Consider the following 72,089-nt stretch of genomic DNA (forward strand, 5'->3'; position numbering starts at 1 on the left):
AGAACCCAGCACCAACGTGAAAAGACAAATGCACTCACCAGAAGATATGAACCCAGGTACCTTACAGTAGATGGGTCAAACAGGCCAGAAAATCCTCGCAAGGGAGAATGGCTTGATCATGGATGGTGGTTGATTGAATAAACCCAAATGATTCTTGATTGTTTTGTCTTGGTCTCCAGGCAGAACACCGATATAGAAAATAAGCCAGAGTACACAAACATAGTGTAAAACCGCCTAATTAAAATGTATTCCAATGATAAAAACACTTACAAAAAACATCTGTGGATAGCCAGCATGTAAAAGCCAGTGATTGATGACAGGAAATAACGGCCTTTCGTCATAAATTACTTTTTCAAAGGAATTAAAAATGTAAGTGTTTTGAGGCATTGGGCTCTGTGAAAATTTCCAGGATCTGGTGGTTCAGCAGTGCAAAGGAACATGAATTAAACACAGTATAGACATCTATGCTTGCAGAACCTAAATACTTTGGTTCTGTAAAAAAATTATCAAACGGTCCTAGGTTAAACAGATTATTTTTCACCCAACACCGATATTTTAGCTAAGAGTAAATAATATTAGGTCTACCTTGTACTTGATTACTCTGTAAGCTATGGTACACTTTACATACTCTCAAAAAAACTGTTCATTGTCCCAACAGTTGCTTATTGTTAATTCTCAGGGCAATATAATTTCTCTTCTAAGGTCCCCTTTAGGGTAGGCTTAGGCAAAGTTTTAACTCCATTTGTAATGGAATAATACACATTTACATTTTTACATTATCCTTGGTCTTAAGGTTTATGTCTGTGAGTCTCTGTCTGCTTTGAAGTTTTACCTGTGCCTCAAAAAGCATATAGTCTTTGTATGAACTCTGGGTGAGCACACACTCATGACTGGCACTGAGACTTGCTTGCAAATCACCCTATTTCTGAATCAAATGAGGATTAGATTACTGTATGCTGTGTTACTTTTGATGTGTCTGATCTCAATCATTAGAGATAGATCTTTCTACAGTGTAGAAAGATGTGTATGGATTGGAGGCTCTTGTGAATTGAAATTAGTTATAGATCTCCAAGAACCATTGTTTCTGAAATTATTTCTGCTGCTGATATTGCTGTGTTCTGATAAACTGTATATGATTTCTTCCTTGCACAAATACATGTTCTTTACATAATGTAACAGCAAATAAATACAGCAACATGTCTCAGTAAGGGTCTGTGTATTCACCAGAAATAAACCCTCAAAATGAAGCAACAGGTAGAGATATCTGCTAGACCCAAACACACAGCTAAACCTTCCTTGAAGTTTAAAGACTGTTATGAAGCAAAGAAACAGTAGTGACTAATAATCTTATCTGCAAACTAGGACTAGTATAACTAAAAAGTAATAACTAAAAAGTATAACTAAAGGCAAAACTTTTTTTTTTTTGGTTTGTATAGAGTGGAGAGGGATTAAAATGCTTGTCAATTTTTATTGCTGTCTGTGCCCCCATTAAGGAGAATCGGCCTCTCAATTTGCTTTTTTTTACCATTATCATTGAAAGTAAAAGAAAATTCCAAATTTTGGGTTGTCCCCAAAAAAGTAATAGAGGGAAAATCTTCTAATAGGGACACTAGTTCTGTTGAGTTGAGGGTCCCCAAGGAATCCCTTTAATTTGCAGGGATTTCCTCTTACTTTCGGTTTGGCTATGGGACAATAAGTGAAGAGAAATGTCTGCTTTGGGACACAGATTGGTAAAAAAAAATCTGCCTATAGTTCTACTTTAAAGCATTATTATACCCAAGACCAAAAATTGTATATATTGCAGCTTACCGGTCTTTAGATGTGGTGGCAGCATTTTTCCCCCCTTAGTTTACACCTGGTGATCTGGCCAGTAACACACCTCCTATTAGAGAGCCCCCACTCTGGATGAAGGAGCACAAGGGCATTTTTGTAGAGCAGCATTGTCAGTCTTGAGGGAGGAGAGTGTTAAATGTGCTGTACTAAAAAATTTTGATACACTACAGAATTTAAGTCACACTGAAGTTGCACAAGCAGTTTTGGATAAAGGTTTCACATAAATAAATACTGTAAAAGCTGTTTATTGCAAGGAACCCTGACAGTGTTAAATGGTTTATCTTAACAATCTAACTGATACATTTGCAGGAGAGCTTGTTCTTGAAAAATAACAAACTTACTACCTAGATTACCAGTTGAAAGTAGTCTAAAAAGGAAAAGAAATGCTGCCCTCACATATAAGTATTTGTAAGCTGCAATATAATAAATGTTTGCTTTTGGGTTTTGTTAGAAATTTTGTATATAGCCTTACAGAACAAATAGACAGTGCACAGTCTACATTGGCTATATACAGAATTTCTAACAGGTTATGGACCCAGACATAGTCCAGACACCCACCGAGAGAAAAGCTGAGAACCCAGTCATAGCCCAGTCTTAGCCCAGTCAAACCCAGCTACAGCAAGTTATAGCAACAGAAATAAAACTGCAACAGAATAAAATAAAATGGGCAGTAACACAGCTGCAAAAAGCTTTCATTTGCAAATCTGACAAACCAGAACAACCAATCTTAGAAATTCAAGATGAAAATGCTGCTAATAAGAGAAGGTACGTGGAAATGTATAAATGAAGTCAGGCCAGAACACCCTTCAGATGAGTGGATAGCGAAAGACCAAAAAGCTCAGAGCACAATCTCTCTTAGCATAGAAGATGATCGAATCATATATATACGGAAGCGTGAAACTGCTAAAAAAAATGTGGGAAGGATTACAAAAGGTGCATGAAAGGGCTATTGTCAGCAATAAAATGTATTTGATTAGAAAGCTATGCCAAACCAAGCAGTTGAAAGGTCAGGATATGCAGAATTACATAAGGCACACCTTGGAAATGGTTGAATGCCTGAGATGTATAGGAGAAGAAATAAAAGATTTTCATGTCGCAGCACTATTACAAAGTGGCTTACCAGAAAGTTATGTAATGCTTGTCACAGCACTTAATGAACGTCCAGATGATGCACTGACATTGGAATATGTTAAGGGAAAGCTTGTGGCTGAATATAAGCATAAAACAGAAAGCATTAACAGTGACGGTTCTTCTGTTGCACAGTCTTCTTTACAAACAAAAAATAAAAATAAAAACAGTAACATGCAACAAGAAACATGTGAATGTTTTGTGTGCAAAAAACACGGTCATTTAAAAGAAGATTGCAGAATCCAGGAAGCTAGAATGCAAAAACAAACTAAACTACAAAAGGCCAAACATGTGAATAAAGAAACTGATTTTTCTTCAGATAATTAATATATTTTTTCAATCCAAAAGTTGCACCTCATCTTTGCAGGCATGGTGTGTTGATTCAGGAGCTCTGAGTCACATGACAAATTACAGAAAATTCTTTATTTACTTTGAATAGAGTAAAACAGAAAAAATCACCACAGATAATGGGCAAATAATGGAATCAGAAGGAATAAAATATGGTTTTCTTTACTGTCCTATTTCCAAGAGTGTCACCAGAAAGATACCTGTGAAAAATGTCCGCTATGTCCCTGCTCTTGAAACTAATCTTTTGTTGTGAAATAGCTCACAAAACCATGCAATTTAGTGACCTTCCTATATGACAGTTGTGCCATCACGAAAGGGGATATCCTACTTGCAAAGGCTAAAATTACAGATGAATTGTATCAGCTGAATGAGGTGGTTAATACTGCCATGGAGGAAAAAAATTCAAACTGCATTCACACATGGCACAGACAATTTGGGCACAGACGTCCTGACATAATAAAAAATACCTGAGATTGACTAAGCAAGTGGAATAAAAAGTTAGTCTATGTGACCAAAAAATGAAATGCACCTGCTGTAACAAAAGAAAAATGACAAGAAAATACTTTCAAAGCAGAGTAACAGCAGAGCTAAGAAACCTCTGGACTTAAAGGCATTGTAAAGGCAGAAGTTTTTTTATTATGTAATTGCATTCTATGCATTAAGATAAACAAAAACCCTCTGTGTGCAGCAGCTCCCCTCAGCCCCCCTAACACTTACCTGAGCCCATCTTTATCCAGTGAGGTTTCAGAAGTTTCTCAGCTGCCTAGGACTCCCCTCTTCATTGGCACTTCATTGGCTGAGACAGCAGCGCAGCGCAGCGCAATTGGCTCCAATCAAAGTCAGTTAGACAATCAGGAGAGAGAGGGGGTTGGGCCGGGTTGCAGCTCCGTATCTGAATGGACACAGGGATCTGTGACTCAGTGATTCGGCTTGGGTGCCCCCAAACAAGCAGCACTCAACAGGTAAGAGGGGCCAGGAGCACAGAAGAGGGACCCAAGAAGAGGAGGATCTGGGCTGTTCTGAGCAAAACCAACAGCACAGAGCAGGTAAGTATGACATGTTTGTTACTTAAAAAAAATAAAAAATTAGCCTTTACAATTACTTTAATTCATTCAGATCTTTGTGGTTCAATGGAAAAATTGATTCCAGGAAAGAAGAGGTATTTTCTCATGATTGCTCCAGGTATACATGTTACACAACAAAAGTGAAGTACCACAGAAACTTAACCAGTATTTGGCTCAAGTAAGCAACAAACTTCAGTGTATTGCTCACAGACAATGGAACTGAAAATACAAGTGATAACACACAGGCAATTTATCAAAAGCATGGCATATTATTTCAAACTACTGTACCATACAGCCCAGAACAAAACAGGGTTGCAAAAAGAATGAACTGTACTCTATGTCAGAGTAGAAGAAACAAGCTGTTAGATGTAGATATGCCAACCCCATACCAGGGGGAGGCAATTTTGACCACTTGCTATCTTCTAAATCAACTACCAGAAAAATCATCTGAGAAAACTCCATATGATCTGTGGAATGGAAAAGGCCTGAATTTGAAGCAAAGTGCACCTGCACATTGGCCACGGACCAATCTTCTGTGCAGAGGAATGCGCATCTCATGACAATGCTTGCGCAAAGAGAAGTATACTTGTGGGGTATGGTGAATCTCAAAAGGGATACAGAATTCTACACAAAGACACAAACAAGGTAACCATCGGTAGAAGTGTAATTGTCTATGAATTTTCAGTGAGTTCAAAATTTCATGAACTAACACAAACATTTGAAACTGAGGAAAATTCCACATCAGTGTCACATGAAAATAGGAAACAGAAATAGAAATGAATGCAAACAATCCAAATACTGTAAAAGAAGAGACCAGGCCACAAGGAAATCCACCAGAAGCAATAAAATGATTGCAGATTCTTTGACAAAACCGCTTACAAGAAACAGATTTACAGAACTGAGGTTTTAAATGTAACTAATCTAAGGGGTAGTTTTTGAGTAGTGGTGTTGGAATACAAAGTTCATGTATGTTTGTGCAACTACAGATATGTTCTTCAGTAGATGATAGTGTGTATAGGTTTGTAGCTGCTCTATGGTAAACTCTATGTCTTTTCTCTGTATAATAAAGTTTCTGTTTTCTGTCTGCAGTTAAGCAGCAAAGCCCATGTGAACTGTGCATTGTCTGTTCTGTAGGGCTATATACAGAATTTCTAACAGGTTTAAAGTGATTGTAAAGTTTTGTGTTTTTTTTTTTTTTTAATTAATAATCATGTTTTACTTACCCCCTCTGTGCAGTGGTTTTGCACAGGGAAGCCCGGACCCCCCTCTTCTTAGGTCCCTCTTTGCTGCTCCTTGCCCCTCCCTCCTGTCGAGGGCCCCCACAGCAAGCAGCTTGCTATGGGGGTCTCCAAGCTGAGTTGCAGCCCTGTGTGTCCATTCAGACAGGGGACTGCTGTTCAGCCCAGCTCCCCTCTCTCCTAATTGGCTAACTGACTTTGTTTGACAGCTGTGGGAGCCAATAGGGCCGCTGATTTGTCTTAGCCAATCAGGAGGGAAAGTCCCAGACAGCTGAAGGACTCATGGACATTGCTCGATAGAGATGGGGCTCGGGTAAGTATTAGGAGGTGCTGGGGAAGGTGCTACACACAGAAGGCTGTTTATCTTAATGCATAGAATGCATTAAGATAAAACGCCTTCTGCCTTTACAACTCCTTTAACCGGTTGCCGACCGCCGCACGACTATATACTGCGGCGGTCAGCCCCGGCCAGGCAGAGTGACGTATCGGTACGTCACTCGCCTGTCACTGACTTGCGAGCCTATAGCGAGCGGGCGCGCGCCCGCCGAGGCGCGCGCCCGCCGCGGCTCGTTCACAGGCAAGTCAGTGCGTGTGACCGGCGGACTCGATGTCCGCCGGCCACACTACGATCGCTCCTGTGAAGGGAGAAAGACAGAGCAGCTTGTGTAAACAAGCTGCCTGTCAGTTCTCCCTGTGTAAAAGTAAAGATCTGACCGTTCTACTATGTAGAACGGTTGATCTTTGCTTTTACACCAATAGCAATGTCCCTACACAGTAGAAAGCACGCCCCTAGGACACACTTAACCCCTCCCTTCCCAATAAAGTTAACCCCTTCCCTGCCAGTGTCATTTTTGCAGTAACAGTGCATATGTATAGCACTGATTACTGCAGTAATGTCACTGGTAACCCCAAAAGTGTCAAAAATGTCAGTCAAGGGTCCGATCTGTCCGCCGCAATGTCGCAGTACCGAAAAAAAAATCGCAGATCGCCGCCATTACGCGTTAAAAAAAAAAACACCAAAAATGACAAAAATCTTTCTCTTTGTTAGTAAACGCGATAACTTTTGCGCAAACCAATCAAAATACGCTTTTTGCGATTTTTTTTACCAAACATAGGTAGCATAAAACAAATTGGCCGAAAAATGTTAAAAAATTTTGATTTTTACTTTTTTTTTTGGGGAATTTCATATAAAAAAATGTGAAAAATATTGTTATTTTTGCAAAATTTACGCTCTTTTTTTGTTTATAGCGCGTGATCAAAAAATCGCACAGGTGATCAAATACCACCAAAAGAAAGCTCTGTTTGTGGGAAAAAAAGGACGTCAAATTCGTTTAGGTACAGCGTCGCACGACCGCGCAATTGTCCGTTAAAGTCACGCAGTAAAAAATCGCAAAAAAACCCCTGGTCCTTTAGCAGCCAAATCCTCCGGGGCTTAAGTGGTTAATACCATTTTATCTGATGCTGAAGAAACATGTCATGAATGCCTAGCAACTAAGAAGTGCACTTGAAAAGGTAAAAAAAAACTTATAAAAGATATGAGAGACAGTCTGAAGTATTTTTCTCTCATCTATTATGTATTAACACACAGATAAATACTTTTACTGCTCTTAACCAGCAAAGATATATTATGTTCCTGGAGGCCTAGTCACAGACAGATGACAATGACGACAATATATCACAATAGCATGAAACTACATCAAGCAACTTTACTTCCTCAAAACATTCTAAGAGAACCTGTAGATAGCTAAGGTCCCACCCACAAAAAACATTGCTAAGATCATGCTCACAGTGATTATCACTAACTGGTCAACACCTAACAGCACTGAATAAGAAGCAGCAAAGCCTATTGCAACAAGAGAAAAGCTGCCACTGAAGCACAAGCTACACAAGAACAGGCAGAAGCCTACCTAAAAGTCCTACAAAATAAAAGAAATTAAGTGGCAGTTCTGGCTAAACTCAAGGTTTGGAACATGCCGTAGAGGAAAAAGAATTCCATTGTCATATTTTGACAGCGTCCAATATCCTTGCAAAATGAACGTTGAAATATATTTGTAGCCAGAACAATGTCAAATCCTGTACACGTTTACAAAGTACATTTAACCAGCAGGAGAAGCTGGAGGAAGCAACCACATAGGAAAGCCTTGCACATCTACCTGTTCATTTACTAAAATCCTACACAAAAGTTCAAATACTATTAAAGACCCCTAACCGCCCCTCGTGTCCAACTCACCAAACCACCTTACAACCTCCTGAGACCCACACCACAAGGCCTTCAACCTTCACCTAGACTGTACACATCAACAAACCCAAATGGGTTTATTCAAAAGATTATAGGACTTTCCTTGACTGTTCTAAAGAGACAATAAGACATTCAATTAAGTAATATTCCTCTTTGGCTTGAAATCACTAAAGAAAAGTCACATCTACCCAGTCTTAGCAACCTAGACATTGCACATGATTTTATCCCAGTCAAAATGAGCAACGGTTAGTTCAAAGTACGAGGAGGAATTCTAAAGTACAAGTCTCCTTTCCACCTTTCTCCTTTTCAAGGATCATCAAAGACTGAGCCAAAGTTAAGAATGATCTAAGCCTCTCAATGTTTGAGTATTCCTAGCCCCCTAACTACAAGAAGAGAAAAATGGAACACTAAATACGGAAAAAGATTGGGATTGATTTACTAAAGGTAAATAGACTGTTCGCTTTGCAGGGGCATTTTAATTAGACTAGGGAATGTGGTGAAAATTCCCTTTACACAGGATATCCAATTGTGTACAAGGAAAATATAAAAAAAATTGTATTTATGCATTCAGGAGATTGGATGGAAGTCAGCAGAGTCTGATGTGAGCAGAACTCACCAACCTAGGGGAAAATTCAAAATTTCAAAGTGAACATTCTATTTGCATTAAGTAAATCAACCCTATTGTCTTCATTATAAAGAGTGGAGTTACATTCAACACAAATGGTGACAGAAAAGAAAGGCAAAAGGACTTAAACATCTACAGTCTCATCCAAAACAAACCACATATTCTTTAAAAAAATGTCATGCATTCTAGGGAAAGTCCATCGGAGAACACAAATAGTTCTAGGAACAATGCTTATTGCTACAGATGTTGCACATCTTCAGAGTACTTTAACAGAGACTGTAAAGCTACAGTTAATTTGTTAGAATGACAGTGATATGCACATACAGTATTAGCTTCATACCAAGACCCCTTTAAAAAGGACTCTACATCTACTGAAGACGCTCAGTGCAACGTTTCAGGTCCGAATACGTTGTGATTAGGAGCTTTCCGATCACGTGACCGCTATGACAGCCAATCATCCAATCATGGCAATCACATAATTAGAAGCTTCGTCCCCGCCTCCCGGCATCTGAAGCCCCTTAAAGGGCCAGGGGAACCGTCATCAAGGGGTTAATGTAAAGGGAGAAAAAAAATCTGCACACTGCACACATTTGCACAGTAATGACTGTAAGAATTGCCCCTCTGAATAGTTTATTATTATTATTTCAGACATAAAAGGAACCAAAGTAATTTATCTTTCTAAACTCATCAAGTGTAATCAAATCAGCAATGATAGAGAGAAGATCCCTACACCAGAAGACATGCGTCATGTTTTCTTTTTCAACTTCTCTGGTTACATTCCACCTTGACATTCATGTCAAAATCATAATAGGAATAAAGCTGCACTATAAGATACTGAATAAAAATATCCATAAATGGTAAACCAATAAAGAATTGTGCAGTGAAAACAATAAAACTGAAAAAAATATATCCAACGAAGTCCAACAATGTTACAGAAGGATCTTCTACATGGTAATAGCACCTTCTACTACCGAGAGTGTGATGTGACCTCCACCAAAGCAAAAATGCCTGCTTACCAGATTAACTGGACCTCTTACAAAAAGAGGTCAGTATCGCTTTTGGCTTGAACCCAGCCAACCCAGGGTCTTTTGTTCATCATATTACCATTGTGGAAGGACTCTCTTTTTCTTCTTTTTCATTATTATTTTATGGTTTTATTGCTTTCATGGCACAATCCTTTTTTTGGTTCACTGTTTATGGATATTTTTACTCAGTATCTGTATAGTGCAGCTTTACTCTAATTATTGTTTGTTTTTTGTGTCTATCTCAAATTTGTGTTGCTGCTCTTTTAATACTTAATATTTTTATTTTATTTAGTGCAGTTTTTTCCACCTTTTTTGAATGCCAAAATCATGCTACTGCTGGGAAAAGACATAAAAACAGCACAAAATACATTAACGATTTAATGGTTGTAACAACAGTGCCTATGCCCAAAAAAATGAATACGGTTGGGTCATTATCATTTCCACTTGCTCCACTTACAAGTAGATGTCAAACAGTGTGCATGCTTGTCTTGAATTTGTCTTGAATTTAAGCCATCCCTTTCACTCTCAAAAATCACACTACTGAAACTCTGGAACCACTTCTGACAACAAGACATCTTATGTGCAATCAAGTTTACATCAGAGAATCATGAGACAACATCTCCAGCATTTAGACATTTAATTGTGCTCAAGTGGTACCCTAAACCATGTATCTTTTGTCTTGTGAGGGTTCCTATAGGGCATGGGTGCTCAACCTGTGGCTCTCCAGCTGTTGCAGAACTACATATCCCATAAGGCATTGCAAGGCTGACAGGTAGAAGCATGACTTCCAAAAGCAGAGGCATGATGGGACTTGTAGTTCCGCAACAGCTGGAGAGCCACAGGTTGAGCACCCATGCTATAGGGTGCAGGTTGAATATCTTCAGAGCGGGATCTGCCTCTGACATGTTACTGTAATTTCATGATATTTGGAGTAATATTTGGTGATGCCACTACTGTGCTGCTCACTGTTTTCTTTGCTGGAGATTCTAAAATGAGGAAGTAAAATCCTGCCTCTACCACGATGGACACTCCCACACAGAGTGCAGAACATGGAATGGTAAGTCAGCAACAGGGGAAGGATCAGCTGCAGGGAGACCACAGGCAATACTGATGATTATTGCTTTGCCCTTAAGAGATTTTGTTACTAGATGAGGGGTGTCAAACTCAATTTTAGCTGTATCAGCAATAATGTTGCCCTCAAAGGACCAGTTGTATCTCTAATACTACTGTATATAAGTCTATTTTTTATCATATTACATAGATGCCTCTGCATTCAATTATTACTGGTTTTAGACCGGCATGGAGCCCACTCCCTCTCTTGTAGCAGATAAAGTCTGAAAAGAAGGAGAGCACACCATTGGTATCATCCACATAAAAGCTTATTGGAGACCATTTAGACAGAACATGGTTTTGCCATGGTGTGCGACTCTCATTTTCAACTGACATAGAATTGTATTACTCTCATAATATTTATAAGCAGATGTCCAGAGCACCCCAACCCTTCTTACATTAGATGTCACGAGCCCCCCCACCATTAAAAGTCAAGAGTCCCCCACCCTCTCTTACATAACAGTGCACACCCCTTACATTATGCTGTTGCTAGGAAGAAGCTGGGGCAGAGCTGGGACGCAGTAAGTGCAGGGTCTAGAGGAGGACCACAGGAGGACTGAAATCAGCTGCTAAGACCAGAGGAAGCAGAGACAAGAGGGCGCACAAAGAGGCCCGAGATCTATGGGAGTAGTTCTGTTCTCCACTCTGCTGCTGATTGCTGAGATGGGGGGGGGGGGGCAGAGATGAGTCTCTCCACTGCTGCACAGGAAAGCACAGAATCTGGCAGAGGAGTTTTGTCCTCTCTGCTGCCAACTACTGAGACAAAGGGGGGGGGCAGAGACGAGGAGAGTACAGGAGAGCAAGGTTTGGGGAACACTGACAGGATATCGAGCATAGAAGTAATAAGTACAGTGTGCCCAGACACTTCAAAGACGTGTATGACCAATCCACTAAGGGCTTACAAGTGTGGGTTATAGATCACATCCCTAAAACGTATACTAAAACTAAAAGATTTAATTAGCTGTGTAAGCAGGAGACCTTTTGCATATTTTTCCTAGATACTCTGAAAGGGCTAAATGTGTAAATAGAAACAAATATTGTCATTGAATCAGTTTCTCATTTACCTATTTTTTTTTTTATTGTATCTTAGTTTTCAATATTTTCTTTATTTTTCATTGTTTTTGTGTTTTTTGTATTTCTTATTTTGCTGCTATGTTGTCTTTGCCTTGCTCAGTGTAGTGGGATACCCTTGCTTTGTTTTTTCTTGTAACTTTAGGTTTGCACTTTATTAAAATTTTTAATGCTTATAGTACTTTTATTTTAATTTACATTTCATGTCATCCAGTGCCCAGTATGTTATTTTTGTTCCTTATTTGTATTTGTAATCTGAGGCTGCTTGAGAACTGCTGGCACTGGGGAGCTACAGTTTATTGAGGGAACCATAAATGATTTTATGTTCATAAGAGGTTTTGGTTTATTCTTTTTTTGACTTTATTTTGTGCTTTTACAGCACATTGAGCACCATACACATTACACTTATACATATCTTTGATTTTTTTATATTTTTTCATTCTAATTTTAGCATTTTTCACACTTCTAGGCAGCATCACCTTTTCCTGTTTAAATCCAATTGATTTCCTTATGGTAGGCTGCGGCCTTATTTTACAAGTCCTAGCGCAGAAATCATACCATTTACATTATTGTTATTTCTTAAGCCAAGGGGTACTATTGCTGAGATTCTTATGGTATTAAAAGCTTACAGAAAATCCACAACTATCCTTTGTTATGTTGCTTTCTTCAACTTTTATTTTATTATGTGTGAACGAATAATATTAAAACTTGCTAAATGTCAGATTCTTGGGGTGCAATTGTATTTAAAAGAAAATCCATGGGCACATAAAAAGGAACAACTTCATAAAGAGACAAGAGGCAGACGCTGTATGGCATTATACAGAACTCTTGTGAAAGATCTATACACAGGCCTTTTGTATTTCGTTTAGCAAACAGCATCACAAAAGAAGTTGTCTTGATCACTTCAAATGTCAGTAACCTTCAGATTTTGTCCCCAAACCTCTTTCTTTAGTAAGTGGTGTGAGCAGACAGACTAAAGTATATGACTTTAGGTTTAAAGTCTGCTAAATATTCTCAGTGATTATTCATTAGTAGAAGTTCTCATAAACAAGTTGATCTTAACCACTTGATGTCTGGAAGATTTGCCCGCCTTCATGACCAGGGCATTTTTTTGGGATATGTCAATGTGTTCATCTAAATGATAATTGCGCGGTTATGCAGTGCTGTACCCCTTTTTTCCCCAAAAATAGAGATTTATTTTGATGGTATTTGATCACCTCTGCATTTTTTTTATTTTTTGTGCTATAAACAAAAAAAGAGTGACAATTCAGAAAAAAAAAAACGTCTGCTATAAAACCTATCATTGAAAAAAAAATTGAAAAAATCAAATTTCTTGATAATAAATGGTAAATGGTTTACTTCATGGCAAAAATAAGACTCAGAATAAGCGTATATTGATTGGCTTGCACAAAAGTTATAGAGTCTACAAAATATGAGATATTTTTATTCATTTATTTACTAGTAATGGTGACTTATAGCTAGACTGCGATATTGAGGCGGACATTCTAACACTAACAAATATACACTGTCACTGTACTAATGACACTGGCTGGGAAGGGGTTTACATCAGGGGCAATCAAAGGGTTAACTGTGTGCCTAGCCAATGTTTTACTGTTGTGAGGTGCTTTTACTAGGGGAAGAGATGTCATTTATTTCCTGCTTTGCAGGAATACAAATTACATCCCTTCCCTCCTGTCAGAATGGTGATCTGCCTTGTTTATATAGGCAGATCGCAATTCTGTTTCTCTGCCTAACGATCAGCAGGTGCTGGAGGACATTGGGTACCGTACGCCTACCAGTCAGCTTCTGCTGTGTGTAATCAAAGCAGCAGCGAACCGACGGCAGCGCGCATGCATGCCCACTACCCTGAACAGTCGGATCACACATATATATATATATATATATATATATATATACACACATGATCTGGTGCACAGGTGCCACCCTGTAGCACTAAAACTTTTCGGCATAGCCCAAATTTGCCCCAAACCCAACTTTTTCTTTGGCCCAGCATTATTTTTTATTTTAACTTGTTCCTGTATGAGAAACCATTTTTATTTTACTTCCTATGATGCTGTCATCAGGCTTTTAACCACTTGCCGACCGCCGCAAGTACATATACTGCGGCAGTCAGCCCCTCACAGGCAGAGTGACGTATCGGTACGTCACTAGCCTGTGAGGCTCTGGGGAGCAAGCAAGCGCCGCTGGCGGCGCGCTCCCGCTCCCACGCGGTCACGGACCCCCCCCCCCCCCCGCTCGTCTGACCGGTGGACCCGATGTCCGCCGGTCACTCAGCGATCGTCGGGGGAGAGGGAGAAAGGCAGGTGGCTAGTGTAAACAAGCCGCCTGTCATTCTCCCCTGTGTAGAAACAATGATCATACGGTTCTACTATGTAGGACCGTTGATCATTGTTCCTACAGCTCAAGCCACAGCCAATCACAGTTAGAATCACGCCCCTAGGAACACACACAGCCCCTCCCTCTCAAATAAAGTTAACCCCTTCACTGCCAGTGTATTTTTACCGTAACAGTGCATATATATAGCACTGATTACTGTAGAAATGTCACTGGTAACCCCAAAAGTGTCAAAAATGTCAGTCAAGGGTCCGATCTGTCCGCCCCAATGTCGCAGTACCGCAAAAAAATCGCAGATCGCCGCCATTACGCGTTAAAAAAACAACAAAAATGACAAAAATCTTTTCCTTTGTTAGTAAACGCGATAACTTTTGCGCAAACCAATCAAAATACGCTTTTTGCAATTTTTTTACCAAACATATGTAGCATAAAACAAATTGGCCGAAAATTTTAAAAAAATTAGATTTTTACATTTTTTTGGGGGGGAATTTCATATAAAAAAATGTGAAAAATATTGTTATTTTTGCAAAATTGACGCTCTTTTTTTGTTTATAGCGCATGATCAAAAAATCGCACAGGTGATCAAATACCACCAAAAGAAAGCTCTGTTTGTGGGAAAAAAAGGACGTCAAATTCGTTTAGGTACAGCATCGCACGACCGCGCAATTGTCCGTTAAAATCACGCAGTGCCGAATCGCAAAATACCCCCTGGTCTTTCAGCAGCCAAATCCTCCGGGGCTTAAGTGGTTAAAGGTCTTGCAGTAGCTGCTGAGAGTTCAGTTCCTATTGACATAGACAGGACCATAGAACTACATCTACCAATGCCTTTTCCCTAAGTATAGTGTGTGGGCAAGGGTCTTGAAAGTCAAGGCTAGCATTTTGTTGCTTGAAAAAAAAAAAATCAATAAATGTATGTGGAGTGGAACAGAAAACTCAAGAGGATAGGCTTAGTTTATTATTCATCTGTATTTATCAGTATGCTGCTTCTCATTCCACTGTTAGCCCTAGGCCAACCCAAATTATCGGGCAAGGACACTAGAGGAGGGAATGCATTCTACAACGCCAACAAAGATACAGTCAAACATGGTAACATACAGTATATATAGGGTTTAGTTGCAAGCTGTTGGATGATACTTCAGAAATATCCTTTACTGAGCTTTACCATCTACATCACCAGCTTGAAGGACTGACAAACTGCCTGTGACCCAAGACTGAAGGCTTCATGAAAAGTTATTGTCTCTGAATAAAAAAAAAGGTCTTTGCAATGCAATGATGTTTTTCAGAATTTCCATCAATCTCAGTGAGAATCGCTATATGGTCGACTTAAGGTTTTATTTTTGTGAACAATATCTGGACAACAGTGTTTTATGTTTGCATATGAAATTACTTAATTTGGAAGGGCTGAACTTATGCGTTGATATAGAACCATAACATATACTATATACTTATCAGTGGGCACATGTTCAAAATCATGAAACGATGAGTGTCCCACTGAGCCAGTCTGCATATGCATTTATCTGTGCTCTAAAAGAGATATTTCATTTTTATTGAGACAAGAAATACTTTAAACATGTAAGAAACACATGAAGCATTTAGATGCACTCACGGGGCGTTAAACAGTACAATTTGTATTGCACTTTTGGTCACCATAGAGATCATCCCTGCAGGGAACTATTGTTAATGGGTGTTAACCCCAAAAACATGAAGATGTTGATAAATTAGCAATCACTCACAGTTTGTATATATATTAAGATATTTAGCCTTAGAAGCACTTAATAATTAGCAGAACTATCTGAAATATAGAGTTAAGGCTCCCAAAACACATGGCATTTCAGTCTTAGTGTTTAAAACACATTACTGGATTGTATTTTTAATATTAATAAGCAATATTAGATACTTTACTTATATTACAAAGATATCTTTCAACTTTATTTGTTTATATGAAAATATATTTGCTGGCTTATTTTTAGAAATGAGGTTCAAGTGCACCGCATGCTGGGTACATAACAAATTCGGGGAGTTGAAGTTTGCAGTACCAGTGAATTTATGGTGACATTCCTCAGACAAAATTTTAAAGGACACATAAAGTCCTGCCTGATTTCAACTGTGGTCAGCAGGACTAGAATGTCCAATAATGGGAGTTTTGTTGTATACAGACCCCCCTCACTTTTAAAGATGGGTTCCCAGTAGCCATTGGTCAGTTTGTGTTGGGGATTACTGCACAACCTGAAATAAAAAAAGGCCTAGCAAAAAAAAAAAAAAATTAATAAAATGTACCCCCCCCCCCCCCAAAAAAAAAAGAAAAAAGAGAAAATCCAACCCAAATATAAATAAATATTTTTGGAGGGCTGTGCAAGTTTTATGCAGGTGTGAATAAATGCTGTAAAGTATGAATGCTTTCTAAAATATATATATGATAATTGATTATTTGTATCAATTTATAAAATGCAAAGTGAGCTAACTGAAGAAAAATCTAAATCAAATCAATATTTGATTTGACTATCCTTTGGCTTCAAACCAGCGTCAATGCTTCCACTTTAATACTTTGTACACTTGCTCAAAGTCAGGGATTTTGTAGGATTAGAGTCAGATGTATGATTAAACAATTATACCAAGCAGGTGCAAATGATTATCAGTTTCATATGTAGTATACAGGAAAAAGGAGGTGCCATGCCTAAACTGGCCAATGTACCCAGCAAGCCAACACCACATCCCTATTAATACATTGAACAAGGAGAAATTAAATGGTATCACTGTCCCTGCGGACTCTGTTTGTGCCCCAGAGTAACCGCAACAGGTGGGCGTGAACCAAATGGTGGGATTTTGAGGGTGAGGCTTGTAAGGGTATATATTTAAGATAAATAATTCAGAAACAAGATAAAATCACAGTTTTTATTACAAATTCAATAAAAACAATCACATACAGTGATACATCTTGATATCGCAAAGATACTTAATGTACACAGAACCATTGAAGTGTGCTAGGGGTCACTTGTGTCCAACATGTTTCGCCGGAAGGCTTCTTCTGGGACAATACAAGAATGGTGACCTCTGCAGGTTCTGAGTATGAATAACATACAGTCAGTTTACATAAATATACAAAGTTGATTACAATCAGATATAGACATAGCAATGTAATAGGGCTCACCAAAAGTTGTATCTAGAGCAAAGCAGCCATGTCAGCGTCCGTGTATCAAGGATCATAGCGATCCATCCAATGGCGGGTAATAACCCTGAACTAAAAAGTCCAGCCAGACCTGACCCCGCTACTTTAACAGGAACCGGACCGAGCTCGGTCGAACCAGAGTAAATCTGAAAGAACCAGCATTCCATAAAAGGAAGAAGCTAGTTAATAAAAATCCCATATAATGCTAAAATCAGGTGTATATAAGTACGTTAACTCACGTTCTCCGAAAGTAGGGCCACAGCAGTGAAAAGATCATGCTTAGGTTGTGAAAGAGAAAGGGGGGCTACATGAAGTGATAAGGCAAGAAAACAAGGGGGGTTGATGAAACCAGGGGTGCACAAACGCCATGTAGGAGATAAAGATGTAGCATATAGTTATAGACCAGGTGCAAACCAATGGTAACAAAAAGGTTAAAAGTGTGCAAAAGCTGGTGAGAGTGAGCTGGAAGATAAGTCCGATTTGGAACCAACCCAGAAAGTGAATACTGAAAGGAGGAAGTGAAAACAAAAATAGCCAGCAGAGATTGTGAAAGAATAATGCCATTACCGCCGTACAAATGGGAGATCGTTGTAGTAAAACTTACCTAATATGCTCCGATTGATTGGTAACAGACAGCCGCGCCACTAGTCGTGGCCTGTCTGTACCATGTTCTGCTCGGCGTTATAAGCGCGGTCCCACCGGAAGTGATGAGGTACCTAATGACTTCCAACTGGTCACTTCCGGTGCGGGCGCCATCTAGCGGTCCCGATCAGAGCTGCACCGCAACAAAGAAGGTACAGATGAGTGGGAGCGCTGTACATCCGCCATCAAAGGAAGGCGGACTCGGGGAAAGAATGTGGGAGGAGAAGAGTAGTGTAAATCTCAGCAACACCACCCCCGGCTTGGCGCCCGAGCCCCTATCAAAAAAGAGATAAGCAAGGAAAAAGCCGGCACATTGGATTTAGTCGCGAATTGATCCTATATTGATACACGGACTCCGATCTCATAAAGCTACAGAAACAAAAGGGAGAAAAAAAAAGAAAAATATAAATATCATATTGTGGAAAATAAGATAATATGTATTAATATTTCACAGCACATGACTAACATGTGCTGTGAATTAATTAATTGTAAGCAACATAAAGTTAATGACATGGAAGGTATACAATAGTATCCTGTCCTAAAATCTGGCAACACGATGGGTTACTGTGATGTTAATACAGTGTTTTGGTTTGTCTAAATGCTGAATCAATAGGTAAACGGAAAATATAGACAATACAAAGTATGATCACATGAGGAGTTTAAGGGAGAACGGAGGGGGGGGGGGGGGTTTTGTAGTTTTGTGGTTATATGCATATAGTAAACAATAATACAGCCCTGGATTCATTCCAAAAAAGGTTTAAATGATAAGGCTGTATTTAAACCTGGTGGCCTAGTGGCCTGTAATTTATAAATCCACTTTACTTCTGCCTTAAGAATTGCATTGTCATAGTTACCACCTCTGGGGTTCTTCTTAATTGCTTCTAATACAATGAATTTGATGGAATGGGGGTCAAAATTATGATTCAGGCCTACATGCCTACAAATGGGTGTAGACATAAGTCCAGTGTCTATATAGTAGAGATGGTCTTGGATGCGTTTCGCAAAGGGTCTAATTGTTTTACCTACGTAAAACGCCCCACAGAGGCATGTAGCTAAATAAACAACACCCTCAGTAAGGCAAGTAGCCCTAAACCTAGGTCTCAAAATCCCTCCCCGAGGTAGAAGGGAGGTATACCCCTCTCCAACCCAGGGGCATTCTGAGCATTGGCCACATTTGTAAGTACCATAGCCCCCCACTGCTCCATGATAATCCTCCTCCTTCTTTGGTTTGTGATGACTATGTACAAGTTTGTCTCTAAGTGAGGCAGACTTACGGTAAACTATCTCTGGGTATGGTTTGATGTATTTTGAGACCGTGATATCGTCTGCTAGGAAGTGCCAATTATTATCCAAAAATTTTTTTTTTATCAGTTTCATATGTAGGTTGAAACACAGTCATTAACTGAAACGTAAACAGCTGTGTACAAGACTTTAAGTGTTACTAAACCGACAACAGTAAAATCAGTCTGTATATGCAGTAAAGCATGCTTGTTATACTTACTGTGGAACCTAAGGGTTAATCCTGTGCATTGTGTAAAAAGGTTGTTTGATCCTGTCTTCTCTGATCCTCCCCTTCTTCCACAGTCTCCAATCCATCTTCTGATAGAACAGAGCCTTGTGGGCATTCTGCACATGCTCAGTTTGATGTATAATGCTAGAGAGTTTTTTTTTTCTTGGGAGGGTGCATGTGATCAGCACAGGGTCAATCAGCACTGTCCAGAGGGACAGGGGTCCTGCAGCCTCACAGGACAATTAGGGGAGAATTAAAACTCCTCCTTTAAGCTTTAACCAGTGCTCTGCTTGACACTGATAGAAGTCACAAGACTGCTATCAACTGCTGATGAGAAAAGGTATTTAGCCGTTTATATTTACTAAAATTATTGAATTTCCATGTTCTGTGTACTGTGGGAGACCAGATATAGTGAATGCAGGGTCATGGGTTTAGTAACACATTAAAACTAGGTGAGGAACAGCCAAACTCTGCTACTAAGCTGAGGTTGTGGAAGAGAATTTCATGTCACAAGTCATAAACCATGACAAGACTGAGCACAGCAACAAAAACCAAGATAGTTACCATTAGTAAGGTCTTTCCCCAGGCACAGATTTAAAATCCGACTGGGGTTTCAGAATGTGCTGTTGAAGCTCATTCTAAGAGGCACATGAAGATAATGGCAATGTTGAGGACCGTAGTAGACACAGTGGTCAGCCAAGGAAACTTAATGCAGGAGATGAAAGACACATCAGAGGATGTCAAGCAGTGCCAAAGTGCAGAACTGGTGGAAACTAGTGGGACCCAGATACATCTATGTAATGTCCACAGAAATCTGGCCAGAAGTGGTCTTCATGGAAGAATTGTGGCCAAAAAGCCTTACCTCCAACATGGAAACAAGGCTAACTACTGAACTACTCACAAAAACATAGGATATTGCGTGCAGAAAAATGGAAGCAGGTGCTCTGGACTGATTGGTCAAAATTTGAAATTTGAAATATTTGGCTGTAGCAGGAAGCAGTTTATTGGCCAAAGGGCTGAATAGTGGTATAAAAATGAGTCTCTTTAGGGAACAGTGAAGGATGACGGAGGTTTCTTGCAAGTTTGGGGCTGCATTTCTGCAAACGGAGTTGGAAATTTGGTCAGGATCAATGGTGTCATTAATGCTGAGAATTACAAGCAGATATTTATCCTCATGCCATACCATCAGGGAGGTATGTGATTGGCCCCAAATTTATTCTGCAGCAGAACAATGACCCCAAACATACAGCCATTGTCATTAAGAACTATCTTCAGTGTAAAGAAGAACAATGAGTCCTGGAAGTGATGGTTTTGGCCTCCACAAAGCCCTGATCTCAACATCATCAAGGCTGTATGAGATTACATGAAGAGGCAGAAGGATTTGAGGCCTACACCCACAGAAGATCTGTGTTTAGTTCTCCAAGATGTTTGGAACAACCTACCTGTCGAGTTCCTTCAAGAAACTGTGTGCAAGTGTACCTAGCAGAATTGATGCTTTGAAGACAAAGGGTGGTCAACCCAAATATTGATTTGATTGGGATTTAGCTTCTGTTCATTTATTTTCCATTTTGTTATTTGATAAAAATAAACTATTAACTCTTATATTTCTGAAAGCATTCTTAATTTACAATATTTTTTTACACCTGCCTAGAACTTTTGCACAGTACTGTATATTTACATTTGGATTGTGTTTTTTTTCTTTGGGGAGGGGGATTTTATTTTCTGTTGCTAGGCTTTTTTATGTCAGTTTGTGCAGCATAGACTTGTTGCTGACACAGCAAAAGCTATCCTTTGCCTGTGGCATATCACCATTTCACTTGTGCAGTAAAGTAGTGTGCCAAACCTTTGGCAAATCAAATCAAAATGTGTTCACTAATGTGTAAACCTTTACTGGGGGAATGCCCCTATCTTTTCACGTTATCTTTTCACCTATTTTATATAATAGCATTTATAGACAAATTTACAAAATATATACCTTCTTAGGGCTCTTTCACACGGCTGCTCCGTATGTCCGCAAATCATCCTATTTTTTTGCGGATGATTTGCGGACATAATGTAAGTCAATGGCATTGCGGATGTCAGCGGAATACCATCCGCTGACATACGATTTTCTTCCTTTCAGTTCTGTTCCGTTTTTTGGAACGGAACAGAACCCTATTTTTCCTCCGTTCAAAAAATGGAAAGGAAGGACAATCGGATGTCAGCGGTGTCATCCGCTGACATCCGCAATGCCATAGACTTACATTATGTCCGCATATCATCCGCAAACGGATGGGATGATATGCCGACATACGGAGCGGATGACACAAATGTCATCCGCTCCGTGAAAAAAAAAAAAAAGTCCCGCAGCGGAGAAAAACAGCGGAGCGGCCGTGTGAAAGAGCCCTTACTGTTCAAGGTAAGATACAAGCAAAGTGCAGTAACCCAGAGCAACATCATTATTAATGATGTCCCTTACTGATACAACTTCTGTAAAGAGAAATCTAATTGGATGCCATGGAAGACTGCACTCTGCATATCCCCATTGCTTATTGCATTACCTAATCAAAGAGCCTTACTTTAGTTAAAGCTTTGTAAATTGTAAAAACTCACGGAAAAGATCAGTGTGTACCACTATAAATTAGAAGTCAACTAGGCTAATTCTAGCCTCAGGATTAAAGAAATACTTCCAAAGTAATTGTGGAATTGTAAACAATGAAATTAATTAATTCAACTAACAATTTTAATTGTATGAATAAGAAAACCAAGTCACCAAGTGTGAAATGGCAAATGTGTTAAAGACTATATGTACACATAATATGCTTTTTTTTTATTAGACACAGCAATTTTGCTATTTAATAATAAACTGCAACTCCTGACCCCATATGCTTATCACTTTTTATGTAAAAAATAGTAATAATACATGTTTTGCAATGAGCTGCTCACTCTTTTACTCTTTCACATGGGCATGTTGATGCTGTAAATCAAAGTGGTTGAGGTGCGTTTTTAACATGCATCAGCCATCTGTCAAAGGTTGTCAGATGGCTCTATCCACATTGTTGTGGCTGCTAAGCCCTGCTTTGCATTTCATGGGTGATCTTGGCTTCCAACACTCCCCATGGAAGTGATTAGGGCTGTGCCACAACCCTAATGCAACCATGTCTAATAGATATGGTTTTGGCACATAAAAAGAGATTTTATTGGGAAATCCATCTTGTTTTAGACATGCTAGACACAGCATATTGCCTCCTGATAACCTGCTAACTGCGGGTTAGCAAATGCTTACAGCAGTTATACCCATGTCAAAGGGTGTATTTGTGGACAATTAAAGTCCTGTGTGAGGTGGGGCAACCTTACAAAAGTACAATCCTGTAAAAGGAGAATTTCACTCTCTTGAAGAGCTCTGGACTTTGCTACTATTTGAGGTTTTTCATATAGCATGTCCTTCACTGCCCACTGTATTTTCTCCTACTGACACCTGTGGTAGGCACCAGAGTAGCTAGTGGGGGACCAGCTATCTGGCACACCAAAAGGTGTACCCTGATTGGGTCACTTTAGAGTTAAAGGTGAGTTCCAGGTCGGCATACCTGGCCAATCCCCCTGGAAGCTGGAAATCACTGTAGTAGGTGCTGTTACTACTGTTATCTTCCCTAGCTTCCCATGCTGAGTGGCTTCCTTGCTGCATTGTGAACACAGGAGGCTGCTCACTTGGTATGAATGCCATTCAGAAAATGCTTTTAATTTTCTCAATGAATGCAAAGCATTCTTTGATTGGAAGAGGTAGAGAGGTGGGTCAGGGATGTCACAATCCCCACTGTGTCCAATCAGAAAAGAATTTGCATTAATTGAGAAAATACAAAGTATTCTCTAAATGGTGTCTGTGCCGAGCGGGCAACCACCTATGTTCTGTAAGCTGCAGGGTAACTGCTCAGCACAGGAACTGGAAACTAGTAGTTTCCATTCATGACTGCTTGATTAGTGTTGTAAAGCTGTGATTGTCCCACAACTATGACATGGTACCTGACCCACTGTACCATGTGATTATCTGTAGACAATTGTGTCGACAGAAAGCAAGTTGTCATAAATGGAAAGCCATATATGACAGTTACTGTAACTGTTGCTTATAACAATGAACATCACTGTTATAAGCAATAACTATGTAAAAAAAAATCCCTAATTCATACTTTCACCAGTCAGTATCCCTCATCACCGCCACACCATCCATATAATGACACTGTACTGCACTGGTGACAGTATGTAAAAAAAAAATAATGGAAAAGAAAAACCCAAATTTTATTTAGTTTCTTCATTATCCAAAAAATTTGATTAAAAAAATGACAACTTCAAAAAACATGTAATACCTCTTACTACATGCATTGGACTGTCAGCTTTGCAAAAATTGGTCATTTGGGGATATTAATACCCTCCTGCCATTTTAAGGGCTTCAGGAAATTAGATCAATAAGCTATCAATACATCAGTACTGATCAATTTTCAAATATATATATACAGTATATATATTATAGTTTGTAGACTCTATACCTTTCATACAGACTAAATAATTTACATGGATTTGGGTTATTTTTACCAAAGAAATGTAGTAAAATACATTTTGGCCTCAATTTATGAAGAAACTAAATTTTAAACTGTAAAAAAGGTTTTATTTTCAGAATTTTCAGTATTTTATTGTTTATATAGCAAAAAAAAAAAACAGTGGTGATTAACTACCACCAACAGAAACTCTATTTGTGTGAAAAAATGATAAAAATTTAATTTGCATACAGTGTTGCTCGACCAAGCAATTGCCGGGTAAAGTAGTGCAGTGCTGAATAGCAGAAAATGGTCATGAAGGAGGTAAAACCTTCTGGATGTGAAGTAAATAAATTATTATGAAAATGGTGAAAAGCTAAATTACATATATAATATATTATTTTTGTTTAGTCATATAAATGCAATGATTTAAAGATTATACAATTCAGCAGTTTATATTCCACCCACTGTATTGCATCCCAATGTATTCTCATACTGTATATATAGTAGGTTGCTTAACTCCCCTTTGTTCAATAAGCTGCTTTTACGTTAACCCATTCTGCAGGCGTCTACTTGGACACTTCACATAAAGTATCACAGGGGCAGTTCTAATCAGTTAAGCTGTCTATTCAGGTGTGAGACATATTTGCAGACTTGCTTCATCCAACTTGCTTTTACGAATGAATTAAATAATTTATTCCCATGCTATGTATAATACATAACAACTAAAGGTTACTGAAATCTACTGTTTCCATGAGGCCATGAACCAAGGCAAGGTCAGGAATTCTATCTTATGTGCTCCTTTTTTAGATCAGTATAGATGGCTCCTTCAGTGATTTTTCTAAGTGGCTGCAATCATTAAGCAGTACTTGCACAATGCCCCACTGTCACCTGTTATATGAGGTGTCCACATGCTTTCTGGAAAAAGTAATCTACATGCATGCATTCTGTTTTATCTCTATGTGTTCTCAGGCTAATTTATATATAATAAAAGCATGGGCAGAATTTAGCTGTCACATTACCTTAAAGTCAGACTCTAGGTAGATATAAAATACACAAATGAATGCAGGTATGCACATTAAAACATCATTAATTGTATTTTTTAAATGCAAGAGGTAAGTACCCATATTTGACTTGGTATCAGCTCTTTGCACATTTTGTATAGCATAACTAAAGTGTAGGAGAAAGTACCAGAACACGAAGCCAATCAGTTCATATGCTGACAAGAGGTGTGCTGCTAGAGGGGGAAAGCAGACTTACTGGGGGAGATTTACTAAAGCTAGAGCGTGCAAAATTTGGTTCAGCTCTGCATAGAAACCAATCAGCTTCCAGGTTTTTTTTTAAAAGCTTAGCTGAAGATAGAAGCGTATTGGCTACCATGCACAGCTGCACCAGATTCCAAGTGCTCCAGTTTTAGTAAATCTCCCCCACATTGTCTAGTCACAGGCTGGTGCAGGTCCAGCATAACTTGGGCTATGGGAAGCAGGTTGAATGTTGCTGGCCATTAGTGAAAAGACCAGTTACACTGAAAGGGAATTTAAAGGCGCCTTACCAAAAACCCAGATGGTAATTTGTTAAAAATACATATTTTATTGTATAAAAAGTAACCGTGCTAATCAACGGAGGACAAAGCTGCAGCTAAAAAGTGGGATAACACCTAAGCCAAAATAGACAAAGTAAAGCTGCGCTATATGTGACCAAATATAGATAAATATATATCCACTAATATAAATGTACACACTGATAATAAAGCAATAAAGTAATAAAGCAAAATGAATAAATAAATATACGTATAAATATACGTGCACATTAATAATAAAATAATAGAGTGAAAAATCCCAATAAGTGCTATACCACACAATGATATAAGATGGTTAAAGGTTACATAGTTACATAGTTTCATAGTTAGTGAGGTTGAAAAAAGGCATCAGTCCATCCAGTTCAACCTATGATGTGTGTGTGTGTTTGCTGTTAACCGTACATTGTATACCCCTGTATGTTGTGGTCTTTAAGGTGCCCATCTAATAGTTTTTTGAAACTATCGATGCTCCCTGCTGATACGACTGCTTGTGGAAGAGAATTCCACATCCTTACTACTCTTACAGTGAAGAACCCCCCTATGTATTTTAAGGTTAAACCACTTTTCCTCTAGTTTTAGTGAGTGGCCAAGTGTCTTATTGTATTCCATTTCTCTAAATAGTTTGTTCCTTATGCTAGGGTCGCCAGTACAGTATTTGTACATTGATATCATATCCCCCCTCAATCATCTCTTCTCCAGAGAGAATAAGTTCAGTGCTTGTAGTCTTTCCTCATAGCTGATGTCCTCCATTCCCCTAATTATTTTTGTTGCCCTTCTCTGGACTCTCTCCTGTTCCAGCACATCCTTCCTGAGGACCGGTGCCCAGAACTGGACAGCATACTCCAGATGTGGCCGGACCAGAGTCTTGTAGAGTGGGAGAATAATCTCTTTATTTCTGGAGTGAATCCCCTTTTTTATACATCCCAGTATTCTGTTGGCTTTGCTTGCAGGTAATGAAAGGTAATGAAAGTCTCAAAAGCACTTGGTGTAAAAAGTGTATAGGAATACAAAGTCCTCCACCACAGCAGTTAAAATATAAAGGATTCTCCTCCTCCACGGTGCATCTGTCAATAAGGCTTGCCAATGCGCTTACCAGATATTGGTAATGAATGAACCAATCAACTTAATCTCAGATGGATCCTGATGGAGAAGCCAGTATGGATAAGATATTACCAGGGACCGTCACTGGATAGATGTTCCACCATATATCGCACTCAGACCATATATATCATAAGCGGCATCCATACAGGGGTTGACATACAGGGAATAGAAAAGCTTTAAGAGAGTACATTTTCCAAGGATGAGGGCTGCTCTCCAAGACTTAGACTGGGAGGAAATATTGGCATTAATGAACACAGAAGCAGCTCACACAGGAACTAACCCAATCAACAGGCCGTTTATATATTGGTATTCAGTACATTCAATCATTTAAACTGATCTCTACTGTGGGGTAGAGGTGTATGTGTTTCGCTATCGACTTTCTCAGGTGAGTAGAGGTAATCTGGATGATATTAGCAGAAGTAAATATAGCACATGCTCCATACAGCAAACAGTAAAAAACACATCTCAATAAAATATCAAAATGTACGTGTGTCAAAAATGTTTGCCCCATGTGCCATAGGTGTCACAAATCAATGGCGAAAAAGGGGAATCACAGGGGGAGACTGGGTAAACCCAGAGTCAATAGGGAGACAATTTACAAATATATTAATAAAGGCCACCATATTAGCTATATGTCCCACATTTCTAAAAGATATATACTGGCTTACCTGCCCCTTATCCTGCCAATATTCATGTATACACTTGATCTTGTTAGTAACGGTAGTAATACACTTCTGTTTACTGTCAAAAATATATTATGAAATATGTGTTCAGAGCAAAACAGACTGCATTACATATGACTGTACAGTACATTCGCCTATTTACCTCCCGTTCAATATGTATTGATACCCATAGTACTGGTCAAGGGGGCATAACATCCTTATCAGTCTGTGACCACTGTCAAAGGAAACAAATATATCAATCAACCATTCTCTTTTTACAGGCTACATCCTACTATTTATAGTGTGTTATATGTAAAGGCAAAATCTACTTTTCCAAATACTGTATTCTTTATTTGTGGAACTGACATTACAGTTCACCAACAGCCTGTGAAGACAGAGGCTTATACAGTAAGCATAGATGGCCATTTTTGTCAAATGCAGCCCTTCTCAATCATAGGCAGTGTTGCTCAAATGCATACATTTGAAAGTAAAATGCAGAGAAAAGGTTGTGTCTGACCCAGTTTAAACATGCCTCAATAGAGCATGCTGCATTCAAAGAAATACAATACAAAGCAGGTCAAATGCAGCTCCCAAACTGTCATGTATACCATTCCATCGAAATCAATTACATTTTGATGACCTACATTCGATGTGTATTTCATATTTCATGTGAAACTCAGCAAAACAATGCCTGTGTACATGAGCCCAAAATATGGTCCTGATCATAAATATTAGCTTCCTAAAATGTCACAATTAAAGGCCTTTCCAAAAGCACCCAGGGCCAACACTTTCCTTGTTTTTTCCAGTCCCATAGGGGTTGATTTACTAAAAGTGGAGAGTGCAAAATCGGGTGCAGCTCTGCATAGAAACCAATCAGCTTCCAGTTTTTTTGTCAAAGCCTGACTTAACAAGCTGAAGTTAGAAGCTGACTGGCTATCATGCACAACAGCACCAGATTTTGAAATCTCAAAGTCAACCACTATTAGCGGTCTTGAGTTGACTTTTCCTTTATGTAATTATATTATTTTTTCCGCCCCCCCCCCCACCTCCTTTATCTGAGGAAAGTATCAAATGTATACATTTTGTTTATTATATTAATTGTTAAGTTGAGATCTCTATAAGTCCTGAAGAAGCGGGTTCCTTTCTCCAAAACGTGTTGACTGAGACCGATGTTTCAACTTACCTTATTTGGTTCTCTTCGAAGGAATCTAATGCGTTGATTATGTACCATGTTATGGCTCATTTGTATGTGTCTCATATAATTTTACATTATGTTTTATTATCCTTTTGTAAGACTCTTTATAAGTGATAAGCAATAAAATGAGAGATATTTTTAATCATTATTGTATATTTGTTTGACTGTTGGAGACATACATAAAGTCCCATTATTGTGAATACATAAACATTTCATATTTGGGAATGATGACTCTTATATATGAATAATTGTGGTATTGTGGTGGCACTCCATAATTATCTCTTTAATGGATATTCAATAACATAGGCATCTGAGGTCTTTCAGAAATGTGGTTCTCTCTCTGGAAGAAGGACTCTTCCATTCTACTTGGGAGCAATGAGCCCATGAAACAATGGTTGCAATTAACTTGATGTAGGAGCCTCAAGTGAGCCCCAGTCATTTACAAAGGGTCACACATCATTTTCAATTAATGTGGTGCTACACAAGGCTGTCAGAGACTGAAGACATGCATCTGGAGATGGTCAGACACTGCATACATGCTATAGAAGTTGTTGGAGACTAAGGACTTGTTTCAGGGGACAGTCAGCCTCAAGACATGTTACATGAGCTCACTGCTATAACACCTCTTTACAAGTCAGTGGGGTTTATTTACTAAAGGTAAATCCACTTTGTACTACATGTGCACTGCAAGTGCGCTTGGAAGTGCAGTCGCTGTAGATCCGAGGGAAACATGCAAGTTAATATTAAACAACATTTTAGCTTGCACATGATTGGCTGAGAGAAATCAGCAGAGCTTTCCCTAATTTCAGAGCTTCCCCTTAGATCTACAGTACTGCCGTTCCAATTGCACTTGCAGTGCACTAGTAATGCACAGTGGATTTGCCATTAGTAAAACAACCTCAGTGTTTCAATTTTTGTGCTCCCAACAGCACCCTAAAAATTTACTGGTGCAACATTTTATATTTTACTTACCAAATCCATTTTATTTTACAATTTTTTTTTTCAAAAGAATTTTATTGAATAAAAAGAAACAAAGAATACACAGCATACGTCATGTACAAACTATGTCATAAACAGGAATTCTTACTCAAGAGTCCAGCAACACATTTCAAAGAGCATGTGGTCATACAAGTAAAAGCAAACAAATGTGGTGAGGCTATGACAAATAATATTTTACAAAAGTTGTGATACACATTGTATGTGGATTAAGTAGGAACTACGGAAATCCAAGTATATGATATTTGATAATAAGAATTCTCTCTCCAAAGAGATCAGTAGTGTTCCTTTAAAACTCACATATAGGGGTTTCAAGAGAGTAAGTTGCTCTAACCAATAATTAACAAGTTGTGAGGAGAGCTGTGTAAGTAGAGGTGGCGGGGGGCGTAGGGCTGCCCGGCACGAAGGCCAGTCGCCCCATGGCCTCCACCACTAGGAAGCTTAGTTACATGTGAAAATTGGGGGGCAATCAACTGGGGGGGGAGAAAAAAAAAGTGGGGGTGGGGTGGAAGATGAGGCGGAGGATAGTAAGTATGGGAAGGGTTAAGAAGGGTTGTGTGCTCTCCTCCGCAAATCTCATCTGGTTTCAATAAAAACAGAAGGGGAGGAGGAAGAGACACGAGGCAAAAGCTATCTGCAGGATGTATTATGGTGTGAGCCAGTGGGACTTTAACCATGGTTGTATAGTAGCGTCAAGTAAGGTGTCCCGTGGGACCTCTCACACAGATCCCTTTGTTTGGGGTGAGAGGACCCATGGAAGGTGTAATGGTAAGGAAGCGTGTGAAGTAGGGGAGGATCTTGGCACCTGAGCATAGTGTGAGTCCATTGTGAAGAATGAGGGTGATTTTGATTCAGTAGTGTCACATATTTCGTTGTGTCGCAGAATTGTGTCCATTCTGCCCAAATTTGGGCATATTTGTCAGTGGTGTCCCTGGATATTAGGATCAGTTCTTCCATTTTGGCAATCTTATTAACCGGTTGGATCCAATCCAGGATTGTTGGTGGGGAGGGTGTTTTCCAATGTCACGGAATGCACATTTTCGCTGCATTAATCAGGTATGGCAGAAGGGTTCTACGATACTGGTTAGTTGGGAGAGCGGAAAGATGGAACAGCATTTGTGCGGGTGTGAAATCTATGGGTCCTCCTATTATCTCTGTAATCAGGCTATGAATTTGAGTCCAGTATGATTGGAGCATTGGGCAGGACCAGAATATATGAAACTAGAGTGCCTATAGCTTTGTTACACCTCCAGCATTTATTAGAGATCTTCGGGATGAATTTCTGTAGTAGGGCTGGTGTCTTATACCAGCGAGTCAGCAGTTAATAGATGTTTTCCTGAATCAAAACATTGATAGATCCTGTGTGGGCTATAGTAAATATGTGTGCCCACTGAGAGTCCATGAGATCTATGTGTAGGTCTTCTTCCCACATAGCGCATAAACGGGCTGTTTTCGGGGAGAGATCCGCAAAGAGCATATCATAGGTAGTAGATATTAAATGTCTTAGTGGTGTGGATTGAGTGCATAGTCGTTCAAATGGTGTAAGCATGCGCGATAATAAGCCATCTCTATTTGCGTCTCGTAGGAAATGGCCAATCTGTAGATAGCTCTGATGGAGAATAGGGGTGTCAGAGGCGACGGTGGGGAGGGCAGTTCGGTCTAGTAAAACATCAGCCTTATAAAAGTGACTTGCTAGTACTATAGGGTGTCGCCAGGTATTGGCTAGGAAGCGTGTGGACATACCTGGGATAAAGCTTGGGTTAAGTCAGACGGGTGTTAGAGGTCCCGGGTTAGAGGAGATGGAGGCTCTAGAGGCTGCCTGAAAGCAGCTGAGTGTCACGTTAATCAGCGGGTGCTCTTTTAGTTTGCGAGGAATATGTTTCCTTAGAAGCCAGGGGGTTGTGTGTAGGGGCAGGGTGGAGAAAGCGTTTTCTAGGTTGATCCAGTCTTTGTTTTGCCCGTGTAAGGCCCAGTCTGCTATTCTGGTGAGATGTGAAGCCCAATAATATTTTTGAAGACCAATACCTCCCTTGCGTTTCAGGCTAAGCAGTATATTGTAAGTCAGCCTGGGGCGTGTTTGGCTCCAGAGGAAGCTCATACAGATTTGTTTGTATGATTGGAAAAAAGATGTAGGGAGTTGAATGGGTACCATTTGTAGGATGTAAAGGATGCATGGGAGAATATTCATTTTTAGTAGCGCCGCTCTGCCAAACCAGGAAATGTGAGTTTTTTTCCATATTTTGAGATCTTCAGCGATGGTTTTGAGGATAGGCAAATAGTTTTTAGCATAGAGATCAGAAGGTTTAGATGGCAGGTGCATTCCTAGATATGTAATGGATTTAGTTTGCCATTGAAACGGGAAATTGCACGTGCACTGCTGAATCAAAAGTTGGGGGAAGAGAAATATTAAGCGCATGTGACTTAGAGAAATGTATCTTAAAGACCTTAAATTCCCACAGTAAGTTAGGTATAGAGACAAGAGGGTCTTGTAAGAATTGTAGGATATCGTCTGCAAAGGCTGCCACTTTGAAAGTGCGGTCTGCAACATAAACACCCCTTATGTCATCATTAGTTTTGAGGCTGCGTAAGAAAGGTTCAAAAGTCTAGATAAATAGGATGTGCAATAATGGGCAGCCCTGTCTCGTTACATTGCTTATGGAGAAGGCGTTCAACAGGTGGCCGTTCACTTGAACGCTAGGTGTCGGATTTGAGTAGAGGACTAGTATGAAGTAAAGCATCCTGCTTCAGAGTCCGACATAGCGCAGGACCTCCCCCATGTAATCCCAGGCCATTCTGTCGAACTCCTTCTCAGCATCTAGCGACAGCATAAACCCCTTGCAATTATTAGTCATCATCCAATGGTGGGTGTTAATAGCTTCAACAGTATTGTCGCGCGCTTCTCGTCCAGGTAAGAATCCTACTTGGTCTCTGTGAATGAAATTTGGTATAAATGGTAGTAGACTGCTTGCTAGTATTTTAGCGAAGAGTTTTATATCTACGTTGAGTAGAGATATTGGTCTATAGTTACTTACCGCTGTGGGGTCTTTGCCATCCTTTGGGATGACTGTGATGTGCACTTCCAGCAGTCTATGGAAGGGGGGTGTGGGGGGAGGACAGGGAACTGAAGGTCTTCACCAGGTATTCAGAAAGCGTTTCGGAGAATGTTTTATAATATATGGCCGTGAACCCGTCCGGTCAAGGGCTTTTTCCTGGTTTAAGTTGTTTGATAGCTAGTGTGAGTTTGGTCGATGTAATCGTGTTCTCAAGTAGGTGTGCATCATCTTCTGGGATAGGCGTAGGGCTGTGTTTATCCAAGAAGGATCGGATAAGTGTGGTTCTGTCTGGAACGGATTCAGTATCCGTTGAGTGACAGGCAATGTTGTATAATTCAGAGTAGAATGTTTCTAACTGGGACGCAATGTCTGGTGAGGTTACTTTGGGCCTGCCTTGGGCATCTTTAATGGTGTGTATGGTCAAGGCTGCTTTTTTTGCTTGGACCGCTCTAGCCAGGTATTTTCCACTTTTATTACCGAATTCATAGTATAATTTTTGTTTTTCGGACAAATTTACATCTCGTGTGTTTATTAAGTTCTGCTAGGAGGATTGTTCGGTAGTGTGTGAAATCTAGATATGTCTGTTGAGCTTGTATCTGTTTGTGAGAGCGTTCCAGTGCTTCGATTTTCTGGGTGAGTTCCTGAATTCTAGCTTTCTGTGTCTTCCTTTTTAGGGCTTTCAAGGATATGAGTTTGCCTCTTAGTACACATTTATGTGTTTCCCATAATGTAATAGGGTTAGTGTCTGGTGTATCGTTGTTGGTGAAGAAGTTCTGTATTTCCTCGTGTATGTGTGCGATGTCGTGTGTTGTAGTCAATAGGGACGCGTCTAAGCGCCATGATTTGGTGTAGGTGGTCAGGTCAGGGAGGGATAGGGTCATGGAAATCGGATTGTGGTCCGACAGTATCATTGGTTCGATCGTGGCTTGTGATAAAAGGGGTAGGTCTTTTTGGGATAAAAAAATGTAGTCAATCCTGGACCATTTTATAATAATAAAAACAAAACATAAAAAAAAGAAAAGGGATGGACAGCACAGAAAAAAATAAGAACAATGTGAAAGAAATAAACCAAACCATTAACTTCTAGAATCCACTCTTTCACTGGCATGAATAAGCATCAAAACAGAACATTGTCTGCAGGGGGCCTCGAGGGCTGCATTCTAAAATGTTTGTTTTCTAATGGTCATTGAGGACAATTTGGTGATCATTCTCAACTGTAGTGAAGGTAAAGGAAGGAAATTTTTTTCTCATTACTTATCTGAATAAATGACATTCTAAGGGTTATTGTGGTCCTCAGTCAGGAATACATTTGTACTTATTGTAATGTGCTTGTGCTGGGAAAAGTATAAGAACTTTTTTTGGTCACAAACATACATTCTTTTAAACAATTATGTATGGTATAGAATTATATAAGAACAATACAGGTGAGGCTATATATATATATATATATATATATATATATATATATATATATACATATACTGTATATCATTTACAGCCTGAATTTTAAAGGCCTTTAAAGTGACACTAAAACAAAAAATGTTTTTTACCTTAATTCATTCCTTGCATTAAAGTGGTTGTAAAGACACAACGTTTCTTACCTTCTTGCATTCTATGCATGAAGGAAAAAAACCTTCTGTGTGCAGCAACCCCTTCCCCCCCAGCCCCCCCAAAACTTACCTGGACCCCCCTCGATCCAGCGATGTCCCCCAGAGCCTTGTTTCTCTGGGGACTCAAACTCTTGATTGGCTCTTGGCTGCAGCGAGAGCCATTGGCTCTCCTTGCTGTCAATCACAGACAGTGAGCCAATCAGGAGAAAGAGGGAGCGGGGCCGAGTCAAGGCTCTGTGTGTGAATGGATGGGTCGGAAGCATGCTTGCTTGGGTACCCACCGAGCAAGCTACTTGCTGTGGGGGTACCTGACAAGAGGGAGGGGCCAGGAGCCCAAGCGTAGGACCCTAAAAGAGGACGATCTGGGCTGCTCTGTACAAAACCATTGCACAGAGAAGATATGACATTTGTTATTTTAAAGAAAAAATAAAACAAGACTTTAAGGTAACAAAGATCTTCCATCCCTCCCCCCCCCCCTCCCCTCTTCCCTGTGTGAAGGGGAAGAGAGGGGAGAATAGATCTAGCACTGTCCACGGCTGCATCTATTCTCCCCTCTCTCCATCTTCACACAGCACTAAAGCAGCAGGAGGGTTGCTGCCGCTGTCAATGAAATGCAGTGAGAAGAAAGTGGAGGTGTGTCTAAGTCCTGCCATTTAAGTCTATAGATCGTGGCTCCATAAAAACACAGCTTGGGAGCGCGCAGACTTAGTTATGGGTACACACGAAGAAGGGGAGGAGCCAGGATCGCCACTGAGGGACCCGATAGGAGGTGGATCGAGGCCGCTCTGTGCAATACCACTGCACAGAGCAGGTGATTATACCATGTTTGTTATTTTAACTAAAAAAAAATAAAAAAAAATACTTGACTTTAGTAAAACCTTTAACAGAAATTAGTTGGCAAAATGAGGGCATCATGGAATTATCTAACAATTGTTCATAATTTTACATTTGTGGACCAAAATCCAACTGTATTTGGCCAGCTTGTATATGGCTACCTTACTTGGGAGTAATAGTACTGTACCATAGGACAGCCAGGAGGAGGGGGGTAACTGTGCCTCATACCTCACCTGATTAAAGTACTGTACCATAGGATAGCTAGGAAGAGGGAAAGTGGGTCATTGTGTCTCATACCTCACCTGGGACTAATAATTCTGTACCATAGTGCAGTCAGAAGAAGGAGGAAGGGGGGAAACTTTGCCTCATATCTCACCTAGGAGTAATAATTCTGTACCATAATGCAGTCAGAAGAAGGAGGGGGGTAGCTGTGTCTCATATCTCACCTGGGAGTAATGGTTCTGTACCATAGTGCAGTCAGAAGAATGAGGGGGGGGGGTAACTGTGTCTCATATCTCACCTGGGAGTATTAATTCTGTACCATAGTCAGTGGCGTAGCGTGGGGGGTGCAGGGGGGGCCGGCCGCACCGGGCGCAACATCTGGGGGGGGCGCATCTGCAGTGTCACTCTGTCTGACTCTGACATACACAGTTCACACACTGTCTGCGGCTGCCTCCATCTTTAGGCTGGGAGATGTCCAGCGCGGCTGCACTATGGCTGAAAATGGCGGGGCGGGCGGGGGGGGGGGGCTTGACTGTTCCTCACCTGTCCATTGGTGTAGGGTGGGGTGGCGAAAGCCAAGCCCCGCCTATGCCACCTTTCCTCTCAGCTCAGTCAGTTTAGCAGCGAGTGAGTCAGCAGCCTGGTGCTGTCACAGAGTCAGCAGCAGTGGCGGCTGGTGCGTTGGGGGCGCAGGGGCACCGCCCCCCCATCCATGCATCCTGTCCCCTAACATACATGCAGGGCGCCGGGCGCATGGAGCTCAATGGCTTTTTTTTTTTTTTTTTTAGAGCCAGGGGCTCTAATAGGCTTCAGAAAAGAGTGGACCCGGGGCCGAACCCATTGTGTGACAATAGCGAATAAAAATTCGCTATTGTCACACGGATCCTCCTCTTGGCCAATCAGGAAGTGGGTCCGAGACCCGCTTCCCGATTGGCCGAAAGGCGAACGCATGCCATTGGCCGAGGATGAGGCGGGATAACTCAAGGAGACACGGGGAACTGAGGAGAAGCCGCCGCTGCAGGTAAGTGTCTCTGCATTGAAGGGGGCACGCTGGTCACTCTGCATTGAAAGGGGGCACGCTGGTCACTCTGCATTGAATGGGGGCACGGCACGCTGGTCACTCTGCATTGAAAGGGGGCACACTGGTCACTCTGCATTGAATGGGGGCACGGCACGCTGGTCACTCTGCTTTGAATGGGGGCACGCTGGTCTCTCTGCATTGAAAGGGGGCACGCTGGTCATTCTGCATTGGAAGGGGGCACGCTGGTCTCTCTGCATTGAAAAGGGGCACGCTGGTCATTCTGCATTGAAAGGGGGCACGCTGGTCTCTTTGCATTGAAAGGGGGCACGCTGGTCATTCTGCATTGAAAGGGGGCACGCTGGTCATTCTGCATTGAAAGGGGGGACGCTGGTCTCTTTGCATTGAAAGGGGGCACGCTGGTCTCTCTGCATTGAAAGGGGGCACGCTGGTCTCTTTGCATTGAAAGGGGGCACACTGGTCTCTCTGCATTGAATTACATCAGTATTTTCATAACAAACAATACATGTGCTTAGGGGGTAAGGGTTTCTTTAACTAATCTAGTGGAAGAGACTTGAGTGCAAAAATCCCACGGGTTAGGGGGCGCAAATTACTTGCCTTGCCCCGGGTGCTGACAACCCACGCTACGCCACTGACCATAGTGCAGTCAGAAGAAGGAGGAGGGGGGAGGGGTGATTGTGTCTCATATCTCACCTGGGAGTAATAATTCTGTACCATAGTGCAGTCAGAAGAAGGAGGGGGGGGTAACTGTGTCTCATATCTCACCTGGGAGTATTAATTCTATACCATAGTGCAGTCAGAAGAATGAGGTGGGGGGGGGTAACTGTGTCTCATATCTCACCTGGGAGTAATAATTCTGTACCATAGTGCAGTAAGAAGAAGGAGGAGGGGGGGGGGGGTAACTGTGTCTCACATCTCACCTGGGAGTAATAATTCTGTACCATAGTGCAATAAGAAGAAGGAGGGGGGGGGGGTAACTGTGTCTCATATCTCACCTGGGAGTAATAATTCTGTACCATAGTGCAGTAAGAAGAAGGAGGGGGGGGGGGGTAACTGTGTCTCATATCTCACCTGGGAGTAATAATTCTGCACCATAGTGCAGTCAGAAGAAGGAGGAGGTGGGGGGGGGGTAACTTTGTCTCACATCTCACCTGGGAGTAATAGTTCTGTACCATAGTGCAGTCAGAAGAAGAAGGAGGGGGGGGGGGGTAACTGTGTCTCACATCTCACCTGGGAGTAATAATTCTGTACCATAGTGCAGTAAGAAGAAGGGGGGGGGGTAGCTGTGTCTCATATCTCACCTGGGAGTAATCATTCTGTACCATAGTGCAGTCAGAAGAAGGAGGGGGGGTAACTGTGTCTCATATCTCACCTGGGAGTAATAATTCTGTACCATAGTGCAGTCAGAAGAAGGAGGGGGGGGGGTAATTGTGTCTCATATCTCACCTGGGAGTAATAATTCTGTACCATAGTGCAGTCAGAAGAAGGAGGAGGGGGGGGGGGGTAACTGTGTCTCACATCTCACCTGGAAGTAATAATTCTGTACCATAGTGCAGTCAGAAGAAGGAGGAGGGGGAGTAATTGTGTCTCATATCTCACCTGGGAGTTATAATTCTGTACCATAGTGCAGTCAGAAGAAGGAGGAGGCGGAATAATTGTGTCTCATATCTCACCTGGGAGTAATAATTCTGTACCATAGTGCAGTCAGAAGAAGGAGGAGGCGGAGTAATTGTGTCTCATATCTCACCTGGGAGTAATAATTCTGTACCATAGTGCAGTCAGAAGAAGGAGGAGGGGGGGGGGGTAACTGTGTCTCATATCTCACCTGGGAGTAATAATTCTGTACCATAGTGCAGTCAGAAGAAGGAGGAGGCGGAGTAATTGTGTCTCATATCTCACCTGGGAGTAATAATTCTGTACCATAGTGCAGTCAGAAGAAGGAGGGGGGGGGGTAACTGTGTCTCATATCTCACCTGGGAGTAATAATTCTGTACCATAGTGCAGTCAGAAGAAGGAGGGGGGGGGGGGGTAACTGTGTCTCATATCTCACCTGGGAGTAATAATTCTGTACCATAGTGCAGTAAGAAGAAGGAGGGGGGGGGGGTAACTGTGTCTCATATCTCACCTGGGAGTAATAGTTCTGTACCATAGTGCAGTCACAAGAAGGAGGAGGGGGGGGGTAACTGTGTCTCATATCTCACCTGGGAGTAATAGTTCTGTACCATAGTGCAGTCACAAGAAGGAGGAGGGGGGGGGGGGTAACTGTGTCTCATATCTCACCTGGGAGTAATAATTCTGTACCATAGTGCAGTAAGAAGAAGGAGGGGGGGGTAACTGTGTCTCATATCTCACCTGGGAGTAATAATTCTGCACCATAGTGCAGTCAGAAGAAGGAGGAGGGGGGGGGGGTAACTGTGTCTCACATCTCACCTGGGAGTAATAATTCTGTACCATAGTGCAGTAAGAAGAAGGAGGGGGGGGGGTAACTGTGTCTCATATCTCACCTGGGAGTAATATTTCTGTACCATAGTGCAGTCAGAAGAAGGAGGAGGGGGGGGGGTAACTGTGTCTCATATCTCACCTGGGAGTAATAATTCTGTACCATAGTGCAGTCAGAAGAAGGAGGGGGGGTAACTGTGTCTCATATCTCACCTGGGAGTAATAATTCTGTACCATAGTGCAGTCAGAAGAAGGAGGGGGGGGGGGTAACTGTGTCTCATATCTCACCTGGGAGTAATAATTCTGTACCATAGTGCAGTAAGAAGAAGGAGGGGGGGGGGGGTAACTGTGTCTCATATCTCACCTGGGAGTAATAGTTCTGTACCATAGTGCAGTCACAAGAAGGAGGAGGGGGGGGGTAACTGTGTCTCATATCTCACCTGGGAGTAATAGTTCTGTACCATAGTGCAGTCACAAGAAGGAGGAGGGGGGGGGGGGTAACTGTGTCTCATATCTCACCTGGGAGTAATAATTCTGTACCATAGTGCAGTAAGAAGAAGGAGGGGGGGTAACTGTGTCTCATATCTCACCTGGGAGTAATAATTCTGCACCATAGTGCAGTCAGAAGAAGGAGGAGGGGGGGGGGGGTAACTGTGTCTCACATCTCACCTGGGAGTAATAATTCTGTACCATAGTGCAGTAAGAAGAAGGAGGGGGGGGGTAACTGTGTCTCATATCTCACCTGGGAGTAATATTTCTGTACCATAGTGCAGTCAGAAGAAGGAGGAGGGGGGGGGTAACTGTGTCTCATATCTCACCTGGGAGTAATAATTCTGTACCATAGTGCAGTCAGAAGAAGGAGGGGGGGTAACTGTGTCTCATATCTCACCTGGGAGTAATAATTCTGTACCATAGTGCAGTCAGAAGAAGGAGGGGGGGGGGGTAATTGTGTCTCATATCTCACCTGGGAGTAATAGTTCTGTACCATAGTGCAGTCAGAAGAAGGAGGGGGGGGGTAACTGTGTCTCATATCTCACCTGGGAGTAATAATTCTGTACCATAGTGCAGTAAGAAGAAGGAGGGGGGGGTAACTGTGTCTCATATCTCACCTGGGAGTAATAGTTCTGTACCATAGTGCAGTCAGAAGAAGGAGGGGGGGGGGTAACTGTGTCTCATATCTCACCTGGGAGTAATAGTTCTGTACCATAGTGCAGTCACAAGAAGGAGGAGGGGGGGGGTAACTGTGTCTCATATCTCACCTGGGAGTAATAGTTCTGTACCATAGTGCAGTCAGAAGAAGGAGGAGGGGGGGGGGGGGTAACTGTGTCCCATATCTCACCTGGGAGTAATAATTCTGTACCATAGTGCAGTAAGAAGAAGGGGGGGGGGGGTAACTGTGTCTCATATCTCACCTGGGAGTAATAATTCTGTACCATAGTGCAGTCAGAAGAAGGAGGAGGGGGGGTAACTGTGTCTCATATCTCACCTGGGAGTAATAATTCTGTACCATAGTGCAGTCAGAAGAAGGAGGAGGCGGAGTAATTGTGTCTCATATCTCACCTGGGGGTAATATTTCTGTACCATAAGACAGCAAGAAGGAGGAGGGTAAGTGTGCCTTATATCTCATCCTATGCTATTATTACTTTACCATAGACACCCAAAAGGAGGACAATTGGGATAACTGTGCACCACCAAACTCTCCCAGCCTTCTGACTCTTCTGAACATCACCCACAGTTCTCTATGTGAAATAACCACATACACCCAGAGGTTGTCATTGTGACTTATGTATCATACATACCCAACTAAACGAGGAAGGGATGGGGTTCAGGTATGCACACAGGAAGGCCCCTGATATACAGAGGTAATGAAAGCCAGAATGCTGCATGCGCTGTAATGGAAATTGCTTGACTAGGACACCCATCAACACAAACCCTTAATCTGATCATTAGTAGCTGCATGTAGACGAAATCCTATTCCATTCTCAGTTTATATCATTTTCTTCTCTTTTGTGTGCGTTGCTGCATAGCAACATTTATCTAGGTGAGTCACATGTCACCAATAACACCCTTACTAAGTATTCTTTATAAAAAAGAACAGCTGGAAATAAAAGAAAAGCCTGTGTTTAATGTATAATATGCAAATAGGGAATGATAATGAACAGAAATCCTCTGTCCATGTAGTACTGCAGATACAGCCCCGGTATACAACTGTACTCCCCTAATGATGTCAGGATAGTAAATATAAAATGCAGTTCAAAGCATAAACTGTTAAAGCTAGCAAGGACATGTAAGATGCATGCTGTTCCATTTTTTTTTTTCCAAAATCAAAAGCTTAATAGAAACACGCTTTGCTGTTCCTTTTTTGAAACATGTTCTGAACAAAAGTAAGCTTCAATACATTGCTAATGTAGCTATTTTGAGAAAAAAGGAAATAATTAAACATGCAGAAAACAGTTCCTCCATTTAAACAGTGTGTACAGTATTAATGTTTGATACTTCAATTCTTCTACTGTATGCTTTCAGTTTTACCTGAACACAGTTAGATATAGGGGATATAAATCAGTATGATCCTCTGGCGCCCCCTTCTGCTCCTGGATGGAGTTGCTCATTAAAAGCGATACTATAATGTTAATTTAGATAGCACCTACAGTATACTGATCATGCAAATTGATATTGAATCTTTTCCTTTATCACTTTGCATTTGACATGCTTTGATTATTGCATATAATGTACAGATGTCTGTATTTAACCAGTTCTGGACCGGAAGGATTTGCCCCCTTATTGACCAGGTCATTTTTTGCGATTTGGCACTGCATTATTTTAATGGACAATTGCGTGGTCGTTCGACCCTGTACCCAAATAAAATTGATGTCATTTTTTTCCCCACAAATAGAGCTTTCTTTTGGTGATATTTGATCACCTGTGCGATTTTTATTTTTTGTGCTATAAACAAACAAAGACCGACAATTCTGGAAAAAGAACAATATTTTTCACATTCTGCTAAATAACATTCCCAAAAAAATTAAAAATCGAATTTTTTCATTCTTTTAGGCCAGTTTGCATTCTACTACATATTTGTGGTAAAAAAAAAATTGCAATAGGCGTATTTTGATTGATTTGCGCAAAAGTTATCACATCTACAAACTAGGGGAAAGACTTACAGTATCTCAGAAATTTGAGTACACCCCTCACATTTTTGTAAATATTTTATTATATCTTTTCATGTGACAACACTGAATAAATGACACTTTCCTTCAATGTAAATTAGTGAGTGTACAGCTTGTATAACAGTGTAAATTTGCTGTCCCCTCACAGTTACTCAACACACAGCCATTAATGTCTAAACCGCTGGCAACAAAAGTGAGTACACCCCTAAGTGAAAATGTCCACATTGGGCTCAATTAGCCATTTCCCTCCCCTGTGTTATTTGACTCATTAGTGTTACAAGGTCTCAGGTGTGAATGGGGAGCAGGTGTGTTAAATTTGGTGTTATCGCTCTCACTTTCTCATAATGGTCACTGGAAGTTCAACATCGCACCTAATGGCAAAGAACTCTCTGAGGATATGAAAAAAGAATTGGTGCTCTACATAAAGATGGCCTAGGCTATAAGAAGATTGCCAAAAGCCTGAAACTGAGCTGCAGCATGGTGGCCAAGACCATACGGCAGTTTAACAGGACAGGTTCCACTCAGAACAAGCTTCGCCATGGTCAACCAAAGAAGTTGAGTGCACATGCTCAGCATCATATCCAAAGGTTGTTTGTGGGAAATAGACGTATGAGTGCTGCCAGCATTGCTGCAGAGGTCGAAGGGGTGGGAGATAAGCCTGTCAGCGCTCAGACCATACTCCGCACACTGCATCAAATTGGTCTGCATGACTGTCTTCCCAAAAGGAAGCCTCTTCTAAAGATGATGCACAAGAAAGACCGCAAACAGTATGCTGAAGACAATCAGACTTAGGACATGTATTACTGGAACCATGTCCTGTGGTCTGATGAGACCAAGATAAACTTATTTGGTTCAGATGGTGTCAAGCGTGTGTGGTGGCAACCAAGTGAGGAGAACAAAGACAAGTGTGTCTTGCCTAGAGCCAAGCATGGTGGTGGGAGTGTCATGGTCTGGGGCTGCATGAATGCTGACGGCACTGGGCAGCTACAGTTTATTGGAGGGAACCATGAATGCCAATATGTACTGTGACATACTGAAACAGAGCATAATACCCTCCCTTCGGAGACTGGACCGCAGGGCAATATTCCAGCCTGATAACAACCCCAAACACACCTCCAAGATGACCACTCTCTTGCTAAAGAAGCTGAGGGTAAAGGTAATGGACTGACCAAGCATTTCTGCAGACTTCAAACCTATTGAGCATCTGTGGGGCAAACTCAAACAGAAAGTGGGAGAGCGCAAGGTCTCTAACATCCACCAGCTTCACAATGTCATCATGGAGGGGTGGAAGAGGACTCTAGTGCAAACCTGTGAAGCTCTGGTGAGCTCCATGCCCAAGAAGGTTAAGGCAGTGCTGGAAAATAATAGTGGCCACACAAAATATTGACACTTTGGGCCCGATTTCGACATTTTGACTTAGGGGTGTACTCACTTTTGTTGCCAGCGGTTTAGAAATTAATGGCTGTGTGTTGAATTATTTTGAGGGGACAGGAAATTTATACTGTTATACAAGCTGCACACTCACTACTTTACATTGTAGCAAAGTGTAATTTATTCAGTGTTGTCACATGAAAAGATATAATAAAATATTGACAATAATGTGAGGGGTGTACTCACTTTTGTGAGATACTGTATGTCATTTTTATTGCTTTTTTTTTTTTACTAGTAATAGCAACGATCTGCTTTTTTTTTTTACTATATAATAGCAACGATCTTTTCGGACCCCTAACTGACATTTTTGACACTTTTGGGGGGACCAGTGATATTACTACAGTAATCAGTGCTAGAAATATGCACTGTTTCTGTAATAATGACATTGGCAGGGAAGGGGTTAACCTAGTGGGTGATCAAGGGGTTAAAAGTAAGTCAAGGGGAATGGCTACTAACTGTGGGGGGTTGGGCTTTTGAAATGATCATAGAGACCTGTGATCCTATATAGAAGGGTAGTTACATAGTTACATATAGTTACATAGTAGGTGAGGTTGAATAAAGACAATAGTCCATCCAGTTCAACCTGTGTAGGTGTGTGTGGCTGTAATCATCTCCCATAGCCCTGAATGTTCTGATCCTTGAGATGTACGTCTAAGAGTCTTTTGAAAGCCACCATACTACCCGCAGAAACCACCTCTTGTGGTAGAGAATTCCACAATCTTGTAGCCCTAACAGTAAAGAACCCCCCTCGTTGCCTGAGGTTAAAACGCTTCTCCTCTAATCGCATAGTATGTCCTCGAGTCCTCATGCAATCCCTTCGAATGAACAGCTTTTTTTCTAAGCTGGGATCCCCATTAAGATATTTATAAATTGCTATCATGTCCCCCCTCAGACGTCTCTTCTCCAGGGAGAATAAATCGAGCGATTGCAGACGCTCTTCATAGTTAAGGTCCTCCAATCCCCTAATCAGTTTAGTTGCCCTTCTCTGGACTCTCTCCAGCTGCAACACATCCCTCCTGAGGACTGGCGACCAGAACTGGACAGAATACTCCAGATGCGGTCGGACCAGAGTTTTATAAAGTGGAAGGATTATAGTCTTATCTCTGGAATACATCCCTTTTTTTATGCATGCTAATAATCTGCTGGCTTTGGCAGCTGCCGCTTGACATTGCATGCTGTTGCCTAATCTATCATCAACCAAGACTCCCAGATCCTTCTCCATTTTTGATTCCCCCAAGGGTTCCCCTCCTAACGTGTATTGTGTTTTTATGTTTTTAGTCCCCAAGTGCAAAACCTTACACTTCTCTACGTTAAACCTCATTTGCCATGTCGTTGCCCACACCGTTATTTTGTCCAGGTCATTCTGTAGGATATCTGCTTCATGCTGTGTAGTTATTGCCCTGGGCAATTTTGTGTCATCTGCAAAAACTGATATCGAACTACTGATCCCGTCCTCAATGTTGTTTATGAATAGATTGAACAAGGTTGGTCCCAGGACTGAGCCCTGGGGCACCCCGCTTACTACCTCAGACCAGTCTGAGTATGCGCTGTTTATTACCACCCTTTGGACACGGCCTTTTAGCCAGTTCCGTATCCAAGAGCAAACCCTGCTGACGATGTCCGCAGGCCTTATTTTATAAATTAAGCGCTTGTGGGGAACTGTATCAAACGCCTTAGCGAAATCCAAGTACACCACATCCACTGGTCTCCCCCTATCTAGCTCACAGCTCACCTCCTCGTAGAATGTTAGGAGATTGGTTTGACAAGAACGCCCATATGTAAACCCGTGCTGATTACCGCTTATGATGTTGTTGTCATTAGCAAGCTCTACGATATAGTCCCTTATCATCCCCTCCAGAAGTTTACATACTATTGATGTCAAATTGACAGGCCTATAATTTCCCGGGATATGCCTCTGGCCCTTTTTTAATATCGGAATCACGTTAGCTTTCTTCCAATCCCCTGGTACATCTCCTGTCCTAATATCTTCAGCAAAGATCAGGAACAGTGGTCTCGATATAACTTTACTGAGTTCCTTGAGTACTCTCGGATGTACGCCATCCGGGCCTGGTGATTTGTTTGTGTTAAGTTTATCCAGCCTTTCCCTGATTTCACCCTCTGTTAGCCATAGTGGCAAGTCCTGTGTATTACTACTAACCATACAGTCATGGTCATTGTACCCCTCCTTTTCCTGTGTAAAGACTGACGAGAAAAAAGCATTCAGCACGGTTGCTTTTTCAGTGTCCTCTGTAACCATCCTCCCAGCATTGTTAATTATGTGTGCAATATGCTCTGCCCTAGTTTTTTTGCTGTTGATATATTTAAAGAATTTCTTTGGGTTTTTTTTTACTATCCTCCGCTATTTGTCTCTCAAAGTTGATTTTAGCCATCTTGATTTCTTGTTTACTTTTCTTATTTGCCTCCTTGTATTGCTCGAAAGCCGATACTGTGCCCTCTGATTTATATTTCTTGAAGGCCAATTTTTTTCCCCTAATACGTTTTTTGACGCTACGGTTTAGCCAGCCAGGTTTGGCTTTGTCTCTTCTAAATTTATTTCCCATAGGAATGCACTGCAAGATGCATTTGCTTAATATGTTCCTAAAGCATTCCCATTTATCCTCCGTGGTCAGGGATCCCAGGGTTTGGTCCCAGTTTACCCTTTCCATCAAGGAGTATAATTTTGGAAAGTTTGCCCTTCTGAAATTTAGGGTTCTTATGTTCCCCACTTGCCGTGTTATATTGTTATTTATACTAAATGTGATCATCCTGTGATCGCTAGAGCCCAGGTTGTCCTGGACTCCTACCCGCGAGATTATGTCTGGGTCATTAGTGATCAATAGATCCAGGACTGCGTTTTCTCTGGTAGGGGAATCCACCAACTGTAACATGTAATTATCCAGTAAGGTTTCCGTGAATAGACGGGCCTTCTGTGAGTGTGCAATCACAGGCACTCTGTGATCATTTCAGACAGAAGAATGGTCAGCTGTGTTTACAACAGCTGCCCGTCCTTCTTTCTCAGCAGGGAGTGATTGCGGGTGGCCAGCGGCAATCGCGGCCCCTAGCACCAGACGCATGACCGACGTAGTACTACATCAGTTCGTGCAGGAGTGGCTGCCTGCCGCAGTAAAACTGCGGCGGGCGGTCCGAGACTGGTTATAAGCAGTGTTTCTCAACCTTTTTTTTTTTAGTCAAGGCACCCTTTACATTAAAGACAATCTCAAGGCACCCTTTGAAATTATGGATGAACTCAAGGCATCCCGATTTAAAAAATGCCTTTAACCTCCCTGGCTGTATGATTATGTCAGGAATTACATACCAAAAGCGGTACAATTGTTTTCATGGAAATTTGGCGTTATGTATTATAGGCCTACAATTCTTAGTAATTACTGACTTAAACCTGACCAAAACAAGAGTCTAGTAGACATCCCAGATGCGATAAATTTGAAACACAAACACGTGAATTATAATCGAATCAATAATATTATTTTATTATTTAATATATAATATATATAAATAAAATTATATTATTGATTAGATTATAATTCATGCATTATATATTATATATAGATATATGTGTGTGTGCATATATATATATATATATATATATATATATATATATATATATATATATATACATATATATATATATATATATATGCATACATATATATATATATGCATATATATATATATACCGGTGTATATATATATATATATGCGCATATATATATATATATATATATATATATATATATATATATATATATATATATATAATGTGTTTTGTGTTTTGTGCAACGTTTTTTTTTTAATTTCCCTCCCTAGTTCCGCTCCCATGCAGCATTGCTGCTGCAGGGAACGGAACTAGGAAGTCATCACACCAACGGAGGGACGGAGGAGCGGCGGGACTGTCGGCTGGCGGTCACAGCAATGAGAGATCATCGCTGAATCACCAGGAGAAGGTAAGAGAACACCGCTGCGCTCTCTGCAATCCACCCCGAGCGTGACTTGGGGTTACCGCTCCTGATATGAAAAATCAACCCCGAGTCACGCTCGGGATTACCGCTAAGGGGGTTAAATGAGTGTATACTTCCAAAGCAAATATACTTTTGCACACTGGCATAGCTCCCAGCTGTCCTTGATTTCTGGAGACTGTCCCTGATTTGGAACATTGTCCCTTTGTCCCTCTTTCCTCCCCATGTGTCCCTCATTTTGGACTGATCTGTATAGTTGTATAAAAAAATGCCTTTGTGTAACTAAAAGACACACTTGATCCACCCATTTTGCTAAGGCACCCCTGAAAAAAACTCAAAGCACCCCAGGGTTGAAAAAGTCTGATTTAAAATGAAGCAGAAAGTGAATGTTCACCTAAATATGGGTCCTATTTGGAGGTGAGAGGCCAATCTATCAGGTGGAGGGATTTCACAGATTGGTGTTTACTTTTCACAAGATTGCATTTCTGATTTGGACACTTGGACACTAATGCACAATTTATTGGATTTTGAGCACAATCACAGTTCTTATGGACTCTAGATATTGATTATATCATCACCATTTGAGTTTATTGGTGCACGTCTGGCGCAGCACGTTTTTTGTATTTATATGATTTATTGTGGGATGTGAACACGATTGGTGTATGCTGCCGGCTATATATGTTTTACATATGTTTATGCACAGTGATATTTAAGCACTTTTTCAGTATATAGTTCACGCACAGTGTTTCTATTCATTTTGAGTGTTATATCACATATGTGGGTTTGCACTGATAGCTTTTTGTTATTTATATATATATATATAAGTATACATATTTTATATATATATATATATATATATATATATATATATATGTGTGTGTGTGTGTATACATATATATATAAATATACGTGTATATATATATGTGTATATATATATATATATATATATATATATATATATATATACACAGTGTATATATATATATATATATATATATATATATATATATATATATATATATATATATATATATATATATATATATACTGTATATATACACATATATATATATATATATATATATATATATACGTATATATATATATATATATATATATATATATATATATATATGTATATATATATAAAGTACAGTAAAACTGCAGGAAAGGGCACTTGGGGGCAAACTAATGTCAATTTATTTTATTTTGTATTGCAATCAGTGTGTTTGTGTGTAGAACTTTTCGAATTTGCCACCGGTTCCACCTCCCTGCGAGCGTCATGTCGCAGGAGACGGAAGCCGGGGCTCACAAGCATCGGGCGGAAGATCCGGCCGCCGCACACCACCGGGATACATCGCTGGATCCCGGGACAAGGTAAGTAACCCCTCTTTCAGGATCCAGCGATGCTCCTGGCGGTACCCCGAGTGTGGCTCGGGGTTACCGCTAATTGCACTGAAATTTAACCCCGAGCCACACTCGAGAATACCGCTAAGGAGGGTAAAGCATGGGAAGTTACGCTCCAACAAACCAAAGGTCTATCATATCAAGCCCTAAAACTCATTCCAATTATAGCCCTCAAACTTATTTGCTCTATCCTTTCACTCTCCTCCTGGTCTTCAGCAGGAATCCGCTACATAGGAGACCTCTATAATGACAGACTCATATACTCCTTCCAAGAACTGCAATCCAAGTACAATATTCGTCATCAAATATCTTCAAATATGTCATGCACTCAGAGATATACATTGGTCAGAAACCAACTAAGTTGTGGGAACTCTGCAATTCTATGAAAAATCTAGTCCTTTTCAAAAAGAGACCTCACATATTTCTAAGATCCTAAACTTCCAGTCATTGGATCAGAAACTCCCTGTGATATGTAAATGGATACAATCTTTCAACTTCTCGACCTCTTGCAATATTTGGCATCAAGCAGCCTGTGCCACTCTGCTGTTCTCCAAGTGTCTTACTCATTGGGAATCAGCTCAAAAATTGCTACACTTCTGGGTCTACATTCCAGAAAAACTCTAAATTCTAAAAAATCTAAACTCTTTCCATTTCTTCCCCCCACTTGCTGGAGGAATTGTAGAAATGTAGGAACTTCCTCGCACATAAGGTTGACTTGTCCAGTAATTTCGGTGTTCTGGAAAGATGTACATGGAATGCTCAGATCTATCACGGCACTATCTCTTAACCTCAGTTCACAGTAGGCCTTGCTTGGGATAGGGTTAGAGAACTGGCCTCATCAACTCCATTCCTTTGTTCCTCACATTTTTATAGCTTCCAGGCTTTTCTTTGCTCGGCATTGGAAATCCACCATACCTCCAACTATCTTTCAGCTTATAGTAGTTCTAAACCAACACTTACAATTGGAACATATGTTCCCAAGGGTCCATCTTACCATGCCCAAATTCCACAAAAACTGTGAGCCTTGGATGGCTAATACAAAAAGTTCCCTGCTTAATTAGGGAACATAACTACTCTCTACACCTCAGGTCAAAATAAGAAAAGTCCACACGCTTGATACCCAAACCCCAGCAATGACAACTATGTAAATACCAATAGACAGATTAACTGTCTTTAAAAATGTTGGTTTTATTATTTGTGCACAGTTGATACCTCAGCATACACACATAAACTTTAGTACATGTGCCCCATAATCTCCCAGCTCCTAAATGTAGGAAACAATATAAACTAAAAGAGACTCTTAACTGTTTCATGCCTTTTTTCTACAGGGCTCTGTTACTTGATACACGTAGTCTGTACTATACGGTACAAGTAATTTGTAATGTTTTTTATATTTTTACTGTAGTTCCCCTGTTTTTGGAAGTTTTAAAATTTTAAAAAACATTCTGCCATATATGCAAATGCTGGAGATGTGAAGTGCAAGTCTGAAATTATTTAGCACTCCTCCCATCTGGGGAGATTGAGGATAATCCTCTAGATGCTAAAGGTTAATTTGAATCTTCCTCTTTCTCTAACCTCTAGGCTCTTGACCCTATGCAAGCAGCCACAGATATCTTTTTGTTGGATAAGAGTTGGCGCATCACACATACCTATATAGCATCAAGGGGTATGCAGTTCATGTATAGTCATTAATCTGGTGTAGTTGATGGCTGAAATAGATTACACTCAGGGCCAGCTCAGCTGCAGAGAGAAGTCAGCTCTGAAAGTGAAAATAAAAACAAAAAGCAGAGCGCCTCTAAGTGTTATCAGTTTAATTAAAAGGGTAATGCAGGTACAGGAAAACTGCTCACATTTAAAACAGTATAAAATAGCTCATCTGTTAGGTGGTCTGCAGGAACACAGGGGTCCACGGCTGGATGTTAGTAGCTCCAAGAGATGGTGCAGGGAATGCTGAAGGAGGGAGATGTCTGGAGAGCCAAGAGACCAGATAGTAGGATGGTCAGCAGCTTCAGGAAGGTGTTCTGTTCCTCAGGGAGACACCTGGTGAGCCGAGAGACCGTTAGGTAGAATGGCTGTCGGCTTCAGAAGGGCGCCCTGCTCCTCAGTACATCCGGCGCCAACAGATAGGGGAGCCCAGCGTGACAGATCCAGCAGCCAAACGCACAACGCGTTTCCGAGCGTGCGCAGTAGCCTCACAGGGCGTGCGCGCTCCTTTCTCAAGTGCAGATGCCACTGCACTTGAGAAAGGAGCGCGCACGCCCTGTGAGGCTACTGCGCATGCTCGGAAACGCGTTGTGCGTTTGGCTTCTGGATCTGCCTTTGCTGTGTCTCTTGGGAAAGATCACGGGTGGCCGGCAGACACCAGGTCCACCCGACCCGCTGATTGGCTCCCCCCAATCAGTGCGCAACAGCGTCTCCGGCAGCGCACGCGCGTGCGCCCCCTGGAGCCCCTGCACGAAATTACGTACAGGTACGTGATTTTGCACAGGGGAGATGAATTGCCGCAGTAAAAGTACATTAGGCAGTTGGCAAGTGATTAAGACAGGGTCCCTACAAGCAGGAGCAATTTGTCGCTTTTTTATGCAGCCTGAGTAATACTCTGGCAGAAAAAATATATCATACAGTATAAAATATAGAGAGGAAGTATGTGGTAATGTACTGTAGATGGGAATAGAATATAACCAAGAACATGTGCTGGATGCTTCATCGTTTGACATACAAGTTATTAAAGCTGCTATCAACAATACATCAATGTGAAAGCATTAGGAACTGCATTTATGCAAGCATAGGGGCATGTTCTAGTTATATACATTCTCAGTGAACCATTTAACAACTTCCATTCATTACATGAATTGGCCTGAGCTACTGCTCTGAAAAAAAGAAAAAACTGACAGACTGCACAATTGTCTAACGCTTTCACATGGTTTGATGTAATTTTGGAAAGTTTCCAGAAAGGCTTGTCAGATGTAATTAGATGAGCAGTATTAAAACCTTAAATAGATGGACATAAAATAGCTCTAGATTATAATGAACACATATTTATACATATATGTGTCTATAAATATATAACCGAGATGTTTAACAAAGGCTTGTAGATATGAATATTTTTTTACAATACATCACATATGATTTGAATTGTAAAATTATAAAATCACCTTTTGCGCTGCTAACAGCAAGGTTTGATGTTTAGTAACTGACTGTAGTAGTGCCCAATCCTCTGCTCAGGAACCACGCACAGGTGTCAAACTGGCGGCCCTCCAGCTGTTGCAGAACTACAAGTCCCATGAGGCTTTGCAGTTACAAGTATGACTCCCATAGGCAGAGGCATGACGGGATTTGTAATTCTGCAACAGCTGGAGGGCCGCCAATTTGACACCTCTGCGGGTGGGTCATGTTTTCTAGATTTCCCCACAGAATAATAGGTGAAATTGTTATCTCTTTGAGGTCAGGGAAGATGCTGATATGTACCAAGTATGATATCAATCGGCACGATTGATATCTACCAGGGTTTTGTGCCAGTTTGAGCATCTTTGTTTGAACTCTGTGTGTTTCTCAGTTAGATTACTAAAATAATTAAAGACTGGCACTATTACAAACTGCCAGGATGTCAGCCTAAAGTTTGAGTCATAAGAAACACTTAACCTCCCTGGCGGTATGATTCTTTTGGATTTTAGGTGCTGAAAGCGGTACCATTATTTTGCATGTAATTCTTGTGAATGAGCAGCCCAAACCAACTGTATACATTTATTATATATACATATATATATATATATGTATGTATACATATATTATATATATATATATATATATACGTATATATATATATATATATATATATAATGTGTACAGTTGGTTTGGGCTGCTCATTCACAAGAATTACGTATATATATATATATATACGTATATATATGTATGTATATATATATATATATATATATATATATATATATATACTGTATATATATATATATATATATATATATATATATATATATATACTGTATATATATATATATTTACATAAAAAGTACAGTAAAACTGCAGGAAAGGGCACTGGGGGGCAAACTAATGTGATTTTTTTTATTTTGAATGGTATCAGTGTGTTTGGTGTGTTTTTACATTTGAATTTGCCGCCGGTTCCACCCCCCTGCGAACGTCACGTCGCAGGAGACGGAAGCCGGTGCACAGAGACGATCGGGAGGAAGATCCCCTGCGAGACACCGCCGAGACACATCGCTGGATCCCGGTGACAAGGTAAGTAACCTCTCTTACAGGATCCAGCGATGCTTCTGGCGGTACCCCGAGTGTGGCTCAGGGTTACCGCTTTTGGCTCTGAAATTTAACCCCGAGCCACGCTCGGTAATACCGCTAAGAAGGTTAAGAAACACAGGGGTTGATTTACTAAAACTGAAGAGTGCAAAATCTGGTGCAGCTGTGCATGGTGCCCAATCAGCTCCTAACCTCAGCTTGTTCAATTAGGCTTTGATAAAAAAAAAAAAACTGGAAGCTGATTGGTTTCTATGCACAGCTGCATCAGATTTTGCACTCTCCAGTTCTAGTAAATCAACCCCACTGTACTAACTGGCATATGTACCTTAGAATCGACATGCAGCATTTGTCTTGTTTATAAGGCCCATTAGCATGTTGAAAAAATATTCATCAGCCTCTGTACTTTAAAGTGGAACTATTCATTCTTATGCTGCTAGCCTTGGTAAATAGATAGCAAAGAATATGATATTTTCTTCTTTCTTTTCAAAATAAAGCATGGAGACATGGATGGGTAGGTAAGTTTGCTTTACACGATTACAATTCATTAAATAGCACTTTTAGCTTGTAGTGCTTGGATACAGTTTAGTTCCTCTTTAATGGGAAGTTAAATCTGCCCTGTTTATAAATTGGGCAAATGTTACATTTTGTGAATATTTACTGGCCACATAACAATAAAAACATTCACCAGGCTAAGGTGGCAAATTATTGAATTTTCTGATAAAAATGTTTATAAATTTCTCCTTGGTCCCTCCTTAATGAGGGTATCATGGGGGACTGTCAATAATTACAACCAGTGACTCTCCTTTGGGATTTTTAGTCACCTGGCTATCATGTCATGTTATTTCATGTCATGTCATGCTTTGCCTTGGTTGCTGTACAAATAGCTGACCTGGAACATATATAAATATAAGGAGGTCTGACACTTTTCTGACACTCATTTAACCTCCCTGGCGGTATGATTCTTTCGGATTAAAACGCTGAAAGCGGTACCATTATTTTGCATGTAATTCTTAAGAATGAGCAGCCCAAACCAACAATTTACATATGATTTTTTTTTTCTGTGCGTTCTTCTTTATAACATCTCGGGTATGATAAAGTTTGAAACAAAAAATCATAAATTATAATATAATAAAAAACTATAAATAAGTTAAAGTATGTATGTAAGTATACATGTATATATACTGTATATATATATATATATACGTGTGTATATGTATATATATATATATATATATATATACATAAAAAGTACAGTAAAACTGCAGGAAAGGGCACTGGGGGGCAGACTAATGTGACTATATATTATTTTGAATTGTATCAGTGTGTTTGGTGTGTTTTACATTTGAATTTGCCGCCGGTTCAAACCCCCTGCGAACGTCACGTCGCAGGAGACGGAAGCCGGGGCACAGAGAGGATCGGGAGGAAGCTCCACCGCCGCACACCGCCAGGATACATTGCTGGATCCCGGTGACAAGGTGAGTAACCCCTCTACCAGGATCCAGCGATCTTCCTAGCAGTACCCCGAGTGTGGCTCGGGGTTACCGCTTTTGGCACTGAAATTTAACCCCGCGCCACACTCGGGAATACCGCTAGGAAGGTTAAAGCATGTATGTTCTCTGGTCTGTAATTTAAAAGTACTTAAAGTGATATTAAAGCCTATTTTTTTTTCTTTGTTTAAAAATAACAAAAGTGTTAAAACTTACCTGCTCTATGCAGTGGTTTTGCACAGAGTAGCCCTGATCCTCCTCTTTTCTGGTCCCTCACCGGTGCTCCTAGCCCCTCCCTCGTGCCCCCACAGCAAGCAGCTTGCTGTGGGGCACCCGAGCCAAGCCGCTGCTCTGTGTGTTCATTCAGACATAGAGCCTCGGCTCCCCCTCTCCCTCCTCATTGATTGTGATTGACAGCAACGGGAGCCAATGGCACCCGCTGCTTTGTCTCAGCCAATGAGGAGGGAGAGTCCCTGACAGCCGAAGTTCTTGTGCAACATTGCTGGGTCTAGATGGGGCTCAGGTAAGTATTAGCAGGGCTGGCGGGGGGGGGTGCTGCACACAGAAGATTTTTTATCATTCATTTTTAATATTCAAGGCAAGCTTACCTATCCATCCACACCTCCATGCTTTTCTTTGTTAATCACTATGAAAAACAACCCCCTAGCATTCCTGACCGTGGTTTTTTTGAGTAACGGCAAATGATCCACCATTTTCTTCCTGGAATCCATCTGCCCTTAGCTCAAGCATGCATGCTGGAGAGTGTGCTTAGTTGAGAAAACCCCTCCTCCTCTCCCCCCCCCCCCCCCCCCCCGAAGACTCTTGTGATGTATGATATAATTTGCCTATGCAAGAAGCCAGGAAGTAACTGATAAAATGTAGAAAAGAAAAAAAAAAGTTTAAAAATCATAAATATGATATACTTTCATATCTATGTATTAATGCTAATTTTGATTGGGAGAGTGAAGTTCCACTTTAAGTCAGATACAGTCGGGGCAACTAGCATTTTCAAAAGAGACCAGCAATGGCAACCCTCTTACTCTTCTTAATACAAATTTTGATTGGGAGAGTGAAGTTCCACTTTAAGTAAGATACAGTCGAGCAACTAGCATTGGCAACCCTCTTACTCTCCCTAATACAAAGTCCCTTTAATACAATCTTGTAAATCAACATGATATCAAACACAGGTGTTACTTATTCCTGATTCCTGATTCATGATGCAATACCCATCCATTGGACTATCAAGTATAATATTCTGCATGTCAGTTAAGTAAGTGAAGGATCATTAAAATTGTATTCTAATTGATGACATCTGCTTTTTTGTTGACAATTACTTGGATATCAGAAATCATGACATGATATGACATTGTCAAAAGTGAAAAGCCATTTTTACTATTAATTATCATATCGCTGACTGAATGTCTTTTTTGGCATTTGCAGTGTCACCTGGTCTTCAACTGACCATGTCATGTTCTTTGTGATGTAGAACTTTTTATATACTGTCTTCATTATATCACCTTCTTTTAAATAGTATGGCTCTTTATTGCACTGCAATTGAATTTACCTGCTATTCGTCACTAACATATTTGAATATTATCTGTAAACTTGTCCATATTAAAGATTATCTGTCAGATTAAACATATGGAAGTTGTCATTGCTGACCTGTAACTTTTAAATGCACTTTTATCCTTGTATTTGATTATTTACTTAAGAAGCATTTATATCAATCAGAAAACATTTGCATATTTTTACATGCATTACACATTTCACATGCAATATACCTACATTGTATATAGAAAATCAGGTGCGCTAAATTAACCACTTAAGTCCCGGAGGATTTGGCTGCTAAACGACCAGGGGGTATTTTGCGATTCGGCACTGCGTGACTTTAACAGACAATTGCGCGGTCGTGCGACGCTGTACCTAAACGAATTTGGCGTCCTTTTTTTCCCACAAACAGAGCTTTCTTTTGGTGGTATTTGATCACCTGTGCAATTTTTTGATCACGCGCTATAAACAAAAAAAGAGCGTCAATTTTGCAAAAATAACAATATTTTTCACATTTTTTTATATGAAATTCCCCAAAAAAAAATGTAAAAATCAAAATTTTTTAACATTTTCGGCCAATTTGTTTTATGCTACCTATGTTTGGTAAAAAAAAATCACAAAAAGCGTATTTTTATTGGTTTGCGCAAAAGTTATCGCGTTTACTAACAAAGGAAAGGATTTCTGTCATTTTTGTTGGTTTTTTTTTAACGCGTAATGGCGGCGATCTGCGATTTTTTTTGCGGAACTACGACATTGGGGCGGACAGATCGGACCCTTGACTGACATTTTTGACACTTTTGGGGTTACCAGTGACATTTCTACAGTAATCAGTGCTATACATATGCACTGTTACTGTAAAAATACACTGGTAGTGAAGGGGTTAACTTTATTTGGGAGGGAGGGGCTGTGTGTGTCCCTAGGGGCGTGCTTTCTACTGTGATTGGCTGTGGCTTGAGCTGTAAGGACACTGATCAACGGATCTACATACTAGATCCGTGTGATCAGTGTCTTTACACCGAGGAGAATGACAGGCAGCTTGTTTACACAAGCTGCCTGACTTTCTCCCTCTCCCCCGCCGATCGCAGAGTGGCCGGCGGACATCGGGTCCGCCGGTCACACGCGCGGGGGGGTCCGTGACCACGCGGGAGCGCGCCGCCGGCGGCGCGCGCTCGCTCCCCAGATCCTCCCAGGCTAGTGACGTACCGCTACGTCACTCTGCCTGTGAGGGGCTGACCGCCGCAGTATATAGTCGTGCGGCGGTCGGCAAGCGGTTAATATATGTCACAAATCAGAGAGTGGATTTAAACACTATAGTAAGTATCAATCACACTCCTGTAATGTGTGTAGGGTTAATGTACAATGGACTGTGTATACAATGTGAAAAAGTAGGTCGAGGTCACTTCCTGTTTGGCAGATCACCAGAGTCGCCACTGATGTATCCACTTGCTGGCCATCCATACAGCCATAAATATACTTGGGGGAGACTTCACCTGTAGCAGCAGAGAGGTATCGCCCAGAGTGTGGACAACCAGGAGTGTGGAGAGGCACCAAGATAGGAGTATAGCAAAAGTCCTGCTATCCTGAAATTTGGTAAGAGGCTGAACCTCCCACCTGAGTTATTCACTTTCCTTCCTGAGTGTACTACACGTCTGAGCTGACAATACGCCCTTATATCCTTTTTTTCTGGTAAGGGGCCAGTCCCTTATTCGGTGGTGGAATACATTTACACCTGACAAGTTTTAGTGGAATCTTCCTTTGGGATCCTGCCACATCTTTGTTTGGAATATTATTTGGGACTTTATGCACCTTCCTTTTTCTTTTTGTGTACACGTTTTTGTAGCGGTGATAATATTTGTTTGAGTGTCACAATTCCTTTGAGAATTTATTGATGGTGTACGCATGTGTACATTTCTATTTATCACTTGAGTTTCAGTCAACACTGTTTATTTATTCACCATTGAACACATATGTTTTTATACATGAGTGTATACCCCACTTTTTCACATTGTATACACAGTCCATTGTAAATTAACCCTACACACATTACAGGAGTGTGATTGATACTTACTATAGTGTTTAAATCCACTCTCTGATTTGTGACATATATTAATTTAGCACACCTGATTTTCTATATACAATTCTACCCCCATTTGGTTCTAAGGTTGCAGCTTTATTTTTCACCAGATCCTGCGCACCAATTATTTTATACACACAATATACCTACATTACCTGCAAACATACATTGTATATCAGGTGTGACCTGAAACATGCATGTGCATATCAGGTATTCCAGGATTTTCTAGATCAGTATCTTGACAGTTAATGAAAAAATAAGGGCATGTTCACATCTGGTGAGGTAGGACTGGGTGGGCAGCTATTCCAGCCCAGCCCCTGTGCAAGGCAAGGCGAAATGAATGCGTTCTACCTGGCCAGTCCACAACACCATGTTGCACCACAGGCAACCAAAAACTCTTTTTTTTATGTTTTAATTTGCCTTGTACATGACTACATTTTGGGAGTAAACACTATTTTACATTGTTTATGAAGGTAAGGGGAAAACGCAAATGCAGTCTCTAAATCAATCCCTATCAGTCAGGTGACCCATTAAACACAATGGGGTACTTTTTTAAGCAAATTATTGACACAATTAGTTGCAAATCAGGCTGCCTGTAATTCAGAAAAGTTTCTGTGATGGGTTTACAGATTTCTGCATCTGTTTTCCTGGGCAGCCAAGTGCGACAGTTTGCAAAGTTTTGAAACAGATTTATTACTGAAGATGAGACAGATTTTCACTCCAAACAGATGCATATAGAAGCGGATAGGATCAGGTTTCATTCTATCACACTGCTGCGAGGGAGGAATCTATGAATTAAACTGTAGTACCTTGTAGTAAGTCTGTCGCACAATCTGTCTCACTGCTCCTGTTTAGCATTGCTTTGTCATGCAACAGAATTGATAAATGTCCTCCAATATATTTTCTATCTGCTATCCTAACAGTGGAAAAGAGAGAGTAATTGTGCCCCAGTTGCTAATTTACTAATCTTCATTTATTACAAAAGCAAAAATGCAATAGAGGGTGTTTGTGAAAATGTGAATATCAAATTTTAAAAAAGCTTTAAGGTAAACATGGCAATAATAACTGCACTCAATGAAAATACATCATACTTTCCCTTTGAGGCAGTGCAACACCAAATGTTAAAGGCACTAAAGGCCTTGTAGCTTGACAGAAAAGTATTTCATGGCTTTCAAATTATTGTTTTATTTTTTATGTATTACAAGCTCAACTTTGTCTTAGTCTGGGTTCCAGAAAAGTCTGTGTGTGTTCATGATTCAGACTGTCACCATCCAATTCATATCCACACCTACTTACAGAAGGCCCAACAAACTGTAAAGTTTGTTTATCTGTGTAAATCCTTTTTCACTTTCATTAAGAAAGTCATCTGAAATGTCACCACTTACAAAGTTAAGAAAGTAATACAGAATCTATGATTGCTGACTTGTTTTTTCAGTGTTATGTTACCTCCTTTATCTGTACACCAAAACATGTATTCAGGTCTTAATCTGCAGCTTATGTACACAGCCTTCCAATGCAAAATCACATTAAATGGCAACATAAAGAAACTCATCTCATTGCTTCCCTACACCCAGAAACAATATCTTGACTGTAGGAAAGGTCACAATGACCCTCTCAATGCTGTATAGTGAGCAGGTCACCTGGTCTGTAGCAGTGGGAGATCTTTCTAGAGGTGAAGATCGTGCAACCTGTAGATGAATTCCAACAGAGGTCATATAAAAAAATCGACCAACAGTGATTTCCTGACAGTCTGGGAATGGTCGTTTTCAGATGGTCAGACTCAAGGAGTAGGCAGGAGAATACATCCATTAGGGGAGTCTTCCCAGGAAGAGGGAGAATCATTTCTTACCTGATTAGAGCCCGGCAACTAGCAGCTGGCATTTTTTTTGCTCAAAAACAAAATTAGTACATTGCCCAAATTGCAAATTCCCTAATTCAGAGGCAGAAAGAGAATTCCAGAGAAACTGCACAAGGAGGGATCATGCTAAAAGCAAATTCCCCAAACAACCCCACAAACCCCAAAAAGGATGTACAGGAAAAAAGACTGGTACATACCAGGAAAGAGTCAAAGGTCCATGGGAATGGGATCTGTCTGTCTGAACTGTCTGTCAGTGCTTGTACTGTCTTGTAAGGACACCATCAACCTGTTTAGTAAAATGCTTATTAAGGTGGATGACTGAAGTGTCAATAGTAGGCAGAGATCCCGTATCAATGAATTCCCATTCATAGGGATAAACAATCACCTTTACATTGTGAGCAGAAGCCCATGACTCAATCGGTCATCTCTAGTTCTTGAAAAAAAAATCTTTCTTCAAAACATTTTGTATTGGGTAGGTCTTAGCATCTGTAAGAACCCCAAAAGGCCCTATGTATGAAACAGCAGCCTGACAAACCAACTGCATGGTAGAATGCACTACACAATCACGGTACAAACATATCCGTGTAAAGCTTGGTTAAATAGAATTTCCTGAGATACAGTTTCAGAAAGGGTATATAGTAAGAACTCTAAATCTGAATCAGGGATGGTAATACAGGCCTCAGGTACACTTAGATTTGAAGGCCCAGTATAGAAAGAAATAGATTCTTCCATGGATGGTGCTGGGGTGCATTTAGAGCCTTTGCAAGCAGATTTTGCCATTAAATGTGCACAAACAAGGGGCCATATAGGCACAGGAGTGGTCTCAGGCTACCACAGCAGAGCTAAGAGGTCTATGAAGAGGATGACCCTATAGTTATAGGGATCCAAGGATCTAGGTTACTGGTGTTGGTTTCTTCTGAGGATATCAAGAAATTGCTTCCAGAAGCAGTAATGGAGTATGAGCTGAGGTCCCCCCATTGTAGCGGTAATGTCACCAGTGTGTCACCTGTGTGAAAATTTGCACCTCTTAGCAGAAAACAACCATGTCAAAATTTAAGTAAGGCCTTGCATACAAACTCAAACAGCGAGTGCTGATGAAAGTCGTAGGTAGCCAGAGGCGATGAGAGACTAGATAATCCACAAGGTGCTTCAGAAGCATGAGCAGTGCAGCAGTGGAACAGTGCTTCAACTAGACTGAAAGGCAGTATCTTGATTGAAAAAAAAACAAAGGATAGCAAAAATATGGTTAGAAATTATCTCTGCAGAGCTGGGGAAAACAGGTCCAAGCTCCTAAGACACTAGCAAAAAACAGAGGCATGGTGGTTGAGGGGCATGTGCCTGACAAAGGGGTCCTGCGTGACTCCAAAACTTTGCACCTACCCTGATTTGATCCTCCATAAAATCATGCTGGTTACTACTAATGATGCTATTTCCATCAGCAAATTCTTGGATATAGTGCTCTATCATCCCCTCAAATAGTTTACATACTATTGATGTTAGGCTGACTGGTCTGTAGTTTCCAGGTATGCATGTTGTGCTGTGTTCTGTTCTGTGTTTATACCAACACCATCTTGTATTAGTAAAAATCAAGGAAAAGAAAGTATTTAACGCAGTCGCCTTTTCCTTGTCACTAGTAACAAAATTCCCCTATTCTTTATATGGTCAATATGCTCCAGCTTTGCGTTTTTACTATTAATATATTTTTAAAAACGTTGGAATCTTTTCACTCTTCCCCACTATGTGTATTCCGCCTTGCCCCTTGCTATTTTTTCTGCCCTGATAGTGATCTTACATTTCTTATTGCATTCTTTGTAGTGTTGAAATGCTGACAGTGATCCCTTAACCTTATATTTTTAAGTTATTTTTTTCTCTATTATGCCTTTTTTCTCCAATATGCCTTTTTGCACTCAAATTTAGCCACCCAAGTTTGGCTTTAGTTGTTTTACATTTGCTGCCTGTTGGAATACACTGGCTTATGCGACTAATTAATACGTACTTAAAGTTTTCCCACTTTTCCTCTGTGGTTTTCCCATTTTATTTTCCCATTTATTGTCATTAAATATGGAGCACAGTTTGGTAAAGTTGACTCCCTCAAAATTGAATGTTGTTGTCCTACCCTCATTTCTCCTTTTCCTAATATTTACGGTGACAGTAGTTACTCTGTGATCGTTGTTTCCTAAGTTATCCCTTACTGCCATGTCTGCAATCAGCTCTGAGTTGTTTGTAATTAGTAGATCAATTACAGCCTTATTTCTTCGGGGCATCCACCAACTAATATATGAAATTGTTCTACAAGACATCTAAGAGCAAGCCTTAGATGACTGAGCAGTTTTGTCTGTCAAGTTATTATTTGCATAACTGAAGTCCCCCACGATTATATTATTGCCCCGCCTTGCTGCTATCTCTATCTGTGAGGGGGACATCAGTCTTCTTCTAATCCTTCAGGTAATGGGGCCTGTACCATACACCCACTATTATTTCCCATTTGTTTTTTCCCTTTGAAGCCACAGCTACAAGGATTCCACCTCCTCCCTTGACCTATTACCAATGTCATCAAACCAGGTTTTTAAACTCCCACAAAGTCAAAATCCTCCCCCATGTATCAGTAGTTCCAGTTCTGTGGTTATATTCACCAAGCTCCTAACATTTGTGAACATGCCTTTTAATTTTGTACCAGTGCATATTATTTTCTCCTTGTGTGTTCTGAGGCTGCAATAGGATTCTGTCAGCCAATGCATTTTAGTCTACACTAAACTACGCTACATACCAACGCTGCCCACAGTAGCTCCCTCTGGTCCTTGCTCACAGCTTCCTCTGACCCCTTCCACCTCCCACACCTAGTTTAAAAGTTCCTCTAACTTTTTGACCATATACTCATCCAACTGAGTTGCATTCTCCCCATTTAGGAGGAGCCAGTCTATGCTATAGAGCAAGCAACCGACCAAAAAGTCAGCCCAGTTCTCCACAATCCCAAAACCTTCTTCCTGCACCAGTTCCATTAAAAGGAATCCAGCGCTTCCAAAACAAATCATTCATCCCACTATAGAAATATAAAATTGCTAAAATTAAATGCATATCCCCAAAGTCATTGAAAGTCCAACATCTAAATCTTCTGTTATGCGATTAATTCTTCCTTCTTCCCTTAAAAAATATTAAACTCTTAACAGATATTTTGACCCCAAAAAGCAGTGGGTCATGTAACGCTTGATGAAATAACCATATCCTCCAGATATGCTACTTCTTCACCAAATCAGTTCTCCTTCTTCATTCCTTCATACATCCTCCACGGAATGTTTCCAAAAGAAACAAAACTATATAGTGTAGTACATTCAAAAAACATCTCATACAACAATACAATTGTGCTCACAAGAATCCATGATTTTAAAGTGCAATCGTGAAAGCATTCAAGTCAACAATTAATTTTTCCCTTGTGTCACACACCACATGCAGATGTCCTCTAACCAAACATACTGTCTTTCCACCCTAGGGCTCAATATTGCACAAATACAGCTGACTTTTTACATTCCTCCTTTAACTTCCTTAAATCTCCTTGTGGTACTCAGAATAACAATGATGACTGCTACCATGCTTCCAGTTCCTGTCTGTGTGTCTGACATCACTTCCTTGACATCTTTGCTCACCTGACTTCTTCAGAAGGATGTGTCAAACCAGGAAGTCCATTGTATAGTATCATTCCACCCTAACTGATATCCTCCCCAGCATCATTTTAGTTGCTGGCAATGCAACTAACGATTGCAGACAATGGGCACAGCTTTCATCTGCCTCTCCTATTCCATATATTGCACAAAAACACAAAGGATTTTCTACAACAAAAGTTTTCCCAAAAAAGATTTAAAAATAATACTTAAACAGAAACATTAATAACAAAAGTGATTCCCTATTTACACTTCTACGTTCCCTGGTTTTGTTAGATGCTCCCCAGTGTTCGGGTTTTATATCAATTCCACAAAGCCTTAGTTTGGATATTTAACTGATCAACCGACACCCGACTGGGTACCTCCATTGACAGATGCTCCTAGTGCTTCCCGAGGGTTCCAAGCACTCCACCAGACACCATAACCCCCTCAGACCCCACAAACCGCCACAGCTTGGTTGGGGTCTCGCCATCTCCTACCCACCCTGGACCTACGACAAGGCTCCAGGTTCCAGTGGGTGAACCTCTCTTCTCTCTTTCCCCAGAGAGTGCAGCAGGCACAGGAACAAGCTCTTACAAGAGCTTAGTGATTACCCAAGGGAGTATGAAGAGCATAGCAATCCCTTGTAGCAGGTTCCCCCAATGAGAGACAGGACACTAGATTGAGGGTGAAGTATAACTCAAACTTTAATGGTACAGCTCTTTTATACAGTTTTCCCCCACAAGGTTACCACCCATGTGGACCTTGTTGGGAACAGGACATTACATTCACAATCCAATAGAAACAGGGTTTTACACTCAGTGATTCCCATATAGTGTACATAGTCCCCCCCCCCCCCGTCTGGCTGATTACATTATCATATGCAGATGAAAGTGTATACAGGAACAGAATTAACCTAAACTAATTATCTAGCCATCTTGACAGAACAATGTGAGGTCATTAACATTTAACAATGGGACAGGCACAATCCACATTCCATTTCAATACACAAACAATAGGGAAGTCTGTCTGCCATGGAAGGACATGGAATTGAAATACACTTTAGGAGTTAGACTTCATGGCAATGGTCTACAAAAGTCTAAGTCTCCCAGTGTAAAGTGGGAATAAATCTTCATATTTCTATATGAAGATATTGCTGACAAATATTACTGTCCCATCTGAAGCAATTCAAACCATTAATTATCTGTCTTTCACTTCCAGTGACGGTGAATACCATCACAGGATGGATCCTTATTACAAAGATCACAAAAATGTCTTGATAGGCTATGATTTTTTTTTAAAGCCCTTTTTGATGTTTTGGGCATGTTGGCAAAGTCTGATGAGTAATTTTTTCATTGTTCGGTCAACATACTGGAGGCTATAAAAAAGGTGGTAAATGTAATGATGTTTTTAATCTGATACTCCCTTCCCATTGACATTCGATTTAAAGCAATTAATCCTTTCTTATGGTATTTCCAGTTGATTTTCATATATTTAACTTTCTTCATAGGTAAAATCTTTACATATTAAACATACTCTATATCCCATTTTCTTTTGAGGAGTACTCAATCTTTTTTCAAAATCGGCCAATATTTTTTCACAATCTTCTCTACCTCTTTATATTGATTGTTAAAATCTAAAATCATTGCATATTCCACCTTATTATTTCTTTTATTCTCCTTGTGTGCCTGTCTCTTCTTGCCTCACTCAGAATAATCTTTACTTTCTCTTACGTCCTCCGGCAGTCGCCGCCGCCTCTAAGTCATCACTATTGGGTATTGACTTCCGCTCCGCAGGAGTAGCTAGGCATAAGACTTAGTCAAAAAGAACAAAGGCATTTGCATATACACACCCATGGGGGCTGTCCCACTAGGTCAATACCCTGCAGTGACCACTCCCAACTCAGTTTCTTTCTGCCTAGCGTCAGGAGTAGTTAGGCTTCCCTGTGCTGGGGCTACAGTCTCAGCCTATCTAATCTTTTTCTTTGATTTTCTTTGAAAATGTCAGTTTTTTCTTACTTTATTAGCTGTTTATTTTGTCAGCTTAGTTTTAGTCGACTCTTCGGAAGAATATGGATTCATGCCGTGCTGGGATTCGGACTGACCGCCCTGGTTCTCCAGGGCAGAGGGTCAAATGGACCCCCAGCCCGCCGTCGAGCGTTCAGCCGTGGTTCATCCTGTCATTATTCACGACTCATCCCTGCTCGCAGCAGTGGGGTAAAACGGTGCGGTCCGCCATTTTGGGTATGGGCAAGCATGTTTGGCTTCACTATGGGCATTACTACATGCTGTTTTGGCGCCATCCGGCGCCATCTTGCGGTGGCAGAACGATTGTTCCGACCGCATGTTCGGGGGCCATTTTGCCGGAGCCTTCCATTCAGTCCTATGGGCAGCCATTTTCCCTGAGTCATTGCAGCTTATAGTTCAGCCTTTTCTGACCTCACTTCCTTTTCCTCTGAGGCAGCGACATCGGTGGTAACACTCTGCGGGGCTCTGCAGACTATCTCTCTCACCCTTCTGTATTGTCATTTCTGGCTCAGTTTTCTTCTGTTGTTAGGGGGTCTTTTGTCACTGTACCTGTAGCGGTGGGCTGCGCACTCCGCAGCGGTTTTAAAGGGGCAGTACCAAATTTATTGCACTGTTGTTTCATCTTGGGCAATGGATTCTCAGAACAGCAAATTCCCCCAGCTCTGGTGGGGGGCCCCGGTTCTCCTGTGGCCCCTCTGAAACCTGATTTGGCAGCTGTAGTGGCGACCTTGGTGTCCAATATGGAGGTGCTGATGGCTGAACGTGCTGCTAGGAAGAGGCCCAGATTGTCTCTCTCCTCTGATTCAGATGGTGATTTGGCTGCTGCGGCGAGCGTGCCCTTTTCAGGGTCTCGCTCATCCTTAGACCCGCTGGGGTCTGAGGGGGAGGCGGAGGTGGAGGGGGTTGATACTTCCTCCCCGGGGTCGCCTGAAGAGCACGCGACCATGGATGAATTGATTGTTTCTGTAAAGGAAACACTACATTTGGAGGATGAGCCCAGTCCTCCGGGCATTGTGTCCTCATTTGGGACACACAGGACCCGCAAGTCGGCGCAGGTCTTTCCCTGTCCCGCTGAGTTTCATTACACTGTTAATGAACTGTGGCACACTTTAAAAAGTCCATTCCTGGTACCTAGTCGGTTCACATTGCTTTATCCCTTTGCGCCGGTTATGGAATCACGATGGTGTGTGCTTCCACAGGTGGATCACACTGTGGCCGTATTGAACAAGGCTACCTTAGTTCCTTCAGAGGATACCCCGGTTTTTCGGGATCCCACGGACCGGCGGTTGGAGTCTCTAGCTCACCATTCCTATACGGTGGCGGGCTCGTTGCTCAAACCCATTTTCGCGTCCGTTTTGGTGGCTCAGGCGGTGTGCTGATTGGACTAAGGTGCTTAGGAGCAACCTCGTGTCTGATGCTGTTCCACCTGCCCGGCTGGATATGGTGGATCAAATTCGCCAAGGAATCATGTATTTGTGTGATGCGGCCTTAAATGAGGCCCCTTTGGTAGCACGCCTATCTAGTGTCTCGGTGCTTAACCGTCGACTGATCTGGCTGAAGAGCTGGTCGGCTGACAGTTGCTGATTTTCCCTATGCTGGTTCTCGCCTTTTTGGCGAGGAGTTGGATACCCTGGTAAAAGGCGTCACAGGGGGCAAGAGCACTTTGCTGCCCCAGAAACCGAAGAACAAGTCCTTTTGTGGCAAGCGGGGTTCTGCGTCTCGATCCACTCAGGGGTCCTTTCGTGCCTTTCGAAACCAATCAAAGGGCAAGCCCTTCAAGGGCCAGGGTAGCCGGAAGAAGCCCTGGGCGGGCAAGCAGAAGTCAGGCAATGCCGGCTCGGTGGGTCAATCCGCCTCCGCCTGAAGGGGCGCCCTCACCCAATTCCGGGGTGGGGGGACGTTTGCGCGGTTTCCTCCAAACTTGGCTGCTCCGGATTTCGGACAGGTGGGTTCAGGAAATCGTTCGATCATTTTATTCAAATCTGTTTTACTGTGCCCAGGAAAGAGGGCAAAGTACGTCCTATTCTGGACCTGAAAGCTGAACCGCTTCCTGCGCGTTCGGAAGTTCCGTATGGAGTCTCTCCGCTCGGTGGTGGCCTCCCTGAGTCCAGGGGAATTCCTGGCCTCGATAGATCTGAAGGATGCGTATCTGCACATCCCCCATTTTCGAGGATCACCAGAGGAATCTTCGGTTTGCTATCGCAGAGGACCACTATCAGTTTATGGCGTTACCTTTCGGTCTCGCTTTCGGCTCCAAGAGTTTTTACCAAGGTGCTGGCACCGGTTCTGGGCCTGTTGAGGGCACAGGGCATTGCGGTCTTGGGGTACCTAGACGATCTTCTTCTGAGATCGAGTGTCAGCCAGGACTTACTGCGCGATCTGTCCACCACGGTGCAGACGCTACAGGAGTTCGGATGGACAATCAACGTTCAGAAATCGACGTTGTCTCCATCAGTTGGCCTTCCCTATCTGGGAATGATTCTGGACTCTGCTCAAGCGAAGGTGTTCTTGCCGGAGGACAAGCTCCGGACCTTACAGGACGAGATCAGGTCCCTCAGGGACAATCCGTCCTCGTCACTCAGGACCTGTATGCGGGGCCTGGGGTTGATGGTTTCGGCCTTTTTTAGGCGATACCCTTTGCTCAGTTTCACACGCGGGCTCTCCAGGTGGAGATCCTGGCCAGGTGGGACAGACTTCCTCAGTCCCTGGATCTGAGTGTCTCATTGAGTCATCAGACCAGATTGGCTCTTCTGTGGTGGCTCCAGTCCCCGGCGGTGTCGGAGGGCAAGTCCTTCCGTCCGTTGTTGTGGACGGTGATTACCACGAATGCCAGCCTGTCGGGCTGGGGTGGAGTCCTGGGCAACCTGTCTGCCCAGGGCACTTGGTCGGAGGAGGAGTCCTCCCTCCCGATCAATGTGCTGGAATTGAGAGCGATAAAACTCTGTCTCTTCCAGTGAACGGACCGCCTTCGGGGCCGTCCTGTTCGGGTACAGATGGACAATGCTACCGCGGTGGCTTACATCAACCACCAAGGGGGCACCAGGAGTGCCCGGGCGGCCCGGGAGGTGACCGACATTTTGTCTTGGGCCGAGACTCATGTCCCAGCGATTTCAGCAGTTCACATTCCGGGTGTGGAGAATTGGCAGGCCGACTATCTGAGCCGCCAGACCCTGGACCAGGGGGAATGGTCCCTATACCCGGAGGTCTTCCAAATGCTGTGTGCGAAGTGGGGATCCCCGGATGTGGATCTGTTCACGTCTCGACTGAACCACAAGGTGGAAAGGTTTATGGCAAGAACGCGCGATCCTCTGGCAGACGCCTCGGATGCGTTTGTGGCCCCTTGGCATCAGTATCGTCTGATGTATGCCTTTCCTCCGATTCAGTTGCTGTCCAGGTTCCTCCTCAGGTTAGCCTCGGAACCGCACCTGGTGATTCTGGTGGCGCTGGACTGGCCACGCCGGTCCTGGTATGCCGACATTGTTCACCTGGCAGTGGCGCCTCCGCGGCGGCTGCCAATGCGAGAAGATCTCCTGTCACAGGGTCCAATCTTCCATCCTGCTTTACAGTCGCTGGCTTTAATGGCCTGGCTGTTGAGACCCAGGTCCTAAGGGATAGGGGTCTCTCCCCTGAGGTCATCCCTACCCTTGTCAAGGCTAGGAAAACATCTTCTGGTAAGATCTATTACCGTACCTGGAAGGCTTATTTCGCGTGGTGTGAGTCCACGGGGTTCTCCCCTTGCTCGTACTCGGTGTCGAGAGTGTTGGCCTTCCTCCAGTCTGGGGTGGACCAGCGCCTGGCGCTGGCCACAATCAAGGGCCAGGTGTCCGCACTGGCTATTCTTTTCCAACGCCCTGTGGCGTCTCATTTCCTGGTTCGCACCTTCATTCAAGGTGTGTGACATTTGGCTCCTCCCAGGAAGGAGCCCTTGTCTCCATGGGACTTGAACTTGGTTCTGTCCGTGTTACAGCGTGCTCCCTTTGAAAACATACGGAAGATATCGTTGCTTCCTCTGTCTAAGAAGGTTGCCTTTTTGGTGGCGATCACTTCGGCTCGCAGAGTGTCGGAACTGGCGGCGTTGTCTTGCCGTTCCCCGTACTTGGTGATTCACGAGGATAAGGTGGTCTTTCGTCCACACCCCTCCTTTCTTCCTAAGGTAATCTCTGAGTTCCACCTTAATGAGGACATTGTCCTGCCTTCGCTTTGTACGAAGCCTAAGCATCCTAAGGAGGTTGCTCTGCATTCCTTGGATGTTGTCAGGGTGATCAGGGTTTACCTGTCGTCTACGGAATCCTTTCAGAAGACGGATTCCCTCTTTGTCCTTCCTGAGGGACCTCGGAAGGGCATGGCTGCGTCTGCAGCGACTATTGCCAAATGCATCAGACAGACCAGTGAACAGGCCTATGCCTTGAAGGAACGGGTTCCGCCCTTCCCTGTTAAAGCGCACTCTACCAGATCTGTGAGTGCGTCCTGGGCCTATTGGCATAGTGCCTCGGTGGCCCAGGTGTGCAAGGCTGCAACTTGGTCGTCGGTGCACACTTTTTCAAAATTCTACAAGGTAGATGTTCTGGCATCAGCTGATGCCTCCTTTGGCCGCAAAGTTCTCAGTGTGGCAGTGCCATAAAGGACCCTTGTTTTTTTATGGGTCCCTGGCTGTTGGTATTTGCTTTCCTGGGCTGTTGCTCCTGTTGAGCATTGTTTTCTGTTGCCCAGAAGGTTCTCTTACTGTGCATGTAAGGTTCCTTTCTCTGATGTGGGTACTGCGTTGCCTTTTCTACGGTTGCGTCTCCCACCCCTCATATCTACACTGCTTTGGGACATCCCCATAGTGATGACTTAGAGGCGGCGGCGACTGTCGGAGGACGTAAGAGAAAACGGAAATTTTGTAAAATCTTACCTGACTTATTTCTAAGGCCACAGTGAATGATTCCATGTCCTGTAATCTGATTATTGGCCTTCTGGGTAGGGCCCAGGAGTAGCATATCTGGAGAAAATGGTTGTTATTTCATCGAGTGTTGCATGACTCACTGTTGCAAGCGTTGCATGGCCCACAAGGAAGAATTTGTCACATTCGAGAAGATTTAGATGTTGGACTTTTATTGTGTAGTACCCCCTTGTATACATAGTATGTATAGGTAAGGCAAATTTAGTTATGCTCCACTGTAGTCAGTGGAACCAGGGTATTTTTAGTCCTCTACAGTTCAGCTGGCAGGCTCTGGGGGCTCAGTCTCTGTCACCTCCCCTGGCTTCTGGGAGCTTACAGAAAGTTCCATTTAGCGGGTGGAGGAATAGAGATAAAAGCCTGAATATTAATGGAAGCTCTACCAATCCCTGGGTGAGGACAGTCCAGAAGGTGGAGAGTTGGCCCATAAATGCTCATGAGTCAGGCCATGTGGGGAGTAAATCCAGGATCCAGAGGCCTGGAGGGGACCCCTGTGCTAGGGGGCTCTGCCTCCAGGCAGAGAGTGTAATGGCAGTAGGCAAAAAGGAGTAGAGAGGAGAAGGAACCAGAGAGGGGCCCTCACCCCTTCAGTCTCATCTCGACTGGTTGAGACACCCTGGCAAGTAAGTGGGAACTAAAGAGCAGGAGACCTGGGCAGAAGTCACCATCTATGCTGCAGGATTAAAAGGGACTGAGTGAGTAACCTCTACACTTTGTACCCCCCAGTCTATGGGAGATTGCAGTCAAGATAGATGTCTGTGATCTTTCAAGTTGCCCCCTAACCACTTGCCGACTGCCTAACGTAGATCTACGTCGGCAGTCAGCCCCTCACAGGCAAAGCGACGTAGGTCTACGTCGCTAGCCTGTGAGGCTCTGGGGAGCGAGCGCGCGCCGCCGGAGGTGCGCTCCCGCTCCTGCTCGCTCACAGACCCTCCCGCGTGTGTGCTCGGTGGACCTGATGTCCGCCGGGCACTCACGATCGTCCGTTAGAGAGGGAGAAAGGCAGGCGGCTAATGTAAACACAGCCATCTGTCATTCTCCCCTGTGTAAGAATGAAGATCACACGTTTCTACTATGTAGGACCGTTGATCTCTGTTCTTACACAAGTAGCCACATCCAATCACAGTTAGAAACACGCCCCTAGGGACACACTTAACCCCTCCCTCTCAAATAAAGTTAACCCCTTCCCTCCCAGTGTCATTTTTACAGTAACAGTGCATATGTATAGCATTGATTAATGTAGTAATGTCACTGGTAACCCAAAAAGTGTCAAAAATGTCAGTCAAGGGTCCGACCTGTCCGCCGCAATGTCGCAGTCCCGAAAAAAAAAAAAAAAAACAACAAAAATGACAACAATCTTTCCCTTAGTTAGTAAACGCAATAACTTTTGAGCAAACCAATCAAATTACGCTTTTTGCAATTTTTTTACCAAACATATGTAGCATAAAACAAATTGGCCTAAAATGTTAAAAAAAATTTGATTTTTACATTTTTTTTGGAGAATTTCATATAAAAAAATTTGAAAAATATTGTTATTTTTGCAAAATTGACGCTCTTTTTTTGTTTATAGCGCATGATCAAAAAATCGCACAGGTGATCAAATACAACCAAAAGAAAGCTCTGTTTGTGGGAAAAAAAGGACGTGAAATTCGTTTAGGTACAGTGTCGCACGACCGCACAA

Source organism: Pelophylax lessonae (genome assembly GCF_965119305.1).
Source record: "Pelophylax lessonae genome assembly, chromosome: 5".
Classification (NCBI taxonomy): domain Eukaryota; kingdom Metazoa; phylum Chordata; class Amphibia; order Anura; family Ranidae; genus Pelophylax; species Pelophylax lessonae.